Below are 72,089 nucleotides of genomic sequence, written 5' to 3' on the forward strand. Positions count from 1 at the left end.
CAAATTGGTACTATGGGAACCAAATCATGGTCATCGGTCTCGACGTCCTACACTAACATACGTGGATGTACTCAAGAAGGATGCAGGAGCGCAAAGTACCAATGAACTGGCCAGATGTAGGCTATGGAGAATCAGGATGACTGGAAGCAACGATGGAGGGCTCGTCTGAGGACAACCTAGAGAGAGCCAAAGGGCTGTGTGTCATGCATTTTGGTAAGTTTATTTGTGTTCAATGGGAAACAGGTAGGCCTACACTAGTAATTAAAGTTTTTTCTTTTTTAAATAAAACACCATTCATTATTCCTTCTGGTACATTTAGAGATACAGTTTAAAAGTAGGTTTAAGTGGCTATAGTCTAAAAATCATGCAAACATGAAGCTCTAGGCTATTTGCTGCCATCTGCTGGCTTCATCAATTTACAAGCTGTACATTATCTGTAAATTTGAAAAGAATCTATAAATAAGAGTCTTATAATAAGACTCTTATTAGAAGATGTAGGCTAGATAACAAGGGTACCCTCAATGTAATGCAGTAAATGAGTAATAAGTGGAGTAGGTTTGGGCTATAGTTGATCGTTTAGGTTACCCTAAAACGTTTTTTCAAGTCATAAGCTACAACTAAGATGGTAGGCTACTTTTGATATGATAAATAGGTGCACCGAGAGTTTGAACTTGCACTATTTCCATAATATCCCTACCCATGGCACATATCAGTAATTTGTTTAATTCAAGGTCGAGAATAACTGTTCATGTCCCATAAATAAAAACACACACGGGGGTCAACTACAGCTATTTCATGAGGGCAAAAAAATACATATTTAGTTCAATTAAATCACCACTGCAGATGAACACTAGCATATAAAAGAAGAGTAGGCATGTAAGCCTACCAACTAAATTGCAGACGCCATTCTGTTCATTGCAATACTTTTGTGTACTGAGCCTCTACGTGAGGTAGCGACAGTGAACTGATTTTACACTGACATTTTCCGGTCGCGGGTGAAACGCTTTCAAATTAAGCGAAGAACAAGAATTAAGGGAGCCTCCGGGACGACCATGCTCTTTTAATTTCATAGTATGGTCCGTGGTAGTTCCATGCTTTCTTACCAAAGGCACATCGCTAAAACTAAGACCTGCACACCTCAGAGAAAGGCCTTGGCGTGACAATGGTGACAACCCCTTCGCATGACGAGCCCCCCTGTGTGATAAACAACTGCGCGGTAAGATTTAAAACCAAGGTTACTGCACACGTTTTCTGCTAGATTGTAGGCCTATGGCATGACAACTGTTAATTAGGCTATATTAACAGTTGTCATGCCATATTACCATTAGCCGCCTATGTATCCGCTCTACATAAGTAAGTTACACATGTGTTTTTGTTAATATTTGCTAACTTTATATTCTAATGAATGTTTAATTGTTATACTTTCCAATGTGTTTGTTGTATATCAAGTTAACTTAGCTTTGAGTTAGCTTTTTGTTTTAATTAGCTTATTATTATTAGCTTTTCTCGGTTAGCTTTGAGTGAAGCTAAATTGCTAAAATTCTGTCCGTCTTTCCAATTATAAAATAGCCTACTCAAAGGTAGGCTAGTACAAGGCGCACTCATATCTTTTCAAGACAAAGATAATCTCAATTTCACAAATGTATTTTGTCCATGATAAACAAATACCCTATGCTAACGTTGGTGTCACCTGTACCTTTGTTTTTTTTAATAGGCTAATTGGAATTTATGTGTGTTTCAGCACAAGAAATTCAAAGACTGGGAAGGTGCATCCTTTCAAAGACCTAATAAACTGGCTGTCTTTACCCAATGCTCTTCCCTTCCTCCCGGCTCCTATTTTCTATCAACCTGTCCTTCTTCAAGGATGGAGAGATTCCATGACAAGGTAAGCTTGGCTACATCAGGTTGTGGCTGGTAGTAGTCCATGTAAGATATACATAATTTGGATTTATTCGCCTACCCAACTTTATTTTACTGTAATCATCTACTTTACTCCTGCCAGCCTCCAGTCACATCACCATTCAGCGTAACGGGTGTCCTCCCTTCACTGCAGAAATGTAGAGATTGCTGCAGTAAGATCCACTGCCCATTCTGCTGTCCTCGGATTTTTAAGCCACTGTAATGTGTACAATTAAAAGACATCTCGAAGGACACAAAAAAAAGCAGTTCAGCACAAAGGTATTTTTTTTTGTATTCATCCTCATGTACCATTCTCACTTATGTAGTACAAATGAATATACCACAAAATTAAAGCTTGATATTTTAACTTTACCCTCTGCATTATGTCAAATCAAAAAGGCTTGAAATATGAAACAAATTAATTCTAAATCTGTCATTGACCACTGATACATGGTGTTAACTAATTTATGAAGCAACATGTGTAGACAAAAACTTTGCTGTTTGACATTAAACATTTTCTGTTTCTTTTCCAGACCATGCACTCTTTAAATGTAATCTGGATTGCAACAGGATTGCTCATTTCCAAAGTCCCTCCAGCCAAAACCTATTTCTGAGGAGAGACAGGTTTCTAACTCATTTGCTGCTGTGTGTTGATCCTATTGCGAAAGTGGTGGAGCAGAATAGCAATGGAAACCTGAACGTTCCAGCAAGTGAAAAGAGGAAGTTCACCTTGAGAAGTACACAAAAATACAGCCGGGGAGGAGGACTTCCACAGTAAGAAGGATGCAACAATAACAACAAGTGAAGAGGGCATCCAAAGTAAGAAAGACACACAAATACAGACAAAGTGAGCAGGGGCAAGCTTTTATTAAAGAGGACCTATTATACTACTTTTCTGGTCTTAATTTTCTTGTTTTACACTGCTATAGAGCAACCTGACACGAATCACATCACAAAAAACTATGTAGATTTTCGGGAAGCTCTTTCTCTTATTTTGGCGATCCAGCACGTCCTGTCAACACTTGAGTGTGTGTGCTTCGGCAATCTCCGCTCCCTCCGCCTGTGCATCGGCCATCTCCGCTACCCTCCCCCCCCCCCTCATGCAAACCCCACTCCGTTGTGATTGGTTACCTTCCTTCCGGAACACTTTCAGTGGCGGGAAGCGCGAGCATGGACCTATAAGGCCGCGAGGCAGACGCGAACAGGGAAGTGACAGCATTACCATACATGGAAACATCCGCGTGGTCACGTCACGAATTTTTATGCGACGTCACGAATTATGAAAGGGTAGACCGCTTTGAAGACGTGACTTCTCGACTGGCTAGAATAGTGTTTAGTGCTCTGCATAGACACCCCAGACGGTCAGCAGGGAATACGTCGAAATGCATGTAAGTCATTATTTGATAATTTAGTATGGTTAAGCATGACTATGAATCAACATAACAACGTTTATAGGTCATAAAAGTCAAAAAGCATCATAGGTCCTCTTTAATGACTTGTCCCCATTTTGCAATATCAATGAACCAACAAAATCGAAATGTCATAATCATATTCATAGAAAACACTCTAAAGAGAACTACATGGAAGTAACATAATAATTAAATGTACGCTCTGAATGTTTGGTTTCTGCCAACAATTGTCTATGCTGTTGTTCAAACATCGAAAGGTTCTGGTGTCCCATTGCAGACACACTAAGGGTGTATTCACACAGGGAAAGTCCGCTAGTTCACTTGCTTTGGTCCAGACCAAATAGAGTTTAGATTTTTTTTGGTTGGTGTGGTCCACTTTCATATTGCCCCTTTTGCGACTGAACCAGCATTACGAAGCAAAACCACACGTGATCTGAGGTCATTCATTCATTGGACAGACATTCTGGGGTGGAGAGAAGCAGGAAGAACGAAGTAAAAACTGTGAAATATATAATTGATATAATATGGGGTTAAAAATTATAAAACGGCCTACATCTAGCCTATAAATAAATAAGAAAAAAATCAAATTATTGTTGTTTTCATATGGTTATAATATGAAGCCCTATGATAATGCCACGTTATATGGCTTGTAGTCTACGATGTGAAACATAATTTTTACTGTATTTTTGCTGCTGGACGTGCGGCTCGTGAGAAGAATAGGCTCATGCCGACACTCAGCTGATTAAGCTGTGTATCAGCTGGGTGTCAGTTCAGCGCAGGTCAGCTCCAAACTGACACGGGGATAGTATTGACGGTCCCATTCATGGGGAGCAAAATAAAAAAAACAAACTTCTTGCACAGCGTGAACCTGTTGTCACTGTGCGGGAGACGCTCCCCTCTCCTTCATCTGATCGCTGAACACATTCAGCATTTTTACGCGTCCTCTCGATCAAATGTAATATATTGTTCTGGGCTCCCGGTCAAACCACAATTTATCGTCCTAACAATGGCGACAACAACACTTTCCCATAATGTGAAGCTGACGGCAATTTATTAAAAAAGAAAAGGCACAGTGCTTCCTGCATTTGGGTCGGATCGAGTCCGGACAAATTCACACCACAAACGAACTGCAGCAGAGTGCGTTTGGAAACGCACCGAGACTACCTCTTCAGCTGGGTCTCGGAGCGCTTGTTTGGTCCGCCCCCGAGTGCGATTGCTGTAGTCACACCTGCCTGAAAGATGCGCACCGAAGGCGGAAGTGCACCTGAGTTCGTTTCAACCGAACTAAACACGGCATGTGTGAATACACCCTAAGCCTAACAGAAAACCCTGTTAGGGATGGGCATTTGAAAAAAATACTTACATCGTGAAAATGATCAATTATCGATAAAATTTTTATTTATTTTGAAAATAGCCAATGGCAGAAAATACCACATACAGTGTGTCTCATTGCTGCCACATATTGAAATTCATTGCATTACTTTCCAACTCACTCTACGCGACACAACCTCTATTAGATTGATCCAATTTCACATGATCGACTAGATCATTGATCAATGTGTCACCTGAAGTGTGGCCTTATTTCAGCCTGATGGACGATGCCATGGAGGGTCGGCTGGAAGGCAGCGCCCCCACCCTCAAGGTCATTCCGAGCGACAACAGCCGTTTGTCCCCCATCTGCATCCCCAAGAGGAGGAAGGTATCCATGGTGATAAACTCCCCTACAGCTTCATTGACAGGCAGGCCAGAGATTTAAGTGTCCCTGAATGGAGATGAGGATGGGGAGGACAAGACAGTGCACAAGGAAAAATCTCATCATGCGTGAGGTGGAGCACGAGAAGAACGTTTTGGACCGCGACAGACAGGTGATGGAAGGGGAGAAACGGCTGATGGAAATGGAGTGGAAGGTGATTGAAAGGGAGCATCTGGTACTGCAGAGGGAGAAGGCGGTGCTGGATAGGGAGATCACTGCACTGGACAGAGACCGAGCCTCTCTGGAGAGAGAGAGGGCAGCGATGGAAAGGGAGAGGATTGTGGAGAAGGACAGAAAAAGTACCGGCTGGCTCTGGAGCAAGAAAAAGCCAGGTTTGAGAGACCTGAAGAGGTTACAGAAGACAGGGGAAAGACTGTGACATGGACAGGAAGGAAATATTTCTCAATTTTTTTGAACAAATAATTGAAAAGTTTTGATTCATGCCTTTTTTCTGCACCAAACCTTCACTGAGAAAAAAACATTACATCTTTGCTGTATCTCCACATAATTCAAATTATACAGTGTACTTCTCTTGTAAGTTGTCAATAAAAACGTTGAGCCACTCCTAGTTTGGAGAGGTCTTCAAAACAGTTTTATTCACTTGTGGTTTTTCCATACAGAGCACACAATAGCAAGCTATTAGCATTATTTCTTAACCCCATCCACAATCAAATTACCAGCCCCCCTCCCAAATCAAGCAACTGTCCTAAGTTGATTGACTCCAGATATCAGAGTCTTTGGTAGAGGTCATCGTGCATCGTTAAAACATCAATTTCTTTAAATTTTATAAACCAAATTTGTAGTTCATGTAAAAAATCAGAATATATATTTTTATATTACAGTACAGACTTTACAACAGATGATTGTTTAAATGCGTCTTTTATTGCATTAAATATTCAATTTTACCTTTCATTAAGCTCCAGCTTCAATAAGTTTATGCTAGCATACATTTCCAAAGGAAAGTGTGAGATTTCTCATTAATATTAATATTATTTTTTATTTTTTACAAAACAAACATATTTAAACAATTTTCCTGCTAGTTTTTGCCTGTCAAGACAGACACTGAACAGAAACAGACATGTGAGGGTTTTTGATAAACTGATATCTCCAAAATGCCACCTATTGTTTATTCTTAATCAAGTTGTAGAACAGTATGGCTTTTGTGTAAGTTATTGTGTGTGTGTGTGTGTGTGTGTGTGTGTGTGTGTGTGTGTGTGTGTGTATTTTTATGTGTGTGAATATGCAGTTGTGTAGGTTTATGTGTGTGGTTGTGTTACACCTGGCATATAAATCAGAACAACAGTAAGAAGATGCAGTAGAATTGTGCATATGTGCTTGGTCACCAGAATCTGACTCTGTATTCATTTTTGGAAGTTTATTAACATGAATGTCCACACTGAGTTTCACTGATCCGTAGTATACGTCAGCAGCATGTATAAGAGTTTTAAAAAAACTATTGAAATCATAGATTGTGTGAGGAGTGATAAATGGTCTGTGAGTTTTTGTGTGGCAATATGTACAAAGATGTGTGCATGTGGTTGTATTTGTTGGAGTTAGTGTGCAAGAGTGTGGGTATGTGTCTGTTTGGTTAGACAAGATCCCCGATGGGTATGCGGGGCAGGCAGACGTAAGCCTGCGGGGTCCTGCTGAGGTTGATGGGGTTGCCGTCCAGACGAATGTCCTCCAGTGCATTCCTGATGTAGTTGAAATCTTTCAGGTTGCAGAATGTATCCTCGTGCATCATTTGAATATTGTTACGCTGCAACAGAGGATATAGGAATACACAAAGAGTCAACATCTATATGTATATCAGACTAATTTTGATTAAATTAATTATCATAATGATTTAATTTGGATCATTATAAATTAGAATAAAGCATCTAGAGAGATTCATGGTAAGAATTTTCCATAGTATTCATACTGGTCCCCTCAAACTAATGTACTGTGTCGACGTTTCAGGTTCTTTATTTTGAATATTTTGATTTAAGACAGGTGCAGTCAGTCATTCAGATAATTATCAAATATGTCTTCTGGTTATTTGACATGTCTTTTTACATGTACATGTACATTTTCCTTGCTATTTTGATAAATAACAATACACTTAGCAGTGTTTCCCCCAGAAAATGTCTTAGTTAAGGTGGTCACCGTCGAGGGTCATGGGAGGCGCGGCGCAACGCGCCACAGCGAACATTTGGGGGGTATTTTGCTCGAAGATGCCAATGCGCAGTAAAGAAATAAACAACTGCTTATTTGAATACAAAAATACAACAGACACTGACCTTACAGTTGTGTGTGCAATTTAGTTTGCTATGTGCAGATACAAATTTACTGTTTTGGTGCAATACTATGCAGACACACTAAATACAAATAATGGACCATACACTTAACATGTGTATGCACATCAAAGTGCAAATTCAACTTTTTAAAGTTCCTTTTCGGATGAGTGGCTGTTGTGCGATTATTGTGGACAATAGGCCTACTGTGATGCGATAGCCTATAATTCCTTAATGGTTGTTTTGAGCCTACTTGCTTGATTTATTTTTAAATACAGAGGTTATTGGTCGTTTTGGAACATGTATTTCCCAATTTAAAACATACAAATAAAGCAGCATCGAACATTCAGAAAATAAATCTTCTTGGCCTACACTAGCATGCTGTTTGAAAAATAACTCAATAGTTGAAATAATAAATACAATGTGTTTTCCCCTTAAAATTACTAAATGCATTTATCCAAAGGTCAAAGACAGTAACACTGTGGCACTTCTGTAAACTTACTGAAAGGTGCCTGGGCCATCACTCTCATGCATTCATCAAACTTTTCTCTGCGCTGTCTGAGCTGATAGATAGGTTGTGTTGCCACTAGGGGTGTGAACGTTTACAAAAATGCCTAACCGTGTACACGACAATTTTTTTTTTCGTGTACACGGTTAACCGTTACGTCATTGTCCTCGTGCCCCCGCCGTCTTGTAGGCGCGTGCGCGCACACACACACACACATACGCGTTCGTTCGCCTGTAAACACACAATTGACATGAACTACGCTCGTTTACACACCTCTTATAATAGGTCCATGGTACACACACACACACACACACACGTTCGCCGTCATAATCGCGCTTCATTCATTTCCTGATTAATATAGCCTATCGCTTTCTACATGTCCACGTTAAATGCATGTTGAACAGGTGTTATAAAGTTTGGGCTACTTACGAGCGTAGTTCACGTCAACCGGGTAACTTTAATCTTTAGGTTATCTTTCATCACTCTTCCATAGCGACTCCCCGTGTGTGTGTGTGCGCCGATACACACACTCACTCACACACACTCGCCGAGGGACAGACAGATTCTCGGCAGACTGGCTTTTATCCTCCCCAATTAGTTTATTAGTGATGTAAAATCAATAAACGCGTGTCTCCAGAACATATTTAAAAACTTTGAAATTTTAAGAAAAAAAAAAAAAAAAAAAACGGTTTTCGTTTATTGATTTTTCCTAAACGGTTATGATTTACTAAACGGTTACACGTGTACACGTGTACACGTGCACACCCCTAGTTGCCACGGTGATGGGGAGGCTTAAACTGTTTTAGCTTTACAGAGCACTTCTTTCTGTTCAGCTAAATATCCCCATAGAACCGCACTGCGTTTATTATCGCCACCAGTTAAATGTCGGTTTGCTTCTGCTCGTTTAACTCTCCCGCGTGCATGCCGTAGTCGCGCGGTACAATCGCGCGTGCAAAGCTGCAGACACAGAGCAACTGAAAGATAGAGAAACGCTTGGAGACACATGCGCACATTTTTTAAATTTTTTTTTGGGGAGGTGTGGTTGGTCGGTAGTCAAGGCGGGGATCTGGCGTTGCTAAGGCGGCAGCCTTAGCTATAAAGCGCTGGGGGAAACACTGCACTTAAATCTTTGAATGTCAATCCTGTTAGTAATGTAATGTTGTTTGTTAAACATTTTTGTTTAATTTGTTAAAAGCAACAACCAAAAAATTGAGTCAAAAATATATTTTGAAAGTATTCAAATTCAATAGGGGGACACCAGTTCCAGAAAGAGGCCAGTTTAGGGTGTGTTTGTTGGTTTGGCTTAAATGCATCATGTTTTAACTTCTGTGCAGAAAAAGTACCTGCAAGTACATTCATTTTTACTTTAGCGAAGTATTTTCGACGGCCATGGGCCTCCCAAACAGATGTTTATACTTTGCCTAATTAGAATACTTGTCAGGAGCGTGTAGGCTTTTGCACTTGATTGACATGTCTCTGACCCTCCTCCTGATTTTGTTGTACCTTTTTTGGTGGGATAAGTTACACCTTCTGATTAGTCCGCAATTTTTGGGAAGATCATGTACTTAAAAATATTTTCATCCATTTAAATATGAGCAGAAGTCTAATAAGACCACATAAGTGTAAAATACCTGCTGGGGTGCACTGGTATTACAATAATTTGTTTGATTCAAATTAGAACCATAAAGAGATTCAACTCCAAGAATGCAAAAAACCTGCTTTGTGCTTTAAATGTTTCACTTAAATGATGACCAGCGGGGGGGGGGGGGGGGGAGAGTGATGGGACATGAGGCGGCAGATGTACCTGTAGGTGTAGAGATCGCAGGCTGTCTGGTAGTGGCACAGGGATGTAGTCGATGTGGTTGTCCGTTAGATACAGATACTGCAGGCTAGTCATATCCTAAATCAAATTAAAGTCATTAATGGTTAAGGCCTTTCGCTGTCATTATTGTGACTCAAGGCCAAACCCTGTCAACACTTGTAGTATAAAACATATTTTTATTGTCAGACCAACGTGATCTGTCTCGTGGACTTCACCCAGGGTCATCGATACTAGGAAGTTAGTTCATCATGGACATAATACAAATATACAAGAAAAGTAAAACAGAAGTGTGCATTGTAGTATTACAAGCACACAATCAGGACTAGATGTTTGAATCAGGGAGAATGGCAGATAGTCCGTCCTGGGAGAGGGATCCCTTACTTTGTCGACTCTCCCTGAGATTTCTCAATTTTTTAAAATCCCGGTAAAGGGTTTTTTACCGGGAGTTTTTTCTCAGCCGAGCTAAGGGTGTAAGGGCAGGGTGTCATACTGTATGGAATGTAAAGCCCACTGAGGCAAATGTGTATTTGTGATATTGTGCTATACAAATAAAACTGATTTGATTTGACTTGATTTGGACTTCTGCAATACAGATATTGAATACATAAAATCTGATCATGGCATCGACCTATGCTACTCTCATGCATAAACAATAGAAAGACTTGGTATTTTGTGGTTTTTCAAATAATTGTGACAAAGCACTGCAAACATGATAGTGTACTATATCTGTACATGTAACGATATATCTGAGACAATATATCAACCAATGTCTCAACTTTTATTGGTATGGATTGAGTTTGTGAAAGTAATTGTAATTATGAAAGGTCCACATACTTTGAATGCCTCTCTGTGAAGACCCTTTGTGCCAATGCTGTTATGGCATGCATCGATCAGGCTCATGGTCTCTGGGAGAGCAGGCAGCTGTGAGATATGATTTTCTCGAATCACCAGCTCCTCCAGCTCAGGCAGACCCATAAAAGCTTTGTCATCAATGGACGTTATCTCGTTGGCAGTTAAGTCTATCTTCTTCAACTTGTCTGGAAGGAGGCGAAAAAACATACTTTGAAACAATGATAATAATGCGCTAATATTTTTTTCATTTCATTGAAACAGGACACATACTCATGAAGGCAAAGTCTGCCTTGTTGATCTTGGTGATTCTGTTGTAGCGAGCATAGAAGTGAGTGGTGTCTTTGGGCAGAGGTGGTACACTATCTAGCATCAAGTCATCACAGTAGACTGAACCACCAAGGCACGTGCACAGCAAGCAAGTGGGCATACCTGGAGAACATGGATTAGAAGAAGAGGAGGGGGAGGGAATAAAACATTAAAAAGTAACAGGTAGAATGTGTTTCAGAGGACAGTTCGTAGGTAATAGAATCCGCCTCCCCCCAAAAAACACACAAATAAACAGGTCCTCATCAAGAGGGCAATACAATCAGGATTCAGGATATCAGAGTTTTGCAGACAAGTGCACCTCTGAATTCAATGCCTGTGTTGTTCAATACTGACCTTTCCTGTCAACCACAGGCTCATCAGGCTCGTCAGGTTCACCAGGCTCTGGCAATCCAGAGCTCACTGACCCTTCTACACTGCCAGTACCCTCCTGAGGGGTTTCTGGTGTAGTTGGAAGCAGCCCCTCCTCTTGTTAGAGACAAGATTAGGTGTTAAGGAAACAGGTTAGATTAGCATGGACATGGACCGGCAATCAGTAGCTCACTGTTTGCCTCAGTGGTAAGTTACTCACAGTATATTAGCAGTGTTAAACCAGGTGTTTGGCATTTAACGGATGAATAAAAGTTAAATGAAAGTGGCTTTTTTTTGTTAATAGCATTAAAGTGACATGTTGAGTGGTAACAAACAATATTCACAAAAAAACATTTTACGGGAGCCAGTTCAAATTGGTATGGTCTTGATAGTTTCCGTTGCGTCAGAGGCTACGAGGCTAGCTAACCATAGTGGACCTTGACCTTGACTGTACCATAGAATTTCCGTATCCCAAAATTTGCCCAGCGTTCGTCTCAGATCTATCACTTTAAATGTGCCCTTTGGAGTTTCTTTTAAACAAACCAAAGTTACGTATGTTTAGGATTCAATCATTATCACCAAAACGCATAGGATGTTATTCTGAGATTTAACCAACGTGATGAATTTCTCAGAAACATTTTAAAAGCTGATTTAATTTTGACATCATGATCTTGAACAATGCCACCAATTCACTTGAATTACAAATGCAAGAGCACTTAAGCCAAAAAAAGTTTTTTACACAGCCGACAGCGAGTGAGCATTTGTTTTTTTCCCACCTTCCAAGGCCTCTCAAAAAGGTTGAACTAATCAAAATGTTCATGAATAAGAACTTCATACTATAAATAGTAATACATGTTGGAGAGTTGGAGATTTGATTTGGTTTAGTTACATTTTAACTAGGAGGCCATCTTTTTAATCTTTCTTGTGCTTTTCCTCCATCAATCAGTGTAATAGTGTGAGAAAAACTTCAGAAATGTGTATTTAATGCATGCATATGTTCTAGGATAAAAACTTAGTGGGACCATCTCCTAAAATCAATGCTTCATGGTACTACCAGTGACCAAAAACTCCACAGGATACCTTTAAAGCTGCAGGTCTCCAACCAAGTAAGCAATTACATTGGAGGCGAGGAAGAGATAACCAAAGCTGCCACAGCTGATTCACAGGAGGAAGTGAACAAAACTGACACACAAGGGCCATTTCATCAAATTATTAATTGGCTCCCTGGCCCATCATCAGCACTGGCAACCTGTTCATCTACACTTTTTGGTGTATGGGGCATGGAGTTTTTACACTACCTTTAAAGGTCCAATATACAGAATTTGTGAATTCCTTCTCAATGACGTTGCCAGTGGCTTAATGTGAGCTGCAGCGCTCGTGCCCCCTAGCAGCTATGGCAACAGCAAGATGAGAGCACCATCCAAAGGCTGCAACCCCATCGGACCAACACACCTTCAGCCCAGAGAGTAGCAAGCGTCACCATCGGAGTAATACTAAGACCAACACAGCCCGCATGAAGCAAGCTGAGCCAGCAGAGAAATATTGCCTGTGAGCCTCGCGAGGAAGCACTGTAGTAACAACCTCAGCCCGGAGAGTAGCAAGGCTCACTACCAGAGAAATTAGTTGCGCGAAGAATCACTGGACAAAACAGTGACACGAGAAGTTGTGATTGAGCGGTTATAATAATGAAATTAGGTGGGTTTTGTTGCACGGTTTAGTTTATTTTAGTTTGACTAACGTTATAATTCTGAAACAACTACTCTGGTTGCTGTAGCTAGCTGGTTTTGCTTCTTCTCCTATTTATTTGCAGAATACTCTCAGGAACGCGCAGAAACATCATATTTGGATTTTCGCGGGAAAACATGACTGCTCCTTTTCATAGAAATAAATGTACTAGATGTTATAGGCAACAGAGAAAGTCGGGGAAAGTCTAACTTTTCTGGTTACAATGTTACCAATTCAAACATATGCAATATGTAATTTATATTGTTTCGTAAATGTTTCATATTGGCCCTTGAACATCGCACACAACTCAAGATCAGATACTGACCTTTATCAGTGTCAGGGACCAGAGTTACCCCAGGGACCTCTGTGTCTCCAGAGCCAGAGGCACCAGAAGCTCCAGAGACCCCTAAGTCTCCAGAGGCTCCAAGATCCCCAGAGGCCCCTGAGGTTCCAGAAGCTCCTGAAAATTCCCCAGAAGCACCTGATGCCTCGCTGGGGATCTCGGGAATAAGGGGCAGCTCTTCCTCTTGTTAAAGCCAAGGGTTGGGGTTAGGAGGCATGAGATTAGGATGGTGAGGGGTGAGATGGACAATCAATCAACCAATTAACCAATCAATCACACTCACATTTTAGATGAGACAGAAAGTTAGGAGAACAATAATGACGAGTAACAAAAATACAATAGCACACAATAGAACAAGTAAGCAAGATGACAAGCAAAAAAAGAAAAATCAACATGAAAAGCAGTGAAATTAAATTTAAGACAATAACTCAACATGAATCACATAGAGTAAGACAGGTTATTCCTACAGAGCGCAAGAACTAGAGTTGCCACAGGCCTAACCTACACACATCTATTTAAGTACTAACCTCCAGATATCATTGTTATCCCTGAGGCCCCGGACTCACCGGAGTCCCCAGAACCCCCAGAGCTTCCGGATGCTCCTGAGATCAAGAGATCTCCAGAGAACCCAGAACCAGACTGGTCCCCAGACCCTCCAGAGCCCAGGGGGAGTTCAATGGAGATAACTCCAGAGCCAAAGTCCCCAGAGGCTCCTGATGTTGCGGATCCCATGGTATCTCCAGATCCCGAGAGATCCCCAGATATCAAGAGATCCCCAGATAACAAGAATTCCCCTGATCCCCCAGAGCTCTGGAACTCCTCAGAGGCTCCGGAGATCAAGACAATGTCACCAGAACCCCCTGAGCCACTGGAGACTAGTAGGTCTCCTGAGCCTCCAGACCCAGAAGCCCCAGAAGCTCCTGAGGCCCCAGACCCTACGGAGCCCCCAAAATCCCCGGATACATGAAGGATGTCAATGGGCGTCAGACGCAGCTCCACCTCTTGTTAGAGACAAGATTAGGTATTAATAAACAGACAGGTGAAACAGAAATGGATCATTAATCAGGTTTGGAGCTCACAATGATGATTAGATTAAGTAGTCACAAATGGACACAGTGATTGAAAATGCCACATTTAACCATCAACAGCTAGTTAAATGGTAGACATGCACATGGAAACGACGATGAGTTTAGAGAAAAGATTTGTGTATCTTTGTTTTTGACATTTCTCTCATTATGGATGCTGCAGCTTTTATAACTCCTTTGGCCCAAGCATGATCAGGGCTGTCCCTTAAACCAAGTGTAATCGGATATTCAGTGACTCTGTGACATGTTTATGTGTGTGGACCTAAAGGTTTGTGCTTTTTCAGACCTTTCTGTGTGTTTGGACCCATGAGAACCCCAGATCCCCCTGAACCCTGAGGAATCAGCTGGGGTTTTAGGGGCAACTCTTCCTCCTCTTCCTCCTCTTCTTGTTCTTCTTCCATCGAGGCCTCTGGGACAGGGTAGTTATAGTCAGGTGGAGCCAGTGTTCCAATCTCTATCTGAGGGGAAAACCGAAGCAGTGAGTAACAAATGGTCTGGAGAATCAGACTTGAGGTCAATCGAGAAGATATATTCCGTCTGAGGTTTATTTTCTTAGTATGTGCATGAAACAAACGGTATGCGCGAGTAAAAGTAAGCACTTACAGTAGCTGTCTGATAGTTGCCTTTTTGCTTATCTTGATTTAAAATTTTTCAACAAGTAAGCCATCTTCTAGTCTTGTATTTTGACACTAAAAAAAGTATCTTTCTTTAATTACTTTTTGGATGCTAGCGGTCAGATTGTTTCAGGAGAAAGAGCATATTTAATGTATTTAACACCACTGAGGCATTCACTTAAGTCATTGTGGCTGGAGATTACTGACAACACTGCCATATTTGTAATGTACCAGCACAGATGTGTCTTGAGATTTAATTTGCTTTGTAGAAAATTATCCTGTCAATTATGCAACTTTTATTCACTCTACTCTTAGCAGTAATGTGGACCCAAGTAATCCTAGGAAAAGTGTGATCTATATCAATTTGGCATTTGTATTGTGTAATTTATGCGATAAAGTTTACATTTTTCAGAATGGTTGCTTGGACAGTGTTTTATCCCAATTGCTCTTGATATTGAAGAGTACAAATGTCTGCTGAAGATGAAGGACTGATTTATTGATACTATGCAGGCAGAAAGTTTAGCATTAATCACAAATATTTATCCCTTTAATCATTTTGATTCTCAGTAGGGTATCAATTTCAACCACTGAATGCTGGGGGCATTTAGGTGTTTCTCATATAGGTGGTCTCAGATTTACTACTATCTTGGATATGAAAACTGTCAAAAGGCACATCCCCCCCTGAAGAACTGAGACTCTGATCAGTGTTTCAGGGACTGAAATTATAACCACGAGAAAGTCAATATCTTTGCAAACTCCACCACTCAATGGCACCAAAGTGTTCAGATTTAGTAAGTTACCAGAGAAGACATAAATTAGCACCCAGATGCTACCTTTGAAAGGTCTCAATGAGGAAATGTTTTTAGTAAAAACACGACTGTGTGTTTTCCATAACATTAGATATACATGTACAGATATCTTGTCAGGAAATAGCTTTCTTGAGACGTTATATTATTATTATTATTATTATATATTATACGTATACATTTCCCATTCTTGCTTGAAATACAACTTCAGGGGCCGTATTCACAAAACATTTTAAGGCTAAGAGTAGGTCCTAACGTGCTGATTTAGGAGTAACTCTCAAAAATAAGGGCCGTTTCACTCCTAATTTTAGGAGTCCTAACTTTTTAAGATAAGTGTAATTCACAAAGCATTTTAGCGCTAAAACTAGCTCCTAAATCTATGAAAAGCTAGGAGTCCTCGAGAGGACTCCTAAGTCACTAAGAGTAAATCACAGACACTCATTTGATGGCATTTTGGAGAGATTTAATGCTAGTGAGCTTTACAAAAGGTACCTTAATAGCTGTAAGGGTTTAATGATCTTAGTAAAGCTATGTTTAGAAAGTATAGACACATTTATATTTATTATATTTATATAAAAAATTATGTATTAAGTTCCTTTTCCTGCAGTTGCTTTGGGTTTACGATGCACTGAAAGTTACTGTTGGTGTCACGTTTGGGTTTAATTTGTTACTAGAGTAGGCCCATATGTGGCGCTTCCAACTCCTCCATTCCACAGGTCCGCTACTGTATAGTTGCGCGTCTCGCCTTTTTCCTTCCGCATGCACTTTACGATTTCGCCAGTTGTTGTTTCTAAATTGCGAATTTCCTGGTTTGTCGCTGTCTGACTATTGCGGCATAGTCCGCCGTTGAGGGAAATACAGTGAGAGTGCATGGCGTGCAGCTGTTCAATGAGGATATTTTTTCCGATTCAAATCATTGTAACATTTTAAATTAATAGACCTATGTGGCGCTATTGTAGGTTAATTGTGAACGAATGTGTGGGAAACCCTGCAGTATCTTGGTTTCATGTTAAATCAGTGTCACTTGTCATTAATTGTATATAAAAACTCTTCACTTTATACAGCGACACGATATGGATATCTCCACAGTGTTTCTATCATAAACTCACTCTTAGCTCTCATTCCCTCTCAGCCAATCACTGTGGGCATAGAAGGTATGAACATGACATCATCCATAGCAACAGGGTCAACACCGCCCTCTATTCTCAGCTTAGGAGTTCCTCCCATTCCTTAGTAAAAGTTGATCTTATCAGCTTTGTGAATAGGTTTTAAGAAATTACTCCTTACTAAGAACTTTTAGTGCTCCTTAGGAGTACTCTTAGCGCTAAGATAAAATGTTTTGTGAATACGGCCCCTGATGCTCAACATTCCGGGGTATCCATTGTGATATTTTGTGCTTCATAATGCACCACATTTGTTTCAATTGGAGACAAGTATGAACTGCCGACAGGCCAGTCTAGTAACCGCACTATGTTCCTACGAAGCCAAGCTGTATTAAGACAGGCAGAATGTGGCTCAGTATTGTCCTGCTTAAGTAAGAATGGACGTCCCTGAAATGGACGTTGTCTGTATGACAGCATGTTGCTCCAAAACTTGTATGTACTTTTCAGCATTTATGATGCCTTCATAGATGTGCAAGTTAACTATGCCATGGGCACTAACCAACCCCCATTATATCACAGACGATTGCTTTTCAACTTTTTATTGGTAATCTGGATGGTCATTTTCCTCTGTAGCCCGGAGGACACAACATGATTTACAAAAATAATTTGAAATGTAGACTCGTCAGACCACAGTTCACTGTTCCACTTTGCGTCAGTCCATCTCAGATGAGCTCAGGCCAAGAGAAGTCTGCAGCATTTCTGGATGTTGTTAATACATGGCTTTCACTTTGCATGGTAAAGTCTTATCTTGCATTTGTGGATGTAGCGATGAACTGTGTTTACCAACAATGGTTTTCTGAAGTGTTCCAAGGCACATGTAGTAATATCCTTTATAAAAGCATGTCATTTTTTAAAGCAGTGCAACTTGAGTTCATGGACATTACATTTTAATTTTGGACCGCGCCACTTACGTGCAGAGATTTCTTCCGGATTCTCTAAATATTTTATTTATATTATGGATTGTAGATGGTGAAATCCTTAAATTATTTGTAGAAATGTAGTTTTTAAACTGTTGGACTGTTTTCCTCTGCAGTATTCCCAAAGTGGTGAGCCTCACCCCATTATTGCTTTTGAAGACTGAACCTTTACGGGATGCGCCTTTATATCCATTCATAATAATGTTACATGTTACCAGTTAACATGTTTATGTGAGTAATGTTCCAAACGGGTATTTTTTTTTATCATTCTACAGCTTTCCCAATCTTTTAATGCCCCTGTCCCAACTTTTTTGAAACGTTTATTTACAAAAAACAATAAAGTTTATTCTGTTCTGTTATTTATTGAATACATGTCGAAAAGGATTAGGAAATGATCACATTCTGTTTTATTCACATTTTACATAACGTCCCAACTTTTCGGAATTGGGGTTGTAGTATTATATAACACATATTTACTTCTAAACTTACTAAATTATAAAACTGGTTGTAGTCAGTGCATACAACCATGTTAATGCCTCATCCACCTACCTTCAAAATTCCACTACTTTTTAAACAAATTCTCTCCTTTAAGCCAGCATTAATGTGTTATGTTGTAAAATAAATAAAATATAACTCTGCCAAATCCACCATGCTTGATGTATGACAATTTTATTTTGTTCCTTCATTAAAAGCATCAGGTATATCCATCTGATATTATATTTGTATTAACAGTCATTGCAGTTGCTTTTTTATGTTTGGCCAAACTTGCAGTTCTATCATTTTCCAGATGGGGGCAATGAACCCCCACACAACACCACAGGTAATACCTGAGAGTCACTCACGCCCACCAAGACTGCCTCAACCCTCCAAAAAGGGAATGGTCCTTGCGGAACCAAGACACACATGGTAACAGCAATAATCCATATTTAAGATTTTTCAGCTACTTTCAACCACAGTAATCACATGTCAATAAGCCAAGAGGCATCACAAATTAAAGTAGATGAGTTCAATCAATCAAGTCAAAATAAGCCTTTAAATGATAGGTTTCAAGAAATAAAGTCGAATTGAAGTCATGCAGAGACATTAAATGCAGTGATGAAGAAATGTCCAGCACTGAAAGTCACATTTTAAAGCTTGGCAGAGACACAGTTTGGGATACAACAAGGTAGACCATTCAAAAGTCTGAAACAGAGTTGCTCCCTGCAGCTCTCCCCTTCATTTCCCCCTTTCCCCAAAGCAAACATATACACCCAAGGGGAAAGAAAAGACGAAATGCTGGAAACCAGAAATACTGAAAAAAAGAAGCTCTGAAAACAGCCTGGGAACACAGAATGCACAGGGAGAGACATTGAATTTAAGCATTAAGTTATGTTATGTTGCTGCTGTAGTATAGTAAATAAATCAGTAGATGCATTCAGCAAGCTTGTGTATCTCCACATACCATACAAAATGTACAATACCAAGTCAATTCATATAAAGTCTACATTTTTAGTCAAATTTACGAAACTCTCCAGCAACTGAAAACATAATCTGTTTTTGTAATTTAAAGTTTAACTTTTTTTGGAAATACACTTATTTGCAAAAGTTTGCTGAATAGATTGGTAATTCTCAAGTCTGTTAGGTAATAAGGAACGAACTTGGCTATTATTTTCAAAGTATGTGTGCGACAGGACTCCTGGAAGTTACTGTCCCCAACCACATAAATACTGTAACACATAACACCCTGTTAAATCACAACTTATAGTTTTTGAACTTTGGTTTAAGTTCGGAATAATAATAAAAAAAAGTGAATAAGTGAGGTTTAGAAGTGCTGGTAGACAGATTTAGTCATCTATTCTGGACAGAGCACGGCTAGCTGTTTCCCCCGTGCTCCAGTCTTTATGCTAAACTAAGATAGCCGCCTCTTTGCTATAGCTTCTTATTTAATACACATACTGTATGTTTTTTTTATTGAACAAATGGAGGGGGAACATTTCCTGTATTTTCAAGTTAGATATTTTAATATACACATACAAGATTATGATACTAATTGAAACATGTCCACTGTATTTATTTATTTTAAGAGGAACAAGTGACGAGCTACAAGTGACTGTCAACACAACTGCTTATTTTGATAAATAACAACACAAACCTTCAGAAGATGATTTCCTTGAAACAGTCTCAACAACTGAATTGCAATATATACATTATTCAGCTGTTATTAATAATTTCAAAGTTAAAATTCAAATTTCCAACTGAAATTGATCAATCAACAAGTACCTAATACATTTCCTCATATTATTTGACTAAAATACAAAACTATGAAATATTTAATGTCAAACAAAGATTATCCTCAATAAATCAGGGATTAAAGTGTTTGCAGAGACTTTTGAGTCCAGCAGACTGAAGACGCTTTGCTTGGATATTATCAAAGATGAGTCTTAACTTCTCTGAAAAGAGACCAGCCCTTCAGAGAAAGCAGAGAAATACCAACAGATGGATGTGGAAAGTAAAGAGTCAGCATTCCAGAGGCTAGAAGCTCATCATCGCTTCATTTCTCCCCTGACATCTGATGTGTGTGTGAGAGAATGAAATCCCCATTCTTCTTAAGCGATCACTCTTCTTACAGATCTGCCCTGTCAACTTTAACTGTGCTCTCAACAAAACAAAATGACAGATGCTATTTCCCAACATGAAATGCTAAATGCAATAAACTTATTTTAAAATGTGGATCAGAACTATTTTAGTATGACTAAATATAATTGTACTCTTGTCTGCTTCCTGATACCAGAGACTCTTATGCAATGTGCTGTGTCACACCAAGGCCTGTTACACAGAGAGACATTATTAAAGCCATTCCTTTGCAACAGATTACAACTTTCCCACACTGAGCACCATCATGTGTAACGCTCAGCTGTAAAGCTTAGCATACTGGAATTCAATTGTTTTGAATTTAGGCAAAAGGCTGTGATTGTACCTCTTTACTGATTTATGTTGTTTTCTGTACTACATCTTGGTTGATCTACCAAATGTGCATTGGATTGCGAGGGCGGTCGATGGCAGCAGTTCTGACTGCAGTCCACATCAGGTTTTACTTCAATTTTTGGCTCAGAAAAGAAGCCTGTTGAAAATCCGATCTGGATGACTGGCCTTGTGCCATCTTGACATTGCCTCGGCCTTATATTCTTGTATCAGTTAAATCACTCTGTTTAACACATTTTGGTAACAAGTGATATCAGGTAACACTTTGAAATACATTATACTACACCAGCTTTCTGTAGAGAGCATATGTTACATTCAGTGTGGAAAATTGATAACTGCAGATAATGAAAAGTTGTTCCTTTCATCGCTGGGACATAAATATTTGGTGATTTCATGCATGAAAACTACTCCAGATGCAGAAGATTTTCGCCCTTGGAGATTATTTTCAAGGTATAAATAAGAAATATTTTGGCCACAGAAGTTAGAAAACAGTTTGTCCATTTCCAATGGCCGCATTGGTCTGCTCCATGAACCTGTTGACCTTGGACCAGCCAATTCACCAATATAACACTCTCACTGCTATTTATTTAATCTGAAGAAAAAGTAGGACTACTGGGACTTGTAATAGCCTGGGTTTTTTTGAGTTGCATATCATGTTAATGGGATATAATTTTTTATATGAAGATTACACCCTAACAAGAGGACCTGCAGCTGAGATGTGTATGTTTCAAATGTCCTTCAGCAATACATTATGCAGTGTATTAAACATACCTTGTCAAACCAGTACACTGATTAATTAGTTAATGTTGCATAAGTCATGTCCCTCACAACTTACAAGACCAAATTGGTTATTACATCATATTGATTCACTGACTTTCTTTTAGGAAGCACATACTGTATTTAGCGACACGCCATGACCCATAACCAATTAAATTTACCTGAACTGCTTATTAAAATTACCAAATAAATCACTGTGATTTATAGATGATGATTTCCTAAATAATTAAGTTAAACATAAGATTTATGTTATATATTGTAATGCCGGACAATAAATGCATCATACACATTTCATACAAATAATGGCTAAGGTATTTGGAGGGTAAGTTTTTGGCCAAACATTTTCTCTTGATCAATACAGTTTCTTACCTGAGGATCATCAATTGTTAGCCCATCGTCATAGTCATAGATATCCTGGTTCTCCAAATTTAAATTGTCTAGATCCGCATCATAATTGGCACTGTCGTACGTGTCCAAGTCCACTTGTCGGGAAAATCGGGGGCTAGCCACCACGGCCTTGAAGACGAAGAGTCCCAACACGAGCCGCACGATCATCCTCATAGTCCACCTTGACACAGAAAGAAAGATGTTAAGTCAAAGGGGGAAGGTTAATTGAAAGATTGTAGACACACATGACCTTGAATGGGAATTAAACTCTCACAATGTGCCTTTATACTTGTTCAAATAATTGTCATTCGTCCTGTGGAACTAGCAAAATGCTGAATTAAAAAAGGAATGCATACGCAGAAATTCATCTTACAAATGACAAACGTGGCATACTTTGAGAAACTTTATTGGATATGCTGTATTTTAGACTATCGACAAGAAATAGTTCCGCATAGGTGCACTTCAACAAGGCCTGTCTTCATGATATTGGCCGCATAACCTGTGTGAAATACTACATACTTGACATTGAGTCATATCACTAAGGTCAATGAATTCATTACTGAGGTGCAGACAGCCTGTGGCATTGAAATATGAGGGCCTCTTGAGTTGCTGTAGCCAGAGGTTCACTGCCCTAGGGTGCAGCCATATTGGCTCAAATCAGTGCTTGGTTGTGGCGTGTCATAGGTCAAAAAGAGAGTTTATCTAATAAGGCACCATGGGAATATTTTCATCATTGTAATGAATGTGATGGATTAAGATAAATACCACTAAGGAATCTATCCACCCCTAACCTGCAGGATGTATGGATGATGGTTGTCAATGTATTGAAATAAAAGAGTCTTTGACTTTCTTCTTTCCCAAAAAATCAATGTGTACTAGAATTCCTGTATTTTTGGCAGGGGTTTCATTTATTTTTGCCAATCACACCAAAACGGCTTCGACAGAAAGATGGCAATGTTATTGGTAATAAACTTGAAATTAAGGCACAGACAAGAGGGTCCTTTTTCTTGAATCTAAAATAAGCATGTATGATTTCCACTGAGTGCAGATACACACTACGCACTGCCCTGACCCATACAACTAATCTTGTTAATTTCCACAGCAGCACCGATCTGCTGGGCTTACCAAGGTTGAATAAGTTCATAAGTGCTAATGTTTTTTTAATATGATATTGATCACTTAATTGGCCTGCACAACAGAAATTAGCCTTCAATTAACCAATGATCTGTCGATGGGAGAATTTCCTAGTACACTAAAAACTAGTTGAGCCACATCTTAGCCGGTCTGAGACAGAAGATGTCAAGTCCAAGAAATGGCAGAAGAGTTTAAAGTGAGTCCTCTTAGCCTGGGCAGAAAAATGGAGTCTGAAGGAAGGGAAGTTGAGAAGAAAAGAGTGAGATGGCAAGAGACGTGGACAAGATGTTGGCCCTCAGGGTTAGATGGAGAGTGAGCAAAAGTCTTAGTGAGAGAGAGCAAAAGAGGGAGAGAGAGACAGGTTTCTGAGCTAACTCGACCCCTCGCCCTTTACAGAGGGCCTTTATGAGGCCCAATCGCTGCCTGTCTCAGCACTCAAACTCCAAATTCCTCCGAGGTTTGTGGACAGGATGGCAGTGAGTTACTGCTGCAAGGTAAAGCTTCATTCAGGAGTTAGGGTGCTCAAACACAAACACATACACATCACACACACTAACGTGCAAATACACATCCTTTTACAGATGCACACTGTCTTTAACACACCTATCTTTCAGAGAGAAAAAATTGAGAAACCTCTGCTGCTATTTTTGGAATGAGGACATGTGTGTGAATATCGAAAAACAGGTTATTTAAGTAATGAACCAACATTTTGTTTATATCAGAGGGTATAGAGTATTTACACAAGTCAATCCCTTCTTAGAAATTTCCAGCATAAACTGAGTGCACCCTATGGAGAAAAGGTGAGCTGACCAGTTAAAATCCACACTGAAAATAAACTGTCTGTGAGATCCAGCATGGTCACATTGAAAGAAGGACTATATTAAAGACAGAGGTGTGCTTTTATAAAGGCCATCACAGTGTACAGTGAGTGTGTGTGAGTGTAGCCTCCAGACTACCTCCGTGTTATACTTGGCTCCGCGTTGGGCATTCCTGATATCCAGTGATTATGCTTCTTCTTTTTTTTCTTCTTTTTCACTCCATAGCCAAAAACAAACTTGTCAGACATCCCTTTGCTACGGGTTGCAGAAAAAACTGGACACCGGTATACATTTGTCAAAAACCAGTTGAAAGGAAAGGAAAGGAATCCTAAATGAATTTTAAGTGAGTAGAAAAAATAATAGATGCATATAATTCTGTTCTGATAGAGAAGGTACAACAAATACATCAACAACAAATAATAAGATTCACAAAACCGTTGCTGATTTTTTTTAGCCAGCATTATTTTTAACTGTCAAAACAGCTAAACAAATCACTATTACCAAGATCGTCAGTAATCCAGAAAAACACCTGTTTGAGCACTCCCTCTTGAATCACATCTACTGAAATTTAAGAAACTACCAGACAACATATATCACAACCACTCAGACTGCCAAAGGACAACAGAGACATCCACTTTTTAGTCAATTGCTAAGTTCCCAAAGCAAATCCCTGAGTGAAAATAAAGCAGCTGCACCATTAACCAATAGCCATGGGGCTACTTTGCAAACCCTAAATAGCAGTGTTTGTGGAGGGGCACACAATGCCTGCATAATCCCCTGCATGCCATGGAGGCAGCCCAATAGATAGCACCAAGAACGCTTACCTCAGTCTCCTGCTTTCCCGAATGGTCCCTTCAGCCGTGATGGAGATGCTGAGGGTTCCGGGACTTGGCCAATGGTGAGAGGTCGCGCAGGGTGCCTTGAAGAAGGAGGGTGGGTGTGTTAAGAGTGTAAAAGTTGTGTGTTTATGTGTGTGTGTGTGTGTGTCTGTATGTGTGTACGTGTGTAACTATGACAAATGTGTAGGTGTGTGTATGTGTATGTGTATGTGTAAAGGTCTGTGCGCTCTGACGGACCTGAGTGCCCTGCCGCTTATGTGTGAAGGTAGGCACTGAGACTGATTGGACCAGAGCAGATTGCTTTTGGTCACTTGGAATTGCACCCACCCCACACCCACATGCAGTTCCCTCTCAGACACTAGCACACACACATCCAAACATCAGACACATAGAGAAAGAGAGAGCAAAGGCCCCCAATGGCAAAATACCTTTATTATCCCTTACAAGAGTATCCTTTATTTTTCTAAGAGTGAAGCTTAATCAGAATGAAATATTTGTCTGTCTTTTCCTTTAGTTAAACTCTGGCATACTGTATGTTGCTTTCATGTATGGGGGGATCCACTGGGCCCTTGTACACAATGGGACGTCTGTGAGGAGCCCCTGTTAGCATGGTGCTGAGAGGAAGTCCTCGCTTAAAGGAAGGCCTCTGCCTTCCCTTTTGGTTAAAGCTGCTTTCTCTTTGCACCGTCGCTTGCTAAGTGGTCTATCTTAACTAAAGATCTGAAATCAGTCTGGGAATACCATGAGAGTTACTTGAAAGGTAATGAGCTGATCTGGGTTTAAAGCCGTGGAGACCCAAATCAAGAAGTTCTTTTGAATTTCTTTATCGATGTAAGTGTGCATTCCAGGAGATTCATACACTCATAGATTGTCTTTCGTGCGCATCGTTAAAACAGACATGCCACACACACACAGGATGCCACTAGCTAGCTTTACTCTGTCATCCAAATTTGACCACAATTTTGTCTCAACCAGCCCACCTCCCGATCTCTCACTCCCATGGTAACTTGAGACATGTTGATGAGTGAGGGGAAAAGTAGGTTGTGGGATTGCCAGACATCCTTCTGCAGCTGCCATATACAATTGGATTTATATTCAGGGCTTTTCTTCTACCCAACATTCCCAAAAGGCAAAGAACTGGATGAAATTTTGCCCGGAAAAGCTTGATACAGTCTATGATAGAGAGCTTTGTATAGAACCTAAGAAATCCTGCTGAGATGAACCACTCTATAGTAGACAGGGAGATGGAAATGTTATGCTTTCAGAAACATGGACAATATTTGAGTGTCAATTCTGGAGCTTAGGATGTGAAAATTTGAAATTATTCCAATGAATTAAACCTCTGTTTTTGCACATTGTAAAAATCTGGTCATTAAAACGTGTACGATTATTTTTTATTTTTTTAAGTGAAGTAACATAGATGAAAACCTGGCTACATTATTTGTTTTAAGTGAAGACATATCTGTAACTGAAGTAGCTGCACATGTATTGTTTGTCCTATATATGTCATGGTGTAGGGGATCTTTGTGACTCCAGGTGTCTCCAGATTCCAGGTGGCCAGCTGGCTGTAGCTCTCATGGGGAATTTAATGGTTGCAACTCTGCACATTGAGCATGTGGTTTGTGTTTGTTAAAGAAATATGACAACTGGTTGGGGTATTCTAACTATTATTTTTCAGGATAATAAATCAAATACAAATATACAGGCTTGAAATTCTTTTAAAACATTTTGGGGCTTATCTCACACCCCTGCCCTGAACCTTTAACTATTTGGTGAGAGTAAAAAATGATTGGGAGTAGGAAGTGAAGATTAATACATGTAATATTACAATAATGAAACAGGATAAGAACAAGTCATTAAAGACCACTCTAAAGATTTCTGTTCCAGCTACACAATCTAATGGTAGTCTGCTACTTGGTTGATGGACACAAAGATGTTATGTGCAAGAAGATGTGCTATACGTTCACTTTCTGATGATATGATTAGTTCCCCAAAGTTATTTTGCAGTATAGACTGAATATGATTTCCCTGATAATAATGAGGATAACAATGTCTGATTCCAAATCTAATGGAAAATGGACATTTTAGGCTTCTACAAATAGTTTAATTATTATTTGTTTTGGTAAATACAATGTTTAGATTTAGGTTACATTCATGGAATGTAGGCTACATCAGTTTATAAAAGAAGACATATTCCCACCATGGCACATGTTCACTTTGAGATGTTTTATTCAAATGAAAGACATTTAAAATGAAATTTCTTGCTCAGTCATTTCAGAAAAACAATGACCACAATTAAAAACTCTGTTGGCATTTTTTGAAAACAGTTAACGTTTTACCTTTGTGTACAAAATATTAAGAGATATTGGCCTTGAATATTCACAGGACTCAACAATTTCTACTTCCTCTAATGTTAAATACAAATATATTACTTTAAGTAAATATTCATATTTATAGAATAGAGCAATTAAAAAAGTAAACAAGACCACAAACCTAGAACTCAAGACCATGTATTTTGCTTAAAATCTAAAAAAACAATAAGCAAAGGTGTTCCTGAAACAATAGAAACATTTTTAAAGTAATATTTTGCCAATGAAATCATAAGCTTTGCCTCATGCTCAAAGAGGCAAGTGTGTTGTTAAAGATATCCCCATCAAAACATCTGTCATTCTATTCGTCTAAATGTATAGATAAATCGTTCCTAGATTTTAATTCTGTATTGTAGATGCTGATGTTTACATCAACAAAAGGCACAAGTGGTCAACAGATTGCAGCCTCAAAGCTTAGGCAATTAGTTCCTTGTCCATTTTGTACGTTATTTTAGATTTTATCAAATTCTATTAAGAAAAAGATGTGTTCTTGAACTGAAATGAACATTTCCCCAACTCATATTTTACAAACATGCAAATATATAATTTGTGACCATTTTTGTATGGATTCAGAAATCTTCCAAGTGATATGTTTTATGGAATAATATTTAACCTCCAACATGCTGCTGATTTTTTAAAAATGTTTTAGATGACAATGGACGTCAGGAGACGAAAGCACAGAATTATATCCCTGGGAATTGGCGGCTTAATCTCATTGCCATCCAGTCTGAGATAGCGCAGTCGAGGAACACTGTCGTTGACTGAGTCGTCCATAGTATCGACGGAGACAGGACAGACGTTTGAGCCACTTACAGCTGTAAATACACAAAGGGAATTGACATTATAAACATACAATAGCATATCATAAGTTCTCTTTTATTTTACTCTCAAACGACTTACTTTTGATATTGTTGTGGTCAAGGTGAAGTTGCTCAAGGCCTGAGGGAATGAGGGGAACCTCAGTCAGCTGGTTGTGGGACAGCTGCAAGTCCAAAATGCTTGATACATTAAACACATTTCTGGGAACTCCACTGCTGCCAAGCTTGTTGTGGTTGAGCCTTACAAATGCTACTTTTGGCAAATCTTTAAAGTAGCCGGCTGGGATCTTCTCAATGTTGTTGCTATCAAGGAAAAGCTGGGTGGTGGTTGGTGGTAAGCCCAGAGGCATGCTACTCAGCTGGTTCTTGGCTAGATTCATCTGTACCAGGTTGTTTAGACCCTTCAAGCTCACTTCAGTCACAGCATCATCCATTAGCTTGTTCCCCTGGAGGTCCAATAGGTTAAGCTTATCCAGACCAATAAAGACTCCAGCAGGGATCTTGGAGATGCGATTGCGAGACAGACGAAGTTGCTCCAGGCTGGCTGGTAGGGAAGATGGCACAGAAGATAAGAGGTTGTCATCCATGTAGAGATGCACCAAGTGAGACATTTTGTTAAGGACACCTTCTTCCACCCCTTCACTAGTGATTTTGTTGCGGTTTAGGTTTAGCCAGCGCAGGGATGTGGCATTACGCAGGGCATCTGCTGGCAGCACTTCAATTAGATTGTTCTGCAGGTACAGATACCATGTGTATGGAGGGATTTTGGGGATACTCTTCAGGCTTTTATTGTCACAGTAGACAGCATGAGGAAAGTTGTGGGGGCAGCGACACTCTTGAGGGCAGGCTTGGATCTGGGCCATATATTCCTCATAAGGCAGGTCCTGGCTGAGAACTGGCCCAACCAGGCACACGATGCAGAGAAGACTCAGGAGAAGTGCCATTTTAATGTCCAACCTATTGTAGAAAGGGAGACAAAACAATATTATAGACGGCTACATAGTGTTACACAGGCCTAAAGACAGAATAGGGAAAATGGACATAATGCTCTCGGCATCCGAGGTAAAGAGGATTGAATCAGGTGTGATAATTTGCAAAGGATTTGGGACTTCAAGGAATTAGGATGACTCTGTAATTGATGACACATATAATTATTTGCATTTGATGACCTGTGTTTGATTGTTGATTGCATCAGGACAACCTTGAAGCTCAAAATTGAAGAATTTGCATGTCAGTTGTATGAGGGACACTGTTCATCAGACTTTGATTGCAATGGGTATCGCTAAGCTCCAAACACGTCTAGATCCATTTGCTTTGCTTTGTACAGTTCCTACAATGATGCATGCAGACAAACACATATGCAAACATGCACAGATTTCAGTTATGCGTTGCACACATTTGAGGGGTGAGGGAGACAAACTGAGAGTAAAAAGTGGGGATACAATTGATGCTATGTATTCGAGAAGCGCAAAAACAAATAAGTGAGATATAATGAACAAAATTGGAAGTCAGTTCATCAATTTTCTATCCATCCATCTCTTAAGCCTCTACTTGATTCCTCTCAGCTGCCAGCTGGTGCTTGTTTGAATTCTTGATGCACCGCACGTGGTCTGGAACTGATTTTGGCCATGCTTGGGTGCACTTCAAAGACAAAGCCTGCCCACCTGTTTTGAGATATGTGCCCCTGCTCTTCACTGTATAAGAGTACAATGTGTGGAACAAATGATAAAAGTGTTATCCAATCTTCAGTAAAGATAAAAACAATCGAGTAAGCCAGGCTCACACTACAGGACTTTTCACGCGATTTGACAGTCGCAGACAAAGTTACAATGTCGGACTGAAATGTTGAGGGTCTTGCTGGAGTTGTGGCACACACCCGTAACCTCAGTAGTTTGGTGTAAAGTGGTGATCCAACCCGATTTCAGTCTGTCTTCTTCCTGTCTTAAAGTTCCAACATTATCAAACTGGTTTGATATTATCGTGAGTCTTGAGGGTTGGCTCATGCTATTAGGGAAGTTAAATGACATGAACACTGTCAACAACTAATGGGTGCACTCTTTCCAGCACCAAACACGACACAGGATGAGCGGCATAAGTCGCGACCTGTGTCTGCTTTTTTAGGACACTTTTACCTGGCAGCCTCGGCTGAAAAACCAGGCTGTCAACTTTGCAACCTTAACACTTTACCGTTTTAATTTATTTTAACTTAAATTTGTTGTTTTACCTAGTTGCTGCTCTTCTATTTGCCTTGTAAATTATATATTCTGTATTGTTGCTTTTTTCTATTTTACTTGTATATTGCATATTTTCATGTTTCTTTCTTGGCATTCAGTCTGTGGAAAACTAAGGAAGAATTTCATTGTATGACTAAGAACATGTTTCTTATTGTGCATATGACAATAACCACTTTGAATCTTGAATCTTGAACTAATTGTCTTCAGGTGTGAGTTGATTGTCTTTAGATGTGAGACGGTGTCAGTCTTCAGTCTTTTCAAAGTCTTTTAAAAATCCTCTAGTGTGAGCCTAGCGTAACTAAGTAACAACCCTGTTGTCCTGAGGTATCAATGTCTTTCTAGCTTACCTTCAACTCTGTATGTTCCCGCTCGCCTATATCCGTCTGCAGCAGGTTATCCAATGTAGTCCCAAATGATAAGGATGTACCTCGCACTTCCCTGTATTTGTACCTCTAGCTTTTTCATTCATCGTGTGCCAGCCTGTCACTCCTGATGACACCAAAGCTTCTCTTGGCCTATCAAATTGGCCCTGGATCATAAATCCCATCATGGTGAATAAATTGCTCAGCCTTTTTAGCACTTCAGACATGGCCCACTTAGACAAAGGCTAATGCATACTTACCTGTTATTTGTTTGCTGACTTCGACATGCACAACCCGTCCTCTCTCGGTTGGCATGCTTGATCTCTTTTAAACTCCACTTACAAATCCCTTGGAGTCCTTTGCTGACCTTTGTGCTAATTTTGTGCTGCTGCCGTCTGTGGTGTGATTGGGATTCATTAATCTGCTTTATACAAATTATGAGGTCTTACAGTGTTTGAAGTCAACAAAGAAAGAGGGATAAATAAAAAAGAATACAAATAATTGTTGAAGTGGACTCAGCCTGAGGCCATTAAGCTTGTCTGTTAACATTGTAAGCATATGAATGGACTACTTTAATGTGCGACAATGTTTCATTGCTGTGATCAATCTTGGGTCAGGTTTTGGCAAATTTGATAGATTTGTTTTTGACGTACACAATATTGCACATACTTTGAAAGCAGTGTATTTAAACATTAATTAGAGGCATTGGCCTTAATTTACTAACAGTGCTTAAGCACAGCGCTTAAACCCTATGAACGTTTCACGCACAAATGCAGAATCTATCAATATTTTCGTACCTGAATTTCTTTGTATTCTGAGAACACATTTAGAACTTCCTCAGACCTCATACATGTTGGTAACACTAACATAGCATATTAAAACCACATGTATTTAAAATTTTAGAATATGTTTTTAACTGTTACTTCAATAATGCATTGGCCAAATGTATTGGGTAAACATGAAGTTGATGCGATTTTAATGATTGTATTTGTGTCATAATTAAAATATTAAACTATAAAAGCTGTGTTCCCAGTCTAAGCTTGCATTGCAGCATTATGACAATGACCACATTAATATATAACCGCTGAGTTTTGGTTTTTTATTGTTTGCATTGCAAGTGTACTGATTTCATTGTGGTTGTTTCATTGCGGTTGTAAGCAATTGAAAAATATAATCTTAGAATGACTAGATAAATTACCTTAAAGTGACAGTTCTGCTGTATTTCATCACTTTCCCCATCTTGTGTTGGCAAAATGCCACTGACGGACGTTTGTCAAATTATTCCCATCAATCTTCAATTTTGGTCTTACAGATCAGGAGGCCCCTGTCCTCCAGTAGTTAAGTTTTTTCGCTTTTCAGATCAAATTATTTCTGCTGAGCCATGTATCTCAGTCTACACAACGTTTAACGTTTACCACCTCCTGAATTAGAAAATGGGCTTGCGTCCATCTGTTTAGAATGGTTCTGATTTATCAACATATGCATGATGGTAGGAACAATTATATTCTGACATTAAAGGTAATAGTGTTATGAGAAGGAGGTCAGTCTTAATCTGGGGGGATTTTACTGCACCAGGAAATGTATTTTATGAAGCTAGCTAGAGTCAAGATTGGTGAACTTTTAACAGAGATTGTCATTTCCAGTGATGATGGCAAAGGCTTGAATGACATGGGATAATCCCTGCTGACTTGTGTGAGGATAGGAACATTTATCCATGATCAACTAAGCAATCCCATTAGACTTCCTCTCGTGTTTGCCAAAGTGAGTTTGGGAACAGTGTTAACTACACAACAAATGTTTGTAATCTTGTATGATCAATTACACAGTCCCAAACACATTTGTAGGGAGTGTACATCAAACACATGTCACTCTCTACGTGGTTGTCCACATGTTTGTATTAGACAATTGTTTTGGTAAATACAATGTTTAGATTTAGGTTACATTCATGGAATGTAGGCTACATCACTTTATAAAAGAAGACATATTCCCACCATGGCACATGTTCACTTTTAGATGTTTTATTCAAATGAAAGACATTTAAAATGAAATTTCTTGCTCAGTCATTTCAGAAAAACAATGACCACAATTAAAAACTCTGTTGGCATTTTTTGAAAACAGTTAACGTTTTACCTTTGTGTACAAAATATTAAGAGATATTGGCCATGAATATTCACAGGACTCTACAAGTTCTACATCCTCTAATGTTAAATACAAATATATTACTTTAAGTAAATATTCATATTTATAGAATAGAGCAATTAAAAAAGTAAACAAGACCACAAACCTAGAACTCAAGACCATGTATTTTGCCTCAAATCTAAAAAAAACAATAAGCAAAGGTGTTCCTGAAACAATAGAAACATTTTTAAAGTAATATTTTGCCAATGCAATCATAAGCTTTGCCTCATGCTCAAAGAGGCAAGTGTGTTGTTAAAGATATCCCCATCAAAACATCTGTCATTCTATTCGTCTAAATGTATAGATAAATCGTTCCTAGATTTTAATTCTGTATTGTAGATGCTGATGTTTACATCAACAAAAGGCACAAGTGGTCAACAGATTGCAGCCTCAAAGCTTAGGCAATTAGTTCCTTGTCCATTTTGTACGTTATTTTAGATTTTATCAAATTCTGTCTCTGCAAGATACAGTTTGTTTCAAACAACAGAGAATACTGACCTTACACTTTCTTGGTTTGCAGCTTAGTGTGTTATCCAACAGGACATTCAGCGTTTAACCTCTAAACTGCCTATATATGCTTCCTCTTTGCCCTTCTACTACTGTGGCCAAACAGTAGTAATATTGAATTTTGTACTGTTAGGGTAAACACAATTGTGTTTTTACATGCACCTGACAAGTCCCTGTAAAAATTACGATTAATGATGTGTGGGGAACTTACCCATTGTTACATAGTCTTTTTTTACAAAGAAGGGAAACTAAAAGGTCCACAGAAAACAGAGGAGGTAGCTTCCTTTTTAAATGCAACACGATATTCAATTATAATGTGTCTCAAGATTTACAACTAAATATTCCAGCTGTTGAACATGGTGAGTCAGGGCTTCACAGATCTCTGCAAATTGGAACATATATTACTGAAATGAAATGTTGTCATATATCTGCCTGACAAACTAAGGAGAAACACATGCAGATGAATATGATAATTCTAATTTCCTGCCAGGGGCTTTATGTCTGAGCCACCAATGTTAATTACACAACGGGTCGAATTTGAACTGCACGGTTATTTTGCGGGTTGAGTTCCAGTCAATGGCTTTGCTGAAATCCACTGCATTGCTAAAAAAAATGGAGTGTTGGAGTTTGCATGGCTTGCAGCTTTCAGAGCTGAGAAAGTAACAGTGTTTATGGATAATTATTATATGGGAGGCTTGCAGTTGAAATTACTTTCCAAGAAATGTGTAATTTGTCAACTCTGAACAGCCAGTGTTTTTTTATTTTATTGATTAAATTAAAACATTTTCAGGTTTAAGCTTGATTTACTGTTTTAATGGGTTGATTACAAATTGTCCAACAATTAATTAATCTATCTTCCTACTAACATTAAGCATCCTCATTCATACAATAAGTTGTGACTAAAAGAAAAACCCATAAATGCATGTAAAAAAAGCTGAACAATGTATATGAAAAACTTGCTGTCACATCAATACATATCTTCTTTTCTTTTTTTTTTACTTTGGCAAACTGGCATGGTGCACCACATCAAAGGTAAAGATAAATCAAATCAGATGCAAAATATCTGAAAACTCTGCACTGCACCTTTGTCCAAAACATTTCACTCCTCTCAAACAGATGTATTGTTTAAGATAGACAAGATAATCTTTACCTGCTCCACCAACTGTCGAAGTGGTCTATATGCAGGCAAATGAGCTTTGATTCCTCTTCCTCCCCGGTGATTAGCTCTGATGATTTTCCTCAGTGTTGGTTGCTCTGATGTGTTCAGCACTGCAAAACTAGCCCAGTTAGACTTGTATGGTTGTTGGTTTGATTCCCCCAAGGTTGCACATCTTGGACAGGCACTGAGAGGATGGAGCTTGTGTTGTTGGTGGGAGCGCGATTATGTGTGAGAGTAGGGATGTCCTTTTTTGCCAGCAGTATCATCCGCCTCCTTTGTTTTGTCTCCACTTCTTTTTTGTGGGGGGGGGGGGGGGGGGGGGGTGAAGATACTGCAGTAATCAGTGTTAAGGCTTAACTGCTGTCACTACACCCAATTTTAACCTTTTGGTCTGCAATGGAGGAAATGCACTATACCCAATGCTCCAGGGATGGTGCATGACCAGTTAATGGCTAATTCCACCTCATAGGCCTGGGGGTGTGTTTACTAGGCTGACAGGTGACGGTTGAGAGGAGATTTAAAAGGAGTTTTGCACTCACACCCAACTTTTTACTGGAAAATTCCCCTTTTTTAACACAAGTCTTCTTTTTGTAGCTTTTCCCATGCTGTCGGTGATAATAAACTTACTGACGAGAAACAGCTTCACAACACTATTTATTGTGGTAAAGCAGGAGCACCAGATCGCGATTAATTTAAAGTAAAACTTAAACTTTATTATGTTTTAAAGTGTCTCACCCATAACACATCATGGAACTGGTTGTTCCAGTAAATCTGGGACAATCGAAAAACCATTCATCCATCTAGTACAAATATTTATGTTTTTGCTTTTATGCTTTTCGATATTAACCCATCCAGACCCAAAGAAGAAAAGCTAAATCAATCTGCATGTGTGAACATAAACATTTTAAGCAAAATTGCTTGTTTTTCCATGTTTTGTTGTTTCTCATTGTTTTAAGCCATGGTCTTGGCTTTGCTCTATAGGGATGGCAATGTTGTGTCCGTCAGTCTGTCCGCTATCCGAATGATTGCAGTGATGTTTTGGTCCAGACATTCATGGTTCCCAGATGATGAATCCTAATGACTGTTGGCTATGAGGTTGACATTTGTTGTTATAAGTAAAATGGCTTCACAACTATTTGATGGATTGCCATGAAATATGGTAAAGACATTGATATTCCTTAGGATAAAATATGAGCATTATACGTGCTTAACATCATTATGTAAGCAATTTTCGGGCTTCTACACATTTAGATATTAAGATCTCTATTCTCTAGGCCCTTGTAAATGCTCATGCCACTGTTAACTCACAGCTTTATGTAGATTCCCCCTCCCTGTAGGCGCCCAGGAGGAGTCACCCAGGCAACAACAGGGATGCAATCCTTCACCACCTTACTATCATGGTTGTATTAAAGAGAACAGGATATTACACTCAAATAAGGTGCCTGATTATAGCCAATGTGGAACAGCTCTGCAGGCTTTTTCATACCTCCATGCTATTTGGATCAGTACACGTCATGTGATAAACGTGGTATTTGCAATACCCTGTGTGGCCACAATGCCAAAATCACATCACAGCCCAGCATTGTTCCTGCGAGGACCAAGGAAAAGTTATATTTGTGTGACTGCACAACATGACTGTGATGGTTAAGGAGAAACTTAAGTTGGTGTTACTTGGTCATTACGCATCTGTACAAATAAATGAAATTGTTAGCGCTGAAATATAACCGGCCAGCAGGACACAAATATATTTTTACTAGATCCAAGGAAGAACCTTGGACGATTTATTGGGTTCATGCTGTATTTTACTTTCCTTCCGTTATTCCTCCCCATATACTGGCACACTTTCTCAGCTCAGCTTTGTGCGTGCCACAGATGGGACATCTGTAGCCCATGCTTACAGTTTCGGGACAAGGGGGAGAAAAAGAGAAATCTACAAGAGATGGGTAGTTGAAAATAAGGCAAGGGAAATATCTAGTGAGTTGAGTGAAAACCTGTAGAGACCAGATCAGGGGGACATTGGATGGCCACAGAATATGAACAAAAATGTGTAATAGAACAGCTGGAGATGGTCTGGAGCAAAGGACGCTCTTTGGAGTTGCTGCCAGGCTGCTCCAGCTGATTATAGTTTCACTTACACAAGCAAGAGGATGTGAGGCTTAATACTTCATAAAGGACTGTATTGTCTAGACCCGGGCAGCAGGAGCTCCTCTCAGGACTAAAATAAGGGCAACTCAAGAGGAAATGGAGGAAATTGTGCTAGATTGAGAATCGTTACAGATAACCGTATAAAAACATGTGAAATGTGATAAAGCTGTTAAAACAAACAAGTTACGTGTTGTTATGGTAGTGGCTGTATGTAGACTAATACTATTTGTACCGCCTGACTTGTATTGGATAGCATAGGGAAGTGCTACGTAATAAATGTACCTCTCAGCACCCACTGATAGACAGCAAACTACTGATTGTCCTTTAAAACAGTAGGTAAAATATTAAGTATAACAGACCTTTACAGCTGGATCTATATTAAACACCTAGCAGGCATATGGGACATCTGGAAGCCATTTAAATAACAGCTGTGAATGCCACGTATCTAATCAACTTAACCTACTGTCTTTAAATAGTGACTGCTCTAATAAGGACATCTTGACTAATGCTCTTAAAAGAAAGCAGTGTTTCCAGAACATGTGGTACACATCAGCCAGGATTAGTGGTGTTGTTAATGTGAGTGCACAGCTCTGCAAAGTGTGCTATTGATACTGTAAGAAGAAGTGATAATTTGGGCTCCCACTTTACAAACCCAAAGACACTAACTACAACACTTTGCTCCAGATGTATTATGCACAGTGTCAGTGTGTGCATATATAACAAATAACATTTAAGAGGATGTTACATGGGGTTGTGGTGCACAGCAGTTTCAAGGGAAATTTTTTTGTTCAAATCTTATGATTCCGAAGAGCCCAACTTCTGTTGCCATAGAGTATCTTTTCGTCTGAAAGCCACAGCAGACAATATTTAATTAGCAGTCTTTTACGGCTTTGACAGTATCCAGGAACCAAAAAGAATGTGCTGGTTAGGGGGGCACTCATGGTGAAGTGGTTAGAGCGTCTGACCCCATGAGGCTCAGTCCTCTTCACAGCAGACCCGGTTCGAACCCAAACACTGGTCGTTCTCTGCATGTCATTCCCCTCTCTACCTGATTTTATCTCTGTCTCTACAAACAATAAATAAAAGCTTTGAAAATGCCAAAAATTGTCATAAAAAAGAAAAGAGTACACTGATTTTATTGTTTAATATCCCCCTGTACACCATGAAGCACACATTTCTTAAACTCCTCCAATCAAAAGACTACGAAAACCTCACACAAACAAAGGGGCCAAAGATCTTTACAGAAATCCTTACCATTTGAATCTGTCTGTACTTAAAGACCTACTTCACCGGTTGGAATATGAAGGTGTATTGAACTCGGAGATCCTATGTAGTATAAATGTGCAAAAAAAATTAAATCGGATCATCCTAGCCTGAGAAAAGGCAGAAAGAGTGTTTTATGGTCTCACTGTCTAACCCTACATTTTCCTTCTTGTGACATCACAGTAAGGGTCAGGATTAACAGGACAGCTGGGCCAAGGGAAGACTGAGGGAAGACTGAGGAAAGAAAAACCTCATTCTTTATATTAAAATAGTGATTTTATAATGATAGAACGCTGGTTCCGTATGGGTGAAGTATTCCTTTAAGATGTTAAACAGTGGGAAATAAATGTTTAGCATGGTTTTTCTCTGTGGGGAAAATAGCCATGATTTTGCAAAAACCTTTTGATGAACCTTCATGAATCATTTTCTCAAAAGGCTTTAATAATGGCTGTAAAATAAAACTTGAGATAGTGGGTTTTAGAGTAATTTTATCGATTGTATGACTTGACCACAAATAGAGTCAACAAGCGCACAAAGGATCCCAATTCCAGCCAAAAATGCATACTGAAATCAGTGAAATGTATCTTATTGGAAACAGTTCACTATCTCAGGGAAACCTTAACAGTTTGTGTTGAAGCTCCACAGGGTCCCTTTTATGAAAATATTAAATATTTTGAAATAATCATGGTACATTTTTGTGTTAGTGCATTAGACAGTTGGAATGGTATCATTTTACACGGAAAATATCTTAAAGCTGTGGTAATAAGAAAAATCCCGCAACCCTTATATCCCTAATGATTCAGCAGTTTTTTGCTGCTTTTACCATGCAGCTACAGTATACTTTTAAGTGGCTTCAGCTTGTACCTAAAGCCATACTTTGAGATCAGATCAGAATCAGCTTTATGTAGCCAAATGTACAAAGTACACATGAAAGAGTTTCTAATGTATATTATTTATACTGTCTTTTATATGCTTTGAAACAATGGCATCAGTAAATTTACCGTGTAGTCAGGGACATCAATGCATATATTTGTATAGAATACACAAAGTTAATTGCATACTCGATTACTTAGGTATACCTGGGGCACCCCGGTGGCTCACTAGGTACAGTTCATAACTTTATGGCTGAGCGTTTAACACAGAAGCCCAGGTTTGACTCTAGATTAGACCCGTTGCTTCATGTAAAATGGTTTATTTGAAAAGCATGCTTTATAAACACTTAAAAGCCTGTTATTAATGGCTTTATTTGATTAGACGTACAAAAGGTGCATAATGTAACTTTGGGTGTGTCAAAGAAGTGAACATTTTGAAAGGTATATTCTCATAACTGAATAAACAAACTTTCCTCACAGGAACATTTGATTCCTGGAACACTGTTTAAAGTTTAAAGTAATTTAGTTTTGATTTATAATGATATAATTATTCAATACCTAGTATTACATGAAGAGTAAATATTTTTTGTTAACAAACTGCAGGCTCTGCAAATTTAAATAAATCCCCCTCCTCTGAAACTGCATAGCACACCTTTAATTCCTGGCTAATTACAGATGAGTTATCATAGGATTAACTAACAATTAATCTTGTTAAAAAGTGGTACAGAAATTGAATGTCTATGCACAATGTACCTGTCAGCAATAAAGAAGGCAATCTTTAAAGTTAATCCATACATTTATATTAAGTGGAGACAGATAGTTTTGCATTTTCAGTTTGTTTCCATACATCGTTGAGATAAATTACAGAAGGCTTAAAAAGCAATATAGTACAAATATGTTGGAAATTAAGTTTATTCAACTTTGTTTGGTTTCCTCAAAGTAAATCCAAGAGCAGTCACTGAGTCAAAGGCAAAAAATAAAATCATGATTAAATTTAAAATTACTAATGGAAAATACAATATTCTAATAACGTAACTTCAATCAACACAGCAATACCGCCAAGTTGACTTTGTATTGTTAAGAAGCTTTTATCAAACAATGTAAACAACAACATAACAATGAAAGGACCTTAACTGCAAAAGCTGTAGTTTATTATCAAAGAATGGTACCATTGGTTGCATGCAAGTAATGCAAATGTATATAAATCAGCAATGCGCATAACAGTGGACAGCTAGTATTAAGTTAATGTGAAGAAACAATTTGACCTGTGATTTTAAGAAAACATCACCCTTCATCTCAAGGTTCAATTGAGCGAAGTCATATACTGACAATGAAAACGTCTTTTAATCACGTCATTTTTCTCCTGAAGCATCCAAGTCCTACTTACATTGGGCTTATAGTAATTGCTTTAAAGAATTTGGAATTCATATTGAAGACTTAAGAGTTATTTTTTTACTTGTGTATATATATATTTACAGTATAGATCAAATAAGTCAATAAGTGGGACATCATGCTATTTGCATCAAGGCACCATTTCAATGTGAAGAATGTAGACAATGGCAGGCATTAGTTAGTAACACTGGCATTTTTCTCGAAACCACTTTGATTCACTCAAGATGTAAAGAATTTGAGTGCTATTTTACATCTGTTCATCATTTCTCACATTATGCATTGTACACTGCAATCTGAATATGCAGTCCTTATTTTCTGGTCCTTTGCACAGCAATGGATTGATTATTGTACCCACACTATAAAATACATGCTGAACATTATAACATACAAGCATGACAACAAAGCAACACTATGATTGAATTAAGACATTGGAGCCATTTATTCCATTGTGTCTGTATTCAATCAAATCAAAAGAATGCTTGGAATGTTTAGTGCGTGTTTTTAATCAAAGCATATACATATTGATAAGTTGGACTTTTGGTTAATTATTTTTTACATAAAAAAATTATAATAATCCCTATTTTTTTTGCTTTCTTGTTTATTTCAATCCAAGTGCATATTTTATGAGAAATGTTCCAAAAAGAGTTGCAAAATTGTTGATAGCTTGTCCTTTTATTTATTGTCTGTCACATTTGCTTTGCTCTTGATTTACTCAAGATATATATCTAATTGATGAAGATGCCATTTCAGCACCTTAGATTTTTATACTACTTGTGTGCAAAGACATGCGAGCGGAAAAAGGAGGGATTCTACAAAATTTTATTCCAGAAGGCTTTGGGATGACCTGTGTGATTGTAGTAGATAAGGGGGTCATGGAAAGATCAAAGATTTGAGGGAGGTTTTAATCAAACATGACATCTGAAGCGACGCGCAGGCAGTTGGAAGAGTCATGGGGCATGTTGCTGTTTGTGACATTGTTGGCATCCAGACGAAGGTGCTTCAGCCGGGAATAGTTGACGGGTCCAGTGTACTTGCAGAAACTTGCCATGTCAATCTCTACAGAGAATTCAAAAAATGGAGAGAAAGTTATGGAGTTTAAAAGAAATGGCATTTGTTTTGATTTTGCCAAGCATGGAGGCAATGCGCTGTGAAGAAAAAGACAACAGTAGCAAACACGGAATTATGCTTTGCAAGTGATTCATGAGGAAGGAAATTCATTTAATTTTTGTTAGAACTAAAGGACAGGGTTCATTTTTGTGAGACATATTAAACCAAAATAAAGAAATATATCATATTTAAAAATCCAAAAGAACAATGCTATAAACTAAATGATTTTGAGTAAATAATTGACAGTTGCCACTCACTGTTGATCTCGTTGGCCTGGAGGTACAGTTGCTCCAGCTGCTCGTTGATCTCAGGAATGGACTGCAGTTTGTTGAAAGACAGGTCCAGCTCTACCAGTGATGAGACATTGAACACTCCAGCCGGGAGTCCAGAGTCCACCAGCTTGTTGTGGGAGATCCTCAGGTACCGCAGTAAGGGCAGCTTATTCAGGTATCCGGCTGAGACGCTGTCAATTTCGTTGCTGTCAGCATAGAGGATTTCCAGTGAACTGGGAACTCCGGCTGGCAGCTTTTTTAGCTTGTTGTGGCTCACATCAAGGGACAGCAGCTTCTTTGGGCCTTTGAATGCCCCTGCTATGGCATCGGAGGCTAGCTGATTGTACTGAAGGCTGATGGAGGTCAAATTCTCCTTGTCAGCCAAGAGTCCAGAGGGGAACTTGGTCAGCTGGTTGTGCATCATCTTCAGCTCTTCAAGGAGCTTTGAGGGAGGTATGACTGGTTCTGTCAGGTTGTTGGAGCTGAAGAATAGCTTCTCGAGGACTGTGAGTTTGTCGATTGTTCCCTTTTCTATCTTAGCGGTGGTGATCTGGTTGTTATCAAGTACAAGCCAGCGAAGTACATCGGTAACATTATCAAATACACCTGCCTTGATTTCTTCTATCTGGTTGTTCTGGAGATATAGGTACTTGATCCCTGATGGGACGACGGGTACAAACTTCAGCTTGCGGCTGTCACAATACATGGCACTGGGGAAGTTTATTGGGCAGTCGCATTCTGTATTACAGTTGGGTCCTGAGGGTCCTAGCAAATTGGGAGGCTCATAGTCGTAGTCATACTGGCATAGGGCCACGTTGACCAATATGGCCAACAGGGGTACACAAAGGGGAAACATGGCTTCTGTGGATCAAAACGAAAGAAGGGAAGAGGAGGGAGGGAATAAGATAGAAGGGGTTATGAGGGCATCGAAAGCTACAGGATGTAAACTTATAATGTCAAACAGAGATAAGACAGGAATGGATTTGTTTTGATCAAGCCTGTGTGATGCTTAGAAATATTGTGGCTAAATGGGCATTTAGACAATTTTGAGGATTTATTGATATAGTAAAGGAAATTCAATTACAACAATTTCAAAACAAAATTTAATATTTTAAATCGATATTTAAAAAAAAAATTCAATCCTGCCTTCTCCCCCTACCTAGACCATTTGCTCAAACCAACTCCCAGGAGTATTATATAATCCGTTCATGTGAACCAATTGGAGACCAGTGACTCAAGATCCCTTGATTCAGTTATCTGTGTGTAGCCACATCATTGCAGTTAATGCTTGAGCCAAATGGCATTGCTCTCATCACCACTCCATCTGTCAACCTGATCATCTACACCAACATTCAACCAGCATTGGGAGCAATAATGCAACATAAATGTCCCTAGATTACACAACACAATTATTTTAGTTATTTCGTAGGTGTGTAAACAATTAAACAGTTTAACAAGGCTCTATAAGCAGACATATCTCAGGATGATGAGTGTACAAAGTCAACCTTGCAGATAATGCAAAAGACCCATGAAAAATGTAGACAAAAACTAGATCCAAGTGCATCAGATTGTTTTCTAAAGTCCAAAGTTGCCGACATCTGTCCTAAAAGGGCACTTTAGATCTCTAAACGTGCAATATATACAGTAGAATACACTGTTGTTGGTTTTCCTAAAACAATATTCAAATCATCAAACCTTTACTACTTATTTTTTTCTTCCATGCACTGGTATTCTTGCCTTCTCCCTTGCAGCACTAGCCCCTGTCCAAAAAGCCTACCAGGGACAGCTGATAAACCCACCCGGAAAACAGAAATAAAGAGATTAAATCAAACAGGAAATCACAAATCCATTCCTCCATATGCAAGCTTACCTGTGGTTCTCCTTTCTTCGTGTGCGTGGGGTGGAGGGCCAGTAGTTAAGAACAGTGTGGTGTTCAAAAGCTGGAAGTCTCTGGAGAAAAACACAGAGAAAGAAGGAGGGAGGGGGGAGGAGAGAGATGGAGGGATGGATGGAGAGACATGGAGGGAAAATGGAAGGGGGAGGAGGTGAGGTTTTTTTTAGCAAAAAAATATGTCAACAGTATCAATGTCTGTTGGAGCATCATCCACAAACTGCTGTTTACTAACCAAGAGAAGGTGGTCTAAAAAAAAAAATATGATGCAGTTATAATAACTTCAACCTTTTTCTACGGTTTATCACCTCCGTCAAATTACTTATCCGCCAAACAATCATCCAAAAGTGTTAGCAAGCGTAAACCTCAAGTTGAAGTTGCGTAGGCTGTTTGTGGAAAAAAAGAGTAGGAGAAACTATGTGTGGAAAAATTTGAAAAAACGATCTCTGGCAGCCATTTAACCCAGGCGCCGGTTAATGACCAAGAATAAATTCAGCTGTTCCTCTCGAGCTGTGAATACGGCTTTGGAAAATCTGACAAAAAGGTTATGAGACAACCAGAAAACACTTGCATACCTCTTGACACAAACATTATCCTGTGTTTTTGAGCAAAGGCATCGTGGGTTAAAGCAGATCAAATTCATACCATATGTTTTTGCGATGAACTATTTTACTTTTTCTGTCTTGTACCCCACATTTTTCTTCTCCACAAATCCTGCAGTCACTCTCTATATTATACCTGTATTATATACTTCTTAGTAGCAAAAGTGAAGCAAATAAACAATATGGAACAGGGTGGTGTTCCACTTATCTGATTGGTGCAGTTTAACAAAGGGGTGGGGGAGATAAATGGCCAAATGTTTCTCCCATTTGTTGGTAGACGTCCATCACAACATGCCAGGGATTGACGCCTGGATTTTGTTGGTCGCAGTATGGTCTGTTACTCTACTCACATACCATTCTCAGAGACCATCTTGGATGCATTTATCATAACTCAAGATATTGTTCTTCCCAAGTTATAAGTATGGGAAACAAGTTCATATTACATATTTTTGTTTTGCTCCCATACAAGAAAATCAATTTAGATACATTTTGACCTTTTTAAAATGATGTCCTTGCTTGCATCTGCTGGTTTGTTTAATTGACTAAAATATATTGTTTTCATTGACTTTGTATTTTATGAGAAATAATTTAAAAGAAAACATGTTCAGTTTGTGTTTCAATTGCATAGCTTTGATCTATTTGGATTTGATAACATATTACTTGGATACAATGACATATTAAGAGTTTGCTCTGCAAGACATAGCCTCACAAATGCAGCCACAGGGTTTCTAAGAAACCATTTGTACTGTTTTAAGTCACTGCTCAAAGTCTAAGTAAACCTGAAGCAGTTGGTGATAATCTAACACAGCAGTGCAAATAACTTTTTCAGTAATTTGTTTTTTGGCCTCTCAAGTTTTAATAGCCCAAAGGATGCTGTTCCAAAACTGTGTTTGGCAGACTCCCCATTACCAGTAAAATGGTCAAAATTATAGGATTGATTGTATAAACTGTAGGCTTGAAAAACAATTTTCCATCATAACAAACATGGGAAAAGTGGTTGGAAATAGTACAAATACAAAAACAAACTGTTTGTCATTTAAGTTCCTACAGACCAAACATACGTATCACCTTCATGACGAGAAAGCAAGGGGTAATTTCCAGTCAGTCTTCTAAGAAAACTTAATAGATCTCAGATTGTATTCATCATTTTCCCCCTGTGTATTTATCTTTCTCTGAGTAATTCCTCTATATATTTGAATGACTTTGTGTCTGAATAACACACAACGTGTAACTCTTTCTACTCCCCCTCATGATATTAGTTGTTAGATGACTTTAGAGTCACAGTAAAAGCCCCAAAAGCCATGTGAGCAAGCTATTAACATTGTTTGTTCAATAGTTCAGAGCCCCGTAAAAGGTCACCTAAAATACACTATCAATTGAATAACAATGAAGTTGTTATCATGCTTTATGACGGTTTTCTGGTTTAACTTGAACAAAACAAACCAAAGTGTAATGATACTGGGTTTGTTTTAATCTTCCCATGCACTATTCATAGTGCTTAAAGTTCTTACAATGGTGACCCTCGCGTAGCATGGGCCTGCTTATTACTGGTTCTACACAGCCATTGGAAAGATCTGTGAGTAAACTGGAAACAAAAGAATACATTTGAGTAGAAAACTGTTCATATCTGATAGTGTGAAGAACTGTTTAGAAATCAGACAATATTTTGAAAATGTATCAATTTGACTGAGAAAAGACACCCCATTCTGCTAGTCAGCTTAAATAGCTTGGGTCCGGCAAATAAAACAGTGCCAACTAATACAACTATTATAAGGCAATCTTAGGCCACAGGCTTGCCAGTGGGTTCAATTGAAGTGCCTAAATCCAATGATATCAAACTATTGATTGGAGCAACTTTAAATATAGGAGTCATTCATTTACTTGTGCAACTGATCAAAAAGCAATCCTTGATACCAGCTGTCCCTGTACATTTCATAGGGGAAATATTGGACAAATCCTCAGTTACTGAATAAAAACAACTTTCCATTGGTCCAGACACTTTTAACATTTGTGCCCATCCTCAGGAAAATCTCCAAAATATTTATTTCATTGCTGGGAAAAGAGAACAAAACACACCAAAGTCAGCATTTTGTGTCGAGTGGAGACTGGAAAACAGACATTTTGTCATTTTTCTTGGTACCCGTGCTTCTTCTCAGAGAATGTGTTGATGTCTGCCTTATGCTCTCATATCCTTTCCATTAGGCCAGATGGCGGACATTGGCTTTTAACAATGTTTTCCTAATACTTAGTTTGTACTCGACTTCAACTTGTTTACAAGTCGTGACATTTCGCAAAGTCAGACCGCCCCTCAAATGTTTTCCCACTGGCTTGTATCACTAGTTTTCTCACAATTTATTTGTACTATTAGAATATTTTTTGTTGGATTCCTTGTAATGGGGCCAATTAATTAATGACATCTTTGCACAAATACATTTTGTTTTTGAGCATTTCTAAACCCATACCTTTTTCATGTCTGATTATAGCATTTTTTTCTGCACAAATAAAGAAATATGCTCACAGCAAGGCCATTTTGGTATTGTATCCTCCAATACATGTTTGATTAATTTTCAATTTAATGTATTGTATCAATCTGTGAAATGTCTTCCACATGCAAGAAAACAAATCAATGAAAGTGTATCACTACATAACAAGAAAGCAATCAAGGTTTTCTTCAATAGAGAATACTTTTTCATTAAATGTAATCAAAGACCAACAAAGTCAGATAGTCTAAATTAAATGGACCCGACTGTTAGCTAAACTCCATTGGTTGGTTGGCAACTAATCCAAGTTAGGCAACCAAATACAATATGAATACAAGAGTAAACATACTGTATAAGGAAATCAGAAAGTCAACCTGATCGAAGCTGCCTGTGCTTTCAGACAGGAGAACTAACAATGCTGGCTATAAATGAGAGGCATTGCCTACTTTCATCATCCTCTATCTGTAATCAAGGAACCATTTCTAAAAAGTATTATTAGTAAATTCAAAGCTTGCAGGTAGCAACAGTAACTAAGGGGGCCTTACAAGCCTTGCACGTGTTCAATTCTTCTGTGCAATGATGTCAGGAGGCTATTGACATTTTTATTCAGCCCACACTGACCCTAGGCAGTGATGATGAAAAACTAATGTCTCCATGGCATGCTGTAGCCTACTCTATGGACATTGCAATAATCTGGTACCAGGGAACATGCAGTGCTAACCTTATTCCCTTGATTGTATTTCTCTTGTTGACATCACACACAGATACATTCATAGATACATTAATATGAGCACAGGAGCACAGAAAAAAATAAAGTTTACAACTAAGAAATACGCATGCACATGCTCTGACAGAGGTACACATCCGGGCAGGCACATTTGCAAACAGGGATATTCTTGGACTTCTTGGCACATACACAGAGAGGCTTCTAATAAATTCTCAGACAGCGCCCAGACACCACCTTCTGCTCCTACCATGTGGCCAAGTGGTAAGCACTGCACTTAAAACAGAGGCTCGTCCCGAGGCAAGCCAAGTGATTTTCTCACCTTGTCTCTCCTGGGCTCACATGTGCGGCAAGAATAAACCGGCACTAAACTCAGGCGATTAGATCTGCTTAACACGACATACCTTTGTCCCTATGTGATTAAATCCACCGGTTCCATATAAAACACCTTGGAATTACCCCACAATCCATAAATAAGGGATATAGTTTCAATTAAATCAGCTAAAGTGTGTTGTTCTCATATAACATGTCTTCCTTCTTAAACACAGTTATTACAGGGCTTAACACATTGCTGGGTTGTTGAAAGGAGGTTTTGTGGAGGAATGTAGTATCATATAGCAGGTAATCAGACATATACTAGCCCAGGTGCTGGTTCGTAGTTACATTTGACTGATCTTTTAATTGTTTTTCAGCATCAGCATCTGAGTAGATCTGTGACACATCTGCTTTTACACAGGACTAGCCATTGCTTTCGACATGGTGAAGCAGCTCAGGTTTCTTTGGTTACATAAGCCCCAGAAGTCAAGCACTTCACCTATACACACACACACACACACACACACACACACACACACACACACACACACACACACACACACACACTGACATGTGCATGTGCAAAAACACACTAAGCAAAGAGTGTATGTGCGAACATGCTCTGAATTAAGTCAATGGAAAGATATTTGCACACAACTGATTTTCTACATGGCATGTCTTTGCAAGCTTTTTACACATGATTTGAAAACATTGGAAACACACATAGATCCTGACCCCCCTGCACAGACATAAATACTGGTAACAGGCCTAAAGCAATACGCCTAAGTGTTTATGGTCCAGAATATAGACGTCTGTTTAGGAGATCAAGTTGCCCTGTACTTGTGTGTTTTTTGAGGGGGGGGGGGGGGGGACAAAGAATGGAAAGTGCTGTATTAATAATCACCACATGGGGGCAACAGATTGAAGTACATTTATGTTGCAGTATTGAACTGACTGATGCTTTTCAGTCATTCTTTGACTGAACATAAAAACCAACTCAACTCATATCTCCTAACTTTTTTGTTTGTTTGTTGCCGTTTTAATTATTTGTAATTCAACTCACACAGTTGGCATTTAAAGTGACAGAAGCATCCTATCCAAAAGTGACAACTTATATAGTTAGGAAAAAATGTAATGTTGATAAAATAAAATAAAAAATCAATTAAATCTAAGCCCTAGCACTCATTCAACCATTTATCTATTTTTAGCTACAGTATTTTATTATTTCCTCCATTTTCCTGCCAACACTTTTTTTCCACTTTTCTTTACTGCTTATGTATAATGAGAATGGTTTGATTTCTCCAAATGCTTGGGGAGGTGCAATATAATTAATAAAATGTTGCAAATCCACCGAGTGAGAATAACTCGATTCCAATGAGCATTGATCATTAGACACTGTATACAACCTGCTTCCAGAAGCAGAATTCTCAATATATTTCAGGGGAGTGACAATATTTTTTCTTTAACCTAAATATCCCCATTCCCATCTCTTAAATGACTGAGGCATAGTAAATCATCTGTGGCTCAGCGGCCAAAAATGGTCTTTATGCAAATATTTTTTTAGCCTCGATCCACAGAAACCATCAATATTTAGATTTTTTTTACCTTTATTTAGAGTCTATAGATGTCTCAGTGAGACACATTTTCTCCCCAAAGCAAAAAAAAAAAGTATTTAAACTGCTGGCCCGTGTGGAGTTTGCATGTTCTCCTTGTATCAGCCTTATTTCTTGAGGGAGCTCGGGGTTCCTCCCACAAACCAGAGTCATGGTGGACTGCAGACTTTATATTGAATGCGTTGTGTATCTATTTGTGTATATAGATGCATGTGTGTCCTGTAAATGTATACAGTACATCCTGTGATGGATGAGGTACACCCTGATTCTTGGCCAGTATCCTACATGCTGGGAATGACTCCAGCTCCCTGAACCTTGCACAGTATAAGGGAATACAGAAAGAATATTGGGTTAACTTGGATCAAGTTCTGTGTTTCACGTCACCCATTGTTAATGTAATTATTTTTTAGTTTTTGAAGAAGAATTTTTCTCAAAGTCTCAGTAGGACAAAGTTAAATTCTAGAAATATGTTATTTTTCCGTGGGGTTTGCAAACCCTGTGTTAGGCAGTACACTGGCATTGATATATTTTACAATGATCTTTTTATCAAAGCCAAAAAAAGACACACCTATTCCTACAGGACTTATACTTGCTGCCCCTTGAGATTCATATCCAGTGCAAATTATTTTTTGATTATGGAACCCATGTAGTAATGAAGCATCTGGCCCATATTTACTCTTTGACAGGAGTATAGTCTATTATGTTATAACATCTGTAACATGAATTATAGTTGCCAGATTGCAGGAAACCAGTTTTGTTAAAAGAAACCAGATAAAGTGTCTGATAAAAGTGAAAATGATTGATGAAACTGAACATCATCTAAAGCTTTTAAATGTATTCATATTTCAAAATGCAGTTTTCAGCTGGGCAGAAACCTCATGAAATATCTGTTGAAACGTGGCACGTTGGGTGCATTTTTATTTTATTTGACAAGACCTTACCATAACTAAAAATTAATATGCACGAATATCTCATTAAAGTTGCACATTTTCTACACATTTCAATTTATTTGAGTCAATCATGGAACCCTTATTGGATATCAGAAGTCTTTTTAAGTTTTTCTTTGGTTTATCATTAATATGTGCCTGAAGCACCATCATCCAATGTGTGTGTTTGACCAATACCTATACACAAAATAGTGCCTCACCTTTTTTCTCAGTAAATTTTACCTGTGCCTCCTCTTGACCTTGTTCGCCAGGGAGCAACTGCCCTCTTTGCATTTGTACTGTATTACTGCAGTGCCATCCGGTGATCGGGAAAACAAATCTCCATGCGTATCATTGATAATGATCTTAGCTCTGGTCATTACATCCATCAAAAACGGTAGCTTTTTCCATTAGTATTTTTTTATTTTTTTATAGGACACCTTAGCTGGAGCCCCTGCTCCGGAATAAAAGAGAAACACCTTTGTCGCTGATATATTAAGTCTGAGCTATGGTAAGTGCTTGTGCCTTTAAGCAATGAGAGGTTTTTATACAGCATTTATATACAGCGTCTATACATACAACATTCACACCGACATGATAGCAGTGTCCATGCCAGTCCACGTACAGCCTCCAATTTTTCTTGACTTAAAAAAAAAGGAAATATAGGGCAGGGAAACAGAAAGAGAACTACATACACGCATTAACAAGAGATTCCAGAAAGCACCAGGTTCAAGTTATAAAGGAAAAAATAAGAGCATGCATATAAATCTTTGGGAATGGCTTATGTTTAAAACATATAGGTTTATTCTAAAAAAAAAATTAGAAGCTATTTTCGCCTTGTTTTTAATGGAACAGCATACACTAGGAGAGGAACAATGGCTGAAATGTGATGAAGAGAAAGTGTACAAAAAAACTGAACTAAATAAGTAAGCACAAGAAATCATGATGTGAAAGAAGTCATGGTTACTTTTATCTCTACTTGAATTGAGTACAATACAAATAGAAACTCTGTGTTCTTTCAATGAGTGCAGAGTGGTATTGTTGCAATGCTATTCCTAGTAAACAGGTAATATCTAGTACATTCTAGTATACCAGTTGTTAAAGGTATTGTAAAACACAAGTTAATCCCTTGCTGCCTGCTCTACAGGCCAGCGCTCTTAAAATGTATACAATGGCCGAAGGTCGAGAAAGTTTACTTTACATTTTACGTCAGAATTCAAATCTGTGGTTGAGGATCACCTCCTAGTTTCAGTTTTTCCACTGAATGAAATGCACAATGATTTATTACAGCATGTATGTGAGAAAGTATTTGCACTTTTAATGCTTGATTAATTGCTTCTATGAATGATGTGCTGTATGTGACAGCATCACCACAGTATGCTGGTGTTTGTTGTAAGCTGTGTAATACTGTTGCACCAACTTTGAAGCTAAATACTGAATATGATATGTTGTGTTTGAGGTCCATGTCTACTTAAGTTATGAAATGAGTGGATGGATTAATGACACCATCGTTTGTGGGGAGGCAGTGTTGGTAGGGGTCAGTGTTGTGGGGCTGTGGTCAAACACACACATTTACAAAACTTTCACACATTCATTTACAAACACACACTTCCTCGCAGAGGCGCGCAGGGCGCTCTACTTCTTTCTGTAGTTGCCGAGCTGGATTGCGGAGCGGTCGAAGACACAGCGGAAGGTGATTGGCTGAATTTCCCAGTAAGGCACAGGGTTGCTGAACAGGCTGATGCCAGAGTACATGGCCTTCTTGCTGTTCAGCCCAGGAGGACAGAAGTCCCCTGTTCCCACTGCAGCAATCTTGTTGGCATGGAGGTAGACCACCTAGCAAAGGGATTTAAATAATTACAACCTTCGATTACTGAGGGGGACGTGCATGGCAATAATTTTCCCAAATAAAGCATATACAGTAGATAATAAGAAGACATCAAATGAATAATAACAGCTCAAGAATTCCAAACACACTCAAAATAAAGAGTTTATGCTGTTTTTTAACGTTTGAGGACGTTAAAGTACTTTTACTGATACTGCAGTGGCAAAATATATGCAGGGGAAACCTCAATTTAGTAGAAGCTGTGCAAAACTTATTTTATTTGAGAAACCCAGCAAAGTCATGGTTCACGGGTGTACAGTACTGTTGCTCTATATGAATGAATATACAGTATATGATCTCAATCAACTGTAGGAAATAATCCCAAAAGTTTTTTTCTCTTTCTTTGGGATGGTATTGATACACTCCCCCTTCCAAATTCCATAACAATATAGCATGACAGGCTGCTAACACGTTTCCCAATAAACACACTAAATTAATCCATGTGACATGTGTTATGGGAGCCTTGGTTAAATTATATTTGAGCAGCATGAAACTAAACAAACCAGGCAAAATTGCAACAAAGTGAACTTTTGCAGGATGGCTTAGTTTAGCGCAGAGTTAATTGGCTGGAACTAAATGGTTGCAATAACAATCTTCACTGTGATCACATTATAAAAATGAGATGTGCAGAAGTATTGTACTGTTACAATGTTAATCAAACCATGTACCTGGATGTACTTGTGTTCAGACAGGCCAGAGGGAACACTAGTCAGAGCGTTGTTGTCCAGGTGCAACTCTCTCAGGTGAGGGACGTTAGTCAGGGTGCCATTTTCCACAGAGCTGATCTCATTGAAGCTCAGACCCAACCTGCAGGAAAAAATCAGCAAGTACATGAGACGTTGAAATGTATAGAATTACAAGGAATACAAGAATCCATATTGCATGGGTGGAGAATCCAAGATATAATAAAATCAAGGTTTGGCTGCAAAAACTATCATCAGCTAATAATACAGTGCAAAAGAAAATGAGCCGAGGAAATGTGGATACCGAAAAACACACATCTGCCATTGAGGCCATTACTTTCCCAGGCCATTTCCTAAGTATGTGCGAATGGAAAATAAAAAACAATCCTTCGCCCAAACCCTTTCCAAGACACTCTACTCATGCTGCATCAAAGTGATCTTTGTTTTAGCTTGGTATGCCATCTGAGCAGTGATCTTATAAACATAATGTATCCACATTTTATGAGCAAACCAGCCATTTTGATTATCCAAAAACTACTGGTTATGTCTTAGGTTTTGTTATACAGTAAATCCCTTAAACAGTAATACAATACGAGAAGGAGAGTTCCAAGAAAAGCTAAAACGTGTCAAACCAGAGAATGAAAACATGAGATGGCACGAACAACTCTGATAAAACATACAAGATAAGAAAGGCATGTTCTCGGTTTCCAACGGGGAGTTTACAGCAAGACTTTGTGACTTTTAAGGGATGAATGACCAGTAGCTTATTGTCGTTAATTTTAGTTACTCTTGGTAACCTTTGAGCTGTGGAACTGATATAATTCAGTCATTCTGATTACTTTATGTCTCTCCACTGGTGCTTTGTGTCAGCACAGTAGATGTACATTGAAATGATTGATCTTAAATGAAAATGTATAACAAATGTAAAACAAGAAGTTAACACACTGTACCCAAAAGATTCATAGGAAATTAAGAGAAACTCAAGGCACTGCTGTTCAGCAACAGTTAAATAGTATTGTTTAAATCTTGAAGTCAAAATGAGATTACAGGTTAAGCAAGAATCATCATTCTCATTACTTGGCAAGGTGCTTCAGGCCCTGGAGGCTGCCAGGCGTCAATTTGGAGATCTTGTTTCCATCCAGGTGGAGCTCAGAGAGAGAGCTGGGGAGACCTGAAAGCAACAAGAAAAAGAGTACAACCATGAATAAAATTGTGACTTAAGTAACACCTTCCTTAGTAGCTTATATAACATTTAATTTCAGCTCAAAAGTGCAGATCAATGATCAAGTAGTGGCAAGTCCATTAAATCAAAAGGGATCCTCAATACATATGCAGTATATGATTTTACTAGACATGTTCCCACCCTGAGATAGTTTCGAATTACCATGCAGCCCACTTTGTGGTTTTTCACATTAAGCCTATTGTTTCACCTTAGACTTAAATCCAAGCATGCATTCCTTGGACAGACGGTTGTTTTTGGCTGAGCCTTATTGGATACAATTTGGATTAAGCCACATATTCAAATTTAAAAATGGGATTATTTGGGGAGACAGATATCGGACCTTTACCTTTGGGGATCTCTGTGATGTTAGTGTCTGCAATGCGAATGTAAGACACCCTTTTCAGGTCAGAAAAAGCGCTGGCTTCGATTCCTGCGCTCTTCAAAGGGTTGGACCCAAGCTCTGAAAAAAGAAGGAAAAGTAATTGAGAGAACAGAAAGAAAGGAGAGATAGAAAGAGAGAACAGCAGAACTGGATCAAGTCAAGGAAGTTAATTCCTCTCCTGGTGTGTTACGGGAACATAAAGCTGAGTCATAAGTAAACAAAGTGTTGGGAAAGAGAATGGATTGTTTCTGCAACGCAACCTTTCTCCACACCAGATTCCCTGATTTGTCACGGATCATAATTCTCTTATCAATGGATTTTTAAGTAATTGAATGCTCACATTGCTCAACAACAAAATGACAATTTTTAATGTATGGAACAGAAAGTTTAACAAGTTAGAGATGAGTTGTGATTGTGACAAGTGGAGCAAAAGGATGAAGGTTAAGGATAAGGGAAGAATAATCTCTGGTTCTTTTGTGGGAAAACAAAACTAAACATATGCTGTGTAATCATGCACTAACAGGCTACCACAGTCTGTAGCAAGATCAGCACTTCCAAACTGTGACTGTGAGTAAATCTTGTCTCAAAAATTAAATGAAATGAAACAGACTTTCCTTCTGGTCTCTTTCTTCCCAAACGAAAATCAACCAAATGTACCATTCTCTTGCTCCTCTCAAATTATCTTTGACTAGTTCCTGTAACACTTGATTAGGATTTAAGAAAGTCTAAATGGGATATCTACATGTTAATATGAGCAATTCATAAACAAACTTGTTTTTAATTTTAAAGACAGGAATCTTGTTATTATTACTCGATTAGCCATCTACAAGATCCCAGACATACGCCCATAACTCTATAATCAGCATGTGCTACCCAAATAAATATCTGCAGTTTTAATGTCCTACCCATGACAATGACATTGGCCATGCCCTGGAAGGAGGCCTTCTTGATCTTGGTGATGTCGTTCTCGTGGATGCGCAGCTCCTGCAGGCTCTTTGGCATGTTGGCGGGCATGTCCTTTAGCTTGTTCTTAGACAGGTAGAGACGCTGCAACTTGGTCATAGGGCTGAGGGCCTTGGCGTGGATAACTGAGATTATGTTGTTCACCAGGATCAAAGCCTATACAGAAGAATTCAGGATGAGATAATGTTTAATTAATAATTTGAATGGTTATCCTTGCTGCATGGCTTAGTTCTATTTTTATGGAATTTGGACTTTCACTGTTTTTCCTCCACCCAGAAACATTCACCGCTACAAATACACCAAGGGACATACTAAAAGATGAACTTTCCAGATGAGATTTTACCAACAAAAAAAAAAGTTTTGAGCTCAGCAGATGTTTGATACTCCAGATGTTAGATACTCCTACCCAGGGCCTGTGCTATCAGAATGGAAGGCCAAGTTCAAGTTTCATTCCCTGATGCATTTTCAGAGGAATCTCACTTGCGCTGTTTCAGTCTCATATAAGCAGACACAAGGCAATGTGAGGTATGTGGTGCACTCCCTTAAGAGGCCAGTTGCATTTTAGTGGAAACAGCCCTGGCCAGCAGACAGAGGTATTTATTGAAGGCAAGAAACCTAGAGAATATTAAGGCTGTGAACGGTTAGGCCTATGGGTGAATAGTTTCCATGCACCTGGTGACTGGAGGGGTTATGATGGTGACCGTTGAGAGGAAAAGATGGCTATGGATGGGTGAATGAAGGATAAAGGGGGACAAAGAGAGTTTTGGTGATTTTTTTAGGATTGCTTAAAAGTTCTGCATTGAGACATGGCTTTGGAGAAATATGTATTACTTAATACATTTACTCAGGATGTTCTTGATCAGTTCCTCACTTGGTCCTCAGTGACTACTCAGAGTTTTGTGTACAGTATTGTAAGATGTTACCAGTGGGATCGATACAAGATGTTCCCCATTGGGATCATCAAGGGTTCATGTTGAACAAGGGTTGAAGTCAGTGTCATGGTTACATAAGAACACATTACATAATATTAGGATTAATGCACAGACCTAAAGCTCTAAAGATGGAAGTAAAGTGTCTCTTACATGAAGTCCTTTGAGGTTCTTGAAGTCATCCTCCTTGATCTCACTGATCTTGTTGTTCTGCAGGTCCAGCAAGGTGGTATCAGCTGGGATGTCCCCAGGAACAGAAGTCAGACCTGATGGGGATTTTTTAAGGGACATAATTTAATTTGATGTAGTGTATGACGTGGCTAAGCATACAAATGCAATTAATCCATCAGACAGATGGATGATGGAAAACTGAGTTTGAGGCAAGATAGTGATGGGAGGTGAACTACATTCTGAGATCACAGATACAAAATTAGATAATGATGTTGCATGTTAAATGCCTTGGATATATTTGATCTTTCTTTTTGCCATGGTCACAACTTTCCCTACCAAAGTTGAGACAGGTTTGTTGATTTTTAATTTGTTTCTTGTGCTTACATTTTTTACGAATTTCAGATGGGTTGGACTTTGTTTGGAAAAGGTGATGTCACATATTTACATGCACAAATCATTGACATACACATACATTGATTTATATTCAAATCAAAACCTGATCATTTTTTTGTTGTTGTTTGTTTATGCTGCCAGGACGTTCTATTAAATCTGATCAAACCACACCCACATGGTCCTGATTAAGCAGGTCAGCCGAGTTTCTGAACTCAAACTTTGATTGTTGCTTTTTTTGTCATTATCTTTTTAATAATATGGACACGTACATTAGATTTGACTCGAAGCTCTAACGAACTGCCATGGACTGCACACCCACAAAGCAGGAAAGAGTAACAGAGTTTACAGCAGCAACACACTGAAATGACTACTTCTGCATTGTCAGTGTAGCATGCTCCATAAAGTCTCAATGACAGGGACTTATGGCAACATGGGTTTTATGGTGAAATTCCAAAGGGACCAAATAACTTTTTGATGTGCTCCGAGGCACACATGGTGGAAATGGACCTTAAGACAAATTTCCTTTGGAGTAAGCGAGCGACTGCATACCTGGACTCTGAGCTCATGCTAAATCGTTTAGCTTGGACTTTATCATGGCACGTAACGGTTGATGTGAAAATGGCATCTGTAGTGAAGACTTGTGTTGAGTGGACTTTGTGACATTTGAAAAAAATAAATGAACGAAGACAGCTGGGAGCCTTAGTGTATGCTCTTTTGCATCCATGGTAACAAAAAAAATACATTCATAATGGGCAGTTTACATTTCAGAGGAACAGGCGTAGAATAAACAGTGTACACTCCATATACGTATGTCTGGACACATTAAGCATGTGACCACTTTTGTTCAGCTCACCCAAACAGGTTTGCTATTTTGTTTTTTTTACTTAGAGTGAGCATCACTTAGCCTGGTGCTACCAGACCATCGTACTTCATTTCATTTGTACAGAAGGTCTGGAACTGCTCTATTTGGCAAACATTCACTCACTTGGAGGCGGGTGTCTGTTGAAGTTTAAAACTATTCAAGCCAATCTGGATCAGCCAACCAATCGCATAACGTTTGGTCGTGAGCCGGCTTCTGACGGTGCGTTCCAGTTGTACTGGAAACTCGGAAATTTCTGACTTCACTACATACAGTATTGTAGTCTCTGGACCTACCGGTACCTGGCAACGGTAACTTGCTAGAGCCTAACGTTTAGTTATTTGGATGAGAAAGGTTGTAGGCGTCCATACTTTCCCGAGCAGATGCACTGGAACACAGACAAGTCGGAACTCGGAACTACCAAGTCGGACATTTCCGAGTTCCAAGTATAAAGGAACGCAGCGTTCAACTGAAACTGGAGCGCGACTTCGAAGTCATCGTTCTCAGCCACTCGCTCTGTTCGCTGATTGGACATCCAAAACTCTGGACGAGCAGGATCCCACTAATACACCCCAGCCCCAGACTGACTACTGAAGGGAAAATGACATTTGGGCGGAAGTAGGTAGGCGGGCGGAGCCAGGCTAATCATCACTGGCTTTAGACTGACTCCTGCTTTCCGAGCCTATCAGCTGATCCAAACAGCTGTTTGATACGGAGATGAAAGCAAAACTGAAACTAAACTATCTTGACCTGGCTGAGCTGACTTAAGGTGGGGCAGCCAAATATAGCCTAAATGTTTAAATATTGTTACTAAACACAAGTGATTTGTTGAGTGATTTTCGTCAGCAGCCTACAGTAAACCTAGATTCTGCTCTCCGATCGCCACTAACTGTTCTGTAATACACAATCGCCGATCAAGTGAACACACAGCCTGTTTTTTTTTCTCTTTATTTATTTATTTATTTATTTATTTATTTATTTTTTTATTTTTTTACTTCTCACATATTCATCCTTGTCCCCCGTCATAACTCCGGGTCCCCACTAGGGGGGCGCGCCCCCTAGTTTGAAAACCACTGGACTAGTGCATATAAATGATTTGAATGTCATGGTTCGGTCAGCATTTCACCTCTTAGCTGATAGCACGGTCAGCACTTCCTAGCCTTTATGACAATGGTTATGTAATGTTGTCTCCGTGTTTGGTGCTGGGGCTAGACCTCTAGGGATTTCAGTAAGTTTGTATTTTTTGGTAGGCCATGCAGTAGTGGCTGATTATAACGGATTCAGAGACACTGCCGATTGTGCCGTTATGACCAAGCATAGTGTTTATATGTTTATATTTATGTTTGGATATGAAAAAAAAGTCATTTAAATTACGGCCATTTAGTTAATTCCTATAATTCCCAATTTTGAATATTCCCAAAATTCCAGAGCGAAAGTTCCCGTGGAAAGTTTCCGGATATTTACCGGAAACTTTCCACCCCTTTGCAACCCTAGTTTTCGTGCATGCCAGCAAGTCTGGGGAACAGATGGAGGCATGGGGCCAATAGCACTAATGCAGGACTTGGGAATCCAGCCATGGAGTTGTGTCTCCAGGGTAAAGTGCTACTGCTGACTTGGGCCTCGGCTGGAGGACTGATGTAATGGAAACCGACCCTTTCCTGAACATCCCTCTCTCCAACTGCCTGTCGTTTCGACTCCCTGTCTGTCGCTCTAACGGTTGAGCCCCCCGCCTCTTTAGGCCTGCCTGCCTGTCTGAATGCTCTGCTTACACGTAAGACTTTCTGTGAATCTGTAATCTGTGGCCATTCCTTTACAAACAAAAGCAGAGCAAAAAACGACCAAACCCAACTGTTTAACAAAGAACTTTGGCGTGGTATACAACAATAAATGAGGTCAGGGACTTTTCTTTGATTAAGGTTTTGAAATGACTCCCAGGTCAGACAACCACAGTGAATATGCTCCAAACAGAGAAGATGACAATTGAGTAAATTGTTGTGACTGTGTTAAATTAAAAAGCTGTCTCATTGATTTTAGTTTGTCAACGTTGTTGAGTAAGCTTTGCATTGAGAAACAGATTTAGGAACTTTAAAGCATATGTGATAATTGGTGTAATGTTCTCTGAAAGGACTTCAGCATACTGTGTAACATAATGTACCCTGCGGGTTTGGGTGGCATGTGGAGACAGACGAGCTTGTAAAGTCAGTGACTCTTTCCGCTCTTAAAAAAAGAAAAAAGAATGTCACTCACTATGCAAGTACAGTAAAACTACTGCTGACACCCAGCTGACCTCAGCATCTGATCCATTACAGTGAGCTAATTTCTTTGGAATCCAGGCCACAACAGCAAATGGAGGATTAGATGATGAAAATGGATGTGAACAACAAGCTTGTTACATTTAGTTCTGAACATAAGAATAAAAAAACAAGTCTTCTAAGGGGTAATACGCTAAATGTATAAACATGATCCAGATTAAAAGCACATTGTACAGTACGTATAATATATTTTTTTTAAACACCAGCAGCTGATTTCTGAGTTTTGAATCTTGTATTTTAGTTTTTATCCTAGAGTTTGCTCCAGTTTCTCAGACATGAGGAGTTGGTGCTTTCCTACATTTTATATAATTGTGACACAAAATAAATTTTTTTGGACCAGTGTTCGGTTAAACAAGCAATTTCAAGACGCAATTTTGGGTTCTAGGAAATTGTGACGAGCGATTTACTGACATTATATAGGCAAAATTATTTAATGGTCATTCAACAAAATAAGCGACTATAAAAACTTTAGCACAAAAAAGAAGAAGAAATTAATCGACTGAGAAATATATTCAGGCAAAAATAAAAATGTAAGAAATAGTTAAATAATAAAATATACAAGGATAAATCCCTTCATACTATATATTTGTATTTAGATATGATTCTTTTTATATTATACCAGAAAGGAGGGAGTAATGAATAAGTGAGAGGATGACTTTGTTCGGTTCGGTCTGTAAGAGCATTGGTTTGATTTTGGAGATGCTTTAAATGAAACAGGACAGGACAACTTTTTTGATCTGTGATTCAAAAACAGGCTTCACATTGGCATGAAGTGGGCCGAGCTCAATTGCTTTCATTATCTAATTGTTGGTTGAAAAAAAAATCTAAATAAGCAAAGAATCCCACACAAGTTGAAAGAGTGTGTGGGATTATGCACAACCATGTGAACCATGAGTGAGGAGTGTCTTGTCTCACCAAGGTCAGAGCACTGGATCACGCGCAGATGGCACTGGCATCTGAAGGGGCACCTTGGTCCCACTGGCATGTCCAGGAAGGAATCTTCTGGGATCTTGACCCCATCCCCTGATCCCGCCTCATCCTCCATCATGAAATCTAAGAAGCCAGACTGGCGGAAGGGAAGAGCCCAGCAGGCGGTGACCAGGAGTAGACAGAGACAGGCTGACCTCATTGTGCTGCTAGCAGGGAGCCTAGAGGACGAGAGGACACAGTTCAAAGGTTTCGGTGGATGCACTTTCAAAATAGTCTGCCTATGATTAGTTTTTAAAATTGCTATACTCTATTTAATTGTCTGTTTCTGACTGTAATATTCAGTCGGAAAGTGGACAAAGAGCATGGCAGTGAATCAAAGGTGGGGGAAGGACGCAGTGAGAGAAAGTCAGAACAAGAGACAATGACTGAAGTCTAGAGATGCAAAGGGCAAAGGTGAAAGGTGGAGGTCCAGAGGGTTAAACACTTGGGTGTGAGTTTGGTCATAATAAGCTATTTAACTGATCTGTTTTAGGCATTAGTTGAAAGGTGAGAGCATGGGTGTGAGAGCAGAAAATGACAGACTATTGCCTTGTCAGTTTGAAGCAAGCTGTAGGGGTTACACAATGTTTATGTTAAAGAATAAAGAGCAAACAAGACCCATTCCAAAAGTAGTGACACCTAGGTCTGAAGATTTCAAAATCTACTAAAACAATGGTGGTCTTTTGTCTGTCGCACCACCACAGCCCTGTCAGATGAACTAAAGTAGCTTCATCAACACTATGAGGCTGTTCAAATGATTCTAAACTGAAATTTAGCATACTTATTTATATCAACCGGAACATTATTACAATACTACTTTCATTCCATTGAACTGTACATGTTTAGGTCATATTGGTCAAGTTTTCATTATTACTACTTAGAGTGTTTCTCTATTTCAGCAATGTATCAAATAATATTTACCATTTATTACAATCAAGGGATACCCAGCACCTGGATAAGTTACACCATTGTACTTTAAGATTAAACAGTCTCACAATTAACATTTAAAAAAATTAAATAAAAAAGAATAATGTGCCTATGAAATTGCTTTCGCAAAAGAGAAATAAACAACAATGACTGGTCCATTGCAACATGTGTATTAACTTTTTTAGTGATTCACAGGGTATGCATTAAGCGAAATTCCTTGCTGCCACTTTATAACACTACGTTTTCTCATCGAAAGTAACAAAAAACAGTGTTAATTTGTTTGCCATTTAAGGACTGTCTGTCAAATATGGGAACTTATACTGTAATAGTGGAATCACAGAGAGAGTGTGAATGTGTCAACTGGTTGGTGGTTGTGTTTAGAAATAGAGGACTGCATAAGGCAGCAGGATTCTCCCAAACAATGTGGAGATCCACAGAAAACTCCTTGACCTTTTACCCAGCAATTTAGACACACATACACACACACACACACGCACGCACGCACGCACGCACACACACACACACACACACACACACACATGCCCATTCTAAAAGCCCCAGCAATCTGCTTGTCATGTGTATCGCCAAACGTTGCTACTTCCTTCTTGGTACCACAATAATTGAAGGGCAGATTTGAGCCACAGCTGCTAACAAATGATTTGGGTGCAGCCAGTCTGCAGTGGACCTTGACCTGAACATTGTGACCAGGATAATGAAACTGACCCAAAACCATCAGTTGGCCAGAGCTGAAAGTGACCAAGGGCAGGTTTATGTGGTATGGGCTTTATCTTTAATTACTTTCCGCTTAATGAGGGTATATTTGCACATTTTAATGTGCAAATAAAGCTATAGTTTGTATTTGAAAATGTATTGAAGCAAGTGCACAAGACAAGTTTGTATGTTAATATGTGTATATACTTTATTGGAGTAAAAATAATAAATGCACATGTTTAAATATTTTCAATGGTGTATGTCTTTGAGAATCACACATGAGGGCAAGATAAAGAGATGCTGATGTAGTGTAAATCCAGATAAGGGTTAGGTAAGGTCACAGGGATCTCAGAGGAACTCTCATCACAGGCAGAAATTGCAGTCCCTGTCCACAAAACAGTGACCACTTTGACACACTGTAAAAGCTTCAGTCCAGTGGTTACAGAGCTTGCATACAGTATGACCAAGCTTCCATTTAGAAAACAACTGTGTTGGATGGGGAAAGGATGCCTTTTTAATTTTCCTTTTCTACTCTTTTTCTGTTGCTATGTAGCGGGAAAAACCTGAAAACTCTCAAAGGGCCTGTAAGGCAGCCAGTAATTGTGCCACACAATGTTTAACGTCTAGATGCAGTTTCACTTGGAAATATGGGATACATACTAACTGTAGTGGGAGGTGTTGAAACACAGAGCTCTGGTATTAATATACGGTAGAGCCTGAGGACATGCTGTTCCATTCCTCTTGACAGACTGAGTAATCTTGGCTTTGTCAGGCTCTCTTATCTAAGCGCAATGGAAAATTCAATCCAACGAAAACCTTGTCTGCAGACTTGGCAGCAGCGATCTACTGTCATTTTAGATTCAAGGATATAAAACACTCCTGGGTCAGGTAATGCTTTAATATGCCTTTGATGATTTGTTCTATACGCATAAATGTTATATGGGTTGGGCTGGTCTCCAAGTATGATACATTAATTGACAATAGTGGAAAGTATTTGATAAAGTTGATTTGCTGGTGTTGCAATCTCCTAACATGTGGCACCTCATGCACTCTGGAACATTCAGAACTATTTGCAAAGCAAGTGCACCAACTCTGTTTTTAAAGGAACAGCAACACACACGAAATGACCAAGGTTTAACCGCCGATTACTGAACCTTCTCTGCTTTGACCCATGGCCACAAGCACATAAACAGTTATACATGCACATGTGCATTGGTATAGGGTTTTAGACGGCCCCCCATGTATCCTGCCATCAATCTGTCAACTTTTGTTCATAAACATTACGGCAGCTTTTAATGTGAGCCAGAGGCCAAAAGAAATAAGAGAAAGTGATCTTAAACTTAGCTCCAAAATAATGTAATGGCTTCAGCATTACTGAAAAGTCAGGCCCCTGAGTTGTTGATGGTGAGGCTAAAACAAGATAATAAAATAAAACCAGAACAAAATGAGATTCTGGGATTACTGTTTGGGACATTGACCAATCATTTGTGACCATAGCTGCAGAATTACCTGCAATAAGTGGTTTTATTATTGAATTGGGGTTATTGCTGTGTGCCAACATTGCTAAAGGGTAAAGTAATGGGACATGGTTAACCAAAAGCTTGCTGTGAACATGGGGGTCACTTTAAATAAAAAACAGCTATTATAGTTAAAGGCAATCTTTATAAAAAGTTAAAATGCAAGGCTTTTCGCAGCCTTCCCTGCTGTGATGATCCTCTGAGTATGATGCATGACACAACCTGCTGTGCCGCAGGCCTTGGTTCTTTCATTACTAGTCTGCTCAGATGTGTCCACAGGCCTTGTCCACAGGCATGCTCTAAGAAGATGCCCCCATCCCTCCAGACATGAAAACACACATACACACCCTGAAGAATCTACTGAACACACCACAGGTTTCCCCACTTGTGTCCGTGCACATGTTATACCCAGAGGGCTATCAACAGAGCATGCTGGAACATGACTCGGCCATGCAAACTTTACATCTTGCCAGAATCAGCGTTTCTGATCCCCTTAAATGAGAAGCTGCATTCTGGGGTAGAAAGGTTCCACTGTCACAGAGGATCTTGAGAATCCTTGATGTTACAAAACGGTTCATTAAGTGATCTACAGCTTAGAAAAACATGATCTTACTTTATATGACCTTTTTATGATATTGTACAAACCATATACAGTATTTCACTATAAATTACTAGTATCATTTGGATTCTGGCTATAAAAATGTATGAATCCAACATCTGCATAAATGCATTATAAATTATTATGTCCAAAGTTATTTTCATAATGAATCAGTGTGGACTTATTTAGGACCATTGGCCACCATGCCATCGTGGCATGGCTGTATGCCACCTTAAAATGGGACAGGCTTTATTTCCAAGAAGTGGAGTGACACTAATTGTTGCAAATATGGTAAGAATTAGTACACAAACTATTCTCCTACTAACAGACTGAAGGACCATATAATTAAGACTGACTGAAAACATTCAAACAAATTTATTATGTGACACACAAGGACAACAAAATAGGTCCTACCAAAGTAAAGAGGTAATCTACAGTGTTCAAGAGAGACATTAATTAACCGTGTCCTCTATTTCTCTAAGAGCAGTAAAACGTGGAGATTGAAAAAGTAATGTGGGGCTTGATGGTGACTTTCCGAATACAGGATTTCCAGAGACAATTTATGGTTCAATGCCTTCCGAAGAGTTTGAAAGGGCTTTAAAAGGTCTGAAAATGCCTGTTGAAGTACAACACGTAGAACTACGTATGGTAGGTATAGAAAATATGTACCAGAAAGTAAAAAGCACAAGCAGCTTTCAGAAAAGATGCATCTGTATTTTCAAAAAGATTTACAATCAAATCCTCGAAAAGGACAAGTGGTTATGTATACACTGTGATTCATAACCCTGTTTCTGACCAAGAAAAAAAGAGGTGGAGGTTAACATTTCCTGTCGCGGCGGCATCCTTGTCAAATCTCCTGTGTCCCTCTTTTGTCTCATCTGTCTCTCCCCTCCCTCCACTCTCCCCCAAGGCTGGCCCCAGCATTACTAATGATTCCCAGACAGGAAGCAGAGCTCGCATGAGGGAGTAAAGTAAATTTCCCTCCTTTGCTTTGTCACTTACTTCTCTTTGTCAGTGCCTTTCATTGGAACATTCAAGCTTAGAAAATCAATGAGATACCAGTAGAACGATTAGCATATTATTTACCAAACTCAACTAATCTTTGTCTCAAACTTAGGCAGCAAGAAATCAACCGGCTTCGGCATTAAGCACCATGGTGGATTTTAACAGGTCAAATCATGTTGCAATGAAGGAAACAAAATATAAGAACCCACCTCCACTACCAGCCCCCTACCCGCTAAATCTCCTCAAGCCTGTGTCTGCCTCTGCAGAGTGTCAGCAATGAATCACTGTAAGGTATTTACAAGGCCACAGGACATTTAAAACATGTGGCCCTTCAAACCCATCAGCAAATGAATGTGCTAACAAAAACACATATGATCAGACACATGAGCATGATAGTTTCTATTTCTAATGTCTAAAGTGTTTTAAATAGCTCCTCCTTTGATAGTGGTGTAAGGAATTGGTGGTCATCAACACATTTCTGATGTATCGGGGGATTTTGAGAGTGAGATCATGTATCATTTGAAAATATGCAAATATACGGCCAACAAACAATTTCAGAGCTAAAACGTTCTCGTAATAGGACTTGAAAAATCAGTCTTGTTTGGAAAATAGCTGTCCTAACTCCCATGTATGTCTGCATGAGTGGTTTTTGGCTTTGATAATGCCCAAGACACTCTTTTGATTACTACAGTCAATAGGATTTATTTGTGTAAAAAAAGAGAAAAAAGTGTCATAGCCATAACTGTTATTGAACAATCATTTTAGGGTTTCTAAAGCATGGCTGTAGTGTGAAGCCAAAGCATGAGAAAGCCAGTGAGAGGTAAACCACATTGCAGCTGTTCCATGAGAAGACCTGTCAGCCTGCCATCAACCTCAGTCCCATTATCAACAGTCTGTACTGCACAGACGTGGACAAACGGCCCAACCTCCTCTCCCTTTCTTCTCTTTCCATCTCCTCCTCCCTTTTGTGCTCTTTCCTTCCTTCTCCAGCTCTTCTCCAATAGCTTATGGTATTTTCTTTCTCTGTCTGACCCTTAAAGCTTTGGCCAGAAATACTGACATGTGGAACTTTCTGGTATTCCAGTTAGCAAAGGAGGGGGGTTGCGGGGATCCTTCAAAAGCTGATGTCCATTCAATTCCAAAGTTTTTTTGTTGCTCATTTTGACCCAGAAAGTCCAGATGGAAAAAATGCAGCCCCAGTGCAAATCTGGGCCTCGTCTCCACCAAACCATGTGTTTACTTATTCCTGGTTCAAATGCTAGACATCTGCTTAGCTCAACTCAAAAGTGTCAACTGGTGAAGTACTTTGTGTGCATTGTAGTACATTGTTTGCCTTTTTGCCCATTTTGTAAAGTGAGCCCCAGTTTTCATTCTATTTTGTTTCCCCCTGTTCAGTTTAACTTTGGCCCTTTAAATGCAATTGAGTTCAGCTGAGGCTTGTTAGGTTTTTTCCCTGCTGGCAAAAAGGATGTAATGAGTTAGCTGAGAGTTGTGGTGGGTTGCTGGGAAGCCTCAAGACCTCTCTTTGATAGAGGAAACTGTACCATTACAGGATTAATGGCACTGTGCGTTGCCAGGTACAGCCTTTTTCATCTACTCTTCAAAGCCTCTCACTTTAAGTTGCCCCTAGCAATTTGGGTCCTGTTTCGCTTCTGTGAAAACACAGTTGCAAAAGCCATGGTGGGCAGAAGAGGTTCCTATTGAGAAGAAACAGGCCAGCAGAGCAGACAGATAAGAGATTGGGGTTGCAGTCTCAAAACAGTCTGGTTGCAATCTCAAATGAACTGCTGAAATGGAAAGTGTGAGAAGCAGCAGAGCACAGCTTTTACAAATCAAAGTCTTGACAAACAATAACACAAATACATCTTCATTGTTGTTTCAGCTTCCCTTTCCCCCTCATTTGCTTGTAGACCCCCAAATGCCACAGGGACAAAAAACAAGACAGAGAAGGAATGAAAGAAAGCTAAACAAAGAGTAGGAACAAAATGAGTGCAATGTTTTCCACTGACGATAGCCAATAATAGACAATAATATTAAGCAAACAGCTTAAGAAGAAAGTATAAAACCTTACTAGAGCCCTTGTCTTTCTGTTAGTATTACAAATCTGATTTACTTTTTTTTTAAATACACTTATAAAACTAGCTTGAGGAAAGCTCTTCCATATGTGTTACATCCTAACAATCAACAAAGAAGTGTCCAAACACAAAAAGTAAAAAAGATTTATTAAAAAAAAAACTGCAAGCTGTAATTGAAAGCTGAGGGACTGCTGCAGAACTTCACATACTTTTGAGATTAACGTTGGGCCATATGAATATGTTTTTTTGGCAGAGGATTGAGGTACCAGCATCAACTGCACTACCACACCCCCTTCCCTTGCTGCTGCTCTTTTCAGTGAGCTGTATGCAGATTGGAAAGGAAATTATTAAGGTCTTTCATCACAAAGCCAAAAGAGCTGTGGGAACAAGACCTGGCAACAAATCATAAATATACACACCACACATGTATGAATCTATGAATAAGTGAATAAAACATATTCAAATCAAGTTAAACAGGAAGATGAATTAAACTGTAAAAAGACAACAAGCAGAAATAATGTAATCCAAAAATGTCATCTTCATCAAATAATATGACTTTTAATATCATGAATAATAGATTTTGTCATGTTTTTATCGATGAAAAGAGTGACAGTCCAGCAAGAAGCGGACATCTCTCAAGGCTATTCTCTGTCTTTAAAATCAAGTCCAAATTTAATCCTAAATCTTTATTTCTGACCTCATTTAATACACTATAATACATACTTTTCTCCCATGTCAGAGCAAAGGATTAACTTACCTGTTCTCAGTAGAAGCAAGGCGAAGAGCGAAGATGAGCTTGATTTCCAAAAATCCAGTCGAGTGGGGGGATGAGACTGTGGAGTGGCTGCGAGGCCTATGGCGTAATTGGACTCGGAGCGCGTGTAGCCAAGATCAAGCAGGTGTGCTCTATCACAACAAGGGGAGGAGAGAGAGTGCGAGAGAGGAAGAGACACAGAGGGGAGAGAGATAGAAGGAGGGAGGGGTCTGACCGCCAGGCTCCTCTGAGGACCGAAACAATTGGTGGAGAACTTGCCCCGCTCTTGCTGTGCGCGCCACAAACAGCTGGAAATGGAGAAGGGAGAAAGAAAAAAAACAGGAGAGAGAGTGAGAGAGCAGGGAAAAGAGAGAGAGAGGGAAAATGAGCAAGAGAAGAAAGGGAAGGAGAAAAAGAGAAAAAGGCAAGAGGGTTTGAGTTCAAGGCAATAAGCAGTGATTCAGCTGGCAGGCACCATCACTGTTACATCTGGTAATGATAGGTCCGATGTGGAACTTAGCTGAGAACGTTGCACACAAACTCTTTCTCCCTCTTTCACACTCCGTCATTCATCCTCATTCGATCTCCATACCGACTTCCCCCAGGGAAAAAAACAAAAACCCTGCATACACTGACAAACACACACGCATGCACACACACACACACACACACACACACACACACACACACACACACACACACACACACACACACACACACACACACACACGTTAGTCTAATCTATTCAGATTGGCACCTCCCCCCAATAAACCTCTCTCTCCATTTTAACCCAATTCCCAGAACCTTGGTTAGGTTTGTTTGTGTTTCGTATTGGGTCTGTTGGACTTCAATGGCCAACAAAGGGGAGGAGGAACTTTGGGGAGCTATGTGGGAGGTTGATGGGTCCCATTCGTAGTCCTTAAGATCTTTTTTCCACCCCTTTCTCCAGAGAAGGATGTTGATATTGGTTGATTCTTACAAACCCTAGAAAACGCTCAGTCACGTTTTTCTTCAAATGTAATGGTGATGTTTTTAAAATATGCAATATCTGTAGAACTGTATATCTAAGGTAAGAAAACACTGTGGAAATGTTAACAAGACTAAGAGTCTACAACCATGCTAGTGGCTCTGCAAGGCTGAATTTCGGCACAGCAGTGCTTTGACCTCATAACTAATGTCAACAAGCTAACATGCTCACATGGCAATGCTTACATGTGCATAGGCAAGTATGTTTATCATGTTCACCATTTTAGTTAGGCATGCTTCCCTTTCCTAATAAAGCAAAGTACAGCTACCAATTATTGGATGAATGGCTGTAAATGAAATTGAATTACAATTCATGCTGAGGGTAACATGAAGCTGTGCCTAATTTCATGGGAATCCATTGAATAGTTTACAATAATTTTACCCAAACCACAAATGTCGACCTCATTATGAGGCTATAGGGAAAGTCAGAAGCTCATCAAAGTCATTAAAATTCATCTTCTGGAATTTAGGACTGGCTGTACTAAAGTTTGTGCCAAGTCATCCAAGACATGTTGAAATATTTAGCTGGTAGAGTGAAAACTTTGACCCGCTTGTGCCGATAGATTAAAGTCCTGGGAACACCAACATCTACCAACATGGATACAATACCTTGGGATACTTGGCTGTTCATTACAGGGCTATCATGATATAGTAGGCCTACATTAAATTAAAAATAAATAAATAATGAATGTGCTTTAATTCAGGATGTTGTACATGCTGGATTAGACCAAAGCTGGATATAATCAATTTAAGGATGGGGAAGGAAGGTCTGTTTTCTTACCCCAAGTCTTACCCCAGACCTCATCTTATCAACCTGAAGGAAAGGCCTTGGTGTGTAAAGAGAGACTGTTTCATGCCGTTGCAGGAAGGTCACAAGTTAAAGTTTGGCGTTACCTAATGTCTGCCCAAGCAGCCATATGTTCAAGTTGGCGAGCAAGTCTCTGTCTCTATCTGTTTCCTTTTTGTTATTCACTCTGGGTCACAAAAAGCAATCATTGTACTTGAATTTGGATACATGATTACGCCCTAATATCAGTTTTTTTATTCTATTGTGTAAATCCAAACATAGTTCTGCTATGATACATCTAATACAGTTTGACATTTCCATATGGGCAAGACTCCTGGATTTGTGAATTAAACTGAAGTTACTAAAGGAGGCGCCTAAGTTAAGATGACCTGTCTAAATCATATTTGATCCAAAAAGTTGTTTATTAAGCAGATTTTATTTAAAAAGAAGACAATTTGCACTTTTGCAATATGTCCAGTGTTACTGCATGTTACAGAAGGGGTCTGTTTGGTGTTATTTGGGTGTTAGTGTCCAAGCAGTAAAGAGATGTTAATCAAAAACAGTGAACACGTGCAGTAGCTATTGCATCCTTTAAGTCTCTGATCAGATCCATGTCTCAGCGCTTCTCTTCTCATGTCTTTGTTCATCACTAGATTTTGATCACTGCTCGCATCAAAAGGACAACTGCTGGATGAGTTCAAGCACGGAATACATTTTTGTTTATCCGTGTCTTGTCCATCTTCAGGACTAAAGTGGATCAGAGAGTAGGGGAGCAGGTTTCATCCTGTCTGCCTTCTGCTGGGAAAGACAGTCAAGCTCAGGGAAGAAATGGCAAAGGTTAGACCACACACATGGTGGCCGAAAGTGTGTTGAAATGGTCCACTCAGGTCTAAACAAGACTCCTCATTTGGATGGATAAGCATAACCATAAAGATGGGATGCGTTATCGTGTTTTGTAAAAAGGGTAATGACCTTAGCTAACGTGCATTTTGTCGACTGGGGTTCAAGCAATCCTTAACAGACTTTGAGAAGCTCAAATTGACTCCACAGGCGGAAGGAGGGAGAAAAGGAAAATACTTGCATGGAAATAGGTCAGAGGCCAGGAGGATTACAGCACAATGTGAAGTATTGGATGAAGTCAGGTGTCCAACTCAAATGGTGAGATCATATCTGGCTCATTTTACTATAATGGGATTGAAAGGAGAAAAAACCTGTCTGTGTCCTTCCATCTTAGACAGATGATGGAAAGCAGACATCATATAATCAAGTGAGGAGACGATGTTGGCATGACACGTGGCTGTTGTTGAGACATAGACTTGTTGTGAAGATCTAACCTGTGATCTTCTTGTTACTGGGTGTCCTGCAGAAAAGTCCTTAGTGAGAGATACTGAATCATGTTGCTGACACTGACTGAGAAGAATACATTAAAGGGGGCATATTATGAAAAACTGACTTTTCCAGTGTTTGGGCACACTTTTTAGGTTATTGGGGTCCCTGCCAGCACACACAAGCTTCAAAAGACAAACATGTCAGTTTCCTGGGATGCTTATTTCGAAAAAGGGAGGGTTTGATGGTCTGTTCCAAAATACACCGACTGATGACGAAATTGGTCGGTTTTCATTAACATATTATACTCCCACGGGAAAGCTCACCAGAAACTTGGCAGTTGATTGGCAAATCAAGACGCCCCCGTTGGTAACCACACACACCTGAGTCTCCACTCGCTAATGCAACAACAGAGTAGAAGCAAGCTGCAGTGTTAGCTCATCCTCAAGCTACCATCACACCCCAGCCTCGAAGCACACTAGGGCTGAATGGATTTACTTCATTTTTTGTTAGGCTATGTCCAGCAAAGGTTTGCAATCTGTTAGTGTGATCAAAGCCCTTTTATTGGACGGTGGAGGAGACTGTGCCAGGAAGACTGAGAGGCAC

The 72,089-nt window shown here is 39.2% G+C and overlaps 3 protein-coding genes across 3 annotated transcripts; all 3 read right to left on the reverse strand.

Moving 5' to 3' along the window:
• Window positions 1-6,649: 6,649 nt before the first annotated feature.
• Window positions 6,650-22,143, reverse strand: epyc (epiphycan; the record flags this gene model as incomplete). The annotated part of the gene is made up of 7 exons (XM_080051407.1): window positions 6,650-6,820; window positions 9,647-9,742; window positions 10,499-10,701; window positions 10,787-10,945; window positions 11,177-11,308; window positions 14,631-14,802; window positions 21,952-22,143. 7 exons carry the CDS (start codon window positions 22,141-22,143, stop codon window positions 6,650-6,652), a joined length of 1,125 nt encoding a protein of 374 aa, XP_079907533.1.
• A 5,097-nt stretch (window positions 22,144-27,240) lies between these two features.
• On the reverse strand, window positions 27,241-43,987 carry LOC307268759 (uncharacterized protein). The gene is made up of 6 exons (XM_080051505.1): window positions 43,905-43,987; window positions 43,309-43,388; window positions 41,424-42,299; window positions 40,965-41,115; window positions 28,030-28,904; window positions 27,241-27,944 (listed from the first exon to the last, which is right to left on the reverse strand). Exons 1-6 carry the CDS (start codon window positions 43,970-43,972, stop codon window positions 27,775-27,777), a joined length of 2,220 nt encoding a protein of 739 aa, XP_079907631.1. The 5' UTR covers window positions 43,973-43,987; the 3' UTR covers window positions 27,241-27,774.
• A 5,977-nt stretch (window positions 43,988-49,964) lies between these two features.
• On the reverse strand, window positions 49,965-68,797 carry dcn (decorin). Its single transcript, XM_080051194.1, has 8 exons — window positions 68,348-68,797; window positions 60,704-60,936; window positions 56,207-56,319; window positions 55,067-55,280; window positions 54,126-54,239; window positions 53,635-53,728; window positions 52,543-52,681; window positions 49,965-51,825 (listed from the first exon to the last, which is right to left on the reverse strand). Exons 2-8 carry the CDS (start codon window positions 60,915-60,917, stop codon window positions 51,625-51,627), a joined length of 1,089 nt encoding a protein of 362 aa, XP_079907320.1. The 5' UTR covers window positions 60,918-60,936; window positions 68,348-68,797; the 3' UTR covers window positions 49,965-51,624.
• Window positions 68,798-72,089: the final 3,292 nt, after the last annotated feature.

Source organism: Ammodytes marinus (genome assembly GCF_949987685.1).
Source record: "Ammodytes marinus genome assembly, chromosome: 22".
NCBI classification, from domain to species: domain Eukaryota; kingdom Metazoa; phylum Chordata; class Actinopteri; order Uranoscopiformes; family Ammodytidae; genus Ammodytes; species Ammodytes marinus.

What these genes read in the sequence shown, in the direction of transcription:
- LOC307268759 (XM_080051505.1), bottom strand. Translation starts at nt 43,972, where the DNA reads ATGAATTTGATCTGCTTTAACCCACGATGCCTTTGCTCAAAAACACAG. An exon ending in GCTTCAGATGTCATGTTTGA is followed by an intron (nt 28,905 to 40,964) that starts TTAAAACCTCCC and finishes TTTCTACAATAG; the next exon opens with GTTGGACATTAAAATGGCAC. An exon ending in TGACCACAACAATATCAAAA is followed by an intron (nt 27,945 to 28,029) that starts GTAAGTCGTTTG and finishes GTGTATTTACAG; the next exon opens with CTGTAAGTGGCTCAAACGTC.
- dcn (XM_080051194.1), bottom strand. Translation starts at nt 60,917, where the DNA reads ATGAGGTCAGCCTGTCTCTGTCTACTCCTGGTCACCGCCTGCTGGGCT. An exon ending in AGAACCTCAAAGGACTTCAT is followed by an intron (nt 55,281 to 56,206) that starts GTAAGAGACACT and finishes TCTTCTGTATAG; the next exon opens with GCTTTGATCCTGGTGAACAA. An exon ending in CATCACAGAGATCCCCAAAG is followed by an intron (nt 53,729 to 54,125) that starts GTAAAGGTCCGA and finishes TGTTGCTTTCAG; the next exon opens with GTCTCCCCAGCTCTCTCTCT.